The 60948-nt window shown below is 46.4% G+C and overlaps 3 protein-coding genes across 3 annotated transcripts in view; 2 read left to right on the top strand and 1 right to left on the bottom strand.

Moving 5' to 3' along the window:
• Positions 1–5271: 5271 nt before the first annotated feature.
• LOC104583202 (uncharacterized abhydrolase domain-containing protein DDB_G0269086-like) lies at positions 5272–7470 on the bottom strand. Its single transcript, XM_024458809.1, has 3 exons — positions 6753–7470; positions 6382–6614; positions 5272–6315 (listed from the first exon to the last, which is right to left on the bottom strand). The coding sequence occupies exons 1-3, from the start codon at positions 7468–7470 to the stop codon at positions 5272–5274; spliced, it is 1995 nt and encodes a 664-aa protein (XP_024314577.1).
• A 13857-nt stretch (positions 7471–21327) lies between these two features.
• LOC100822426 (E3 ubiquitin-protein ligase SINAT5) lies at positions 21328–26498 on the top strand. Its single transcript, XM_010233274.3, has 3 exons — positions 21328–21772; positions 25410–25796; positions 25920–26498. The coding sequence occupies exons 1-3, from the start codon at positions 21473–21475 to the stop codon at positions 26277–26279; spliced, it is 1047 nt and encodes a 348-aa protein (XP_010231576.1). The 5' UTR covers positions 21328–21472; the 3' UTR covers positions 26280–26498.
• Positions 26499–58511: 32013 nt separating this feature from the next.
• LOC100822112 (cyclin-A1-4-like) overlaps positions 58512–60948 on the top strand; it is a 4178-nt gene continuing 1741 nt past the window's right edge. The window contains exons 1-4 of the mRNA XM_003566356.4: positions 58512–58796; positions 59508–59895; positions 59990–60123; positions 60867–60948. The exon at positions 60867–60948 is cut by the window's right edge and continues 11 nt beyond it. Coding sequence (XP_003566404.1) covers positions 58641–58796; positions 59508–59895; positions 59990–60123; positions 60867–60948 — 760 coding nt within the window. The 5' untranslated portion in view covers positions 58512–58640. The remainder of the gene's footprint in view (positions 58797–59507; positions 59896–59989; positions 60124–60866) is intronic.

Below are 60948 nucleotides of genomic sequence, written 5' to 3'. Positions count from 1 at the left end.
GTTACTGCAAGATGCTGAAATTGAGAGCATGTCAAAGCACCAATATTCAAACAATCGTGTAAAGAACTACTTGGCAAATAATCAACACCAATATTGGAGCTCTTATCAAAATGATTAGGCATATGCAAAAATTTATTTTCTCTCAAGAAAAGAAAATTTTCACAAGTAATGCAAATTTCATCCACAAAAAAGTTATTGTTCACATCATGTTCTCCAATTAAATGAATAGCGTATCCATGAGCATTAGCAAAAGATTTTGAAATCGTTAATTCAGAAACTTTATCCATTGCATGTGACAAATACATAGGTGTATCAAGTTTAATATAACACAAAGAATTAATAGGTGGATCGTTATCAATCACTTCATGTCTAATCAACTCGACACAACCTAAATCAAATTTATCTATCTCACTTGTTTCTCCCAAAACATTAATTATTTTCTCACATGATTCGTTCTCATCAATATCAAAATTAATTTGTGCACTCAAATCATTGGAATAATTAATTTCAGCAGTAGGTGCACTTGAATCACCATGTACGACAATAATTTCACATGGTGCAGAAAATTCAACAGGTATCACATTTATTTCATCACATGCCCTTTTTAGTTCAGCAACACAATCCTCTGTTTCATTACCTTGTGGGATCGACTCATTTGTAGTAGACCCTCGCTATAATTTCCTCTCAACTTTACGAGCAAGATTAAGCAAACACAAAAGAGAGTCATATTTTCCATATTCAATCATGTAAGAAATATCAAAGCTAAGCCCGCAATACAACCTATCCATTTTTCTTTGTTCGGTTTCATCTAAACTAGATTGCAAGGTTATAATTTAGAACTCATTATAGTAATCATCAAAGTTTTATCATCTTGTGTCAAACGTCGTAATTTTGAACGCAAGTTAAAAGCATAACTAAAAGAGACATATTTTTCTCTCATGATTTTCTTCATATCAACCCAAGTGTGGGGAATTTTCTTTTCTCAAACTATCTCATTCCACCAAGAGAAAGCAGCAAAAGTAAATTTACTAATAGCAATTTGAACCTTGCGACTATCAAGTACATGGAAGCAAGTGAATTGTTCAGTTAAAGCTATCTCCCAATGTGTATACGTTTCAACATCATTTCCCCCCTCAAAGAAAGATTGTTTCGTACCGTTGCCGTGGCATTGTCAACAACAGACGTGGAGGATGGCCGTAGTGAAAAGCACTCATCGCGGTCACGGGATAGCATCGGTCTAGTTCCCATGCTTCGTGACGTCCTGTCATGGTTAGTAGAAAACAAAAAACAAATCACACGAATATGTTCCTATCAACTAATAGCATGTGGCTACAAGTTGCTCAACTCTCAAGCTAAAAATCAAGTTCTTAATGGTTCTTACCATGCAAAAAAGGAAGGTGATGGCCAGCGGCGTAACCAGGCCCTCCAAAGATTGAATGTATCGATACCTCGGTAACAAACCAACCTAGGTGTAGAATCTGTGGAGCTTGGAGGCTTTTGTGAGTAGCAAGGAATAGCAAATAATCAAATCAGCAATGCAAAATTGAAAATATGCTCAATAATGCTAGTCCTAGCTGCCGGAGTCGATAAGAACGAATTACAGAAATAATCTAAGCCTAGATACTGAAAAGGTAGGAATAGATAGATCAAAAGATGGCATAACAAGTAAATCTCTGGGATTTTTTTTCTTTTCTTTTTGTGGCCTTTTGTTTGGCTTCTTATTATTTTCTTCTTCTTTTTTCTTTATTTCAACCCCAGAAACTGATGCAAAAGAAGGACCGGAAAACTGTACGTCGGTCTATTGAAGAACAGCAAAGGCTGCAGTAAGGAAAATTCAGGAAAATATGGAAATATATGGGTTAGAAGCGTATCGACACAAACTTTCCAGCAAGGGCAAGATCACTCAAAACGGATGTCGGACGGTGGAGAAAACTGAAAAATACCGGGCTACAGCGACGCGGGAAAACGGATGCAGAAAGTTGGAAGCTCCAAAAGTCCACCTTAGAAGCCGAATTTGAGGGTCAAAGTGCAGGGCTAAGCCCTGGATAGTTCTTGACGCACCTCGTCGTGAGCTTTCCAAAAAGTCCAAGAACGTCCAAATCCAAGTTGGTATGCAAAAGATATGCCCGTTTTACTGAACACGGATCAAACACACTCGGAACTAAAATTCTCCTCGGGGAAGGATCCGAAATTTATTCTCTCTCTCTCTCTCTTTCCTTTTTTTTTCTTACTTTTTTTTTCTTTCTTTTTTTTCACAGCTTTCCTAACAACTTGATCTCTAAACAAAATTCGATCTCCTTACTTATTCTGAAACACTTTCCAAAAGCACTCTCTGAAAGATCGAGTATGTCACAGATGGGGGGGGGTGAATGTGACCAGTTTTAATTCTTTCTTCAAAATTAAGACTGAAGACTGAAGACAGTCACAGTACTTCAACAATAGAGATACACATCAATTTTGGAGTTGCAGTGAAAAAAAGAAAGATGAACAGATTTATGGCAGCAGCAATGAAGACAGAACACAATGAAACAGTTATACTTCACAAAGTAAAAGTTGAGGAACGAAATCACCAAGACTGAAGACACAGGGATTTGTTTCCGAAGTTCAGATTGTTGGCACAATCCTACGTCTCCATTGAGGCGGCTGAGTCACACAAGACTCATGGACACAGAAGTCCACCCAATCCTCCTGAGCTAAGACCGAAGTCTCGCCCAGTTACTCATGGTAGATCTTGAGGTGATCTCCGGACCTTCATAGACTGGTTGATGGAAAATCACAATCTTCGATTGTTCTTCAACACTGACTCCTAGCCGTCTAGGTGATGCCATTCACCAAGAGTAACAAGCTTCAAGTGCTCGGCTAGAGAGGGCATCCTATTCTTCACGCTTAGTTCAGCTCTAAGGTTTTATCAAGTGTTCTTCAAAACAACTCGGGATCACCACCGAATTCTTTCGGGGTGGGTCGTCTTATATAGCCTTGGCCACGGCTGATCTAGCCGTTGTGACCTGTTGGATAAAGTGAACTTTGAGCCTCCAGCTCACACTTTATCACTTCGTCTCACAACGGTTAGATTAGGTAGTCAAGCACGAAAGCGACAGATTTTCAAACACATTTGAACTCAGAGTGAAGACTTCACGCGGAAGTTTCTGTGAAGCCTGAAATGCTTCATTCTTCACTCCGACGAAAAACACATACAAAACATGGTTTTCGCCTAAGCTGAACATGAAGAATAAGGTTTCACCTAAACCAGCTCCACACTTCAAACCCCCCTTAATAGTACGGCGTTCCTATACTCAAGTGAAAGAAAAAGCTACGGAAAGATCTATGAAGAATGCTATGCTTCACGTTCTTCACCGTTTTTCACTGAGTTCTTCATACTTCACACTAGTACCTGTACTTCAATTTTTAGGGGTCATCGATGCTGGTTAAACCAACTCTTCTGAGGAACTAAAACCTGAAACACTCAGTGTAACTTATTAGTTCCTCAACCATGTTGTCATCATTCATCAAAACCCATACGGGGGCAAGGTTTCCCTTTCAATCTCCCCCTTTTTGGTGTTTGATGACAACACTGGTTAAAGCTTCAAAGATGGGAAAAATTAAGTGTGAAGGTTTTAGCTTCTAAGTTATATGAAGACTCCCCCTGAAGATATGCACTATTTAGATTGCGTTTGAATGCAAGTGCAAAGAGCTTTAGGGTTGTGAGGAAATCTTCATATTCTTCAGAAGCAAGGGTGTGCATCGTGTACAGGGTTAGAGCAGAAATAATAAGAATTCATACATGCTCATGAATTAAAGTAAACAGATGCAGCACCAACAAGTATTGAAGTAAATGTGCATGCATGAGGAATGAAGATGCATGAAGATTAAATTTATTACAGGCATTTCAGAATCCTCTTGCAAGAGGCAATTTTTAGTGTACTTCAACACAACCAAGAGTTTTAAACCACACAGAATAGAACTTAAAAGATTTTAGGACGACGAAGAATGATGAAGAACCAGACAAAAAGCAAAACTCCCCCTACATCAAAAGGCGAAATCTCCCCCTGACTCCTTCTCCCCCTTTGGCATCAAGACACCAAAAAGGTTGAAGACTACTGGCTTGGTGTAGCGTCGCTGTCTTCAGGCTTCGGAACGTCAGGGTAGTGCTTGGAGAGAAAGTCTTGAAGTAAGCCACTGGTCTTCTCTTCGCGTGACACCAGCTTCTTCAGGAGTACTTGCTGACTCTTCAACAGAGCGGCCTGCTTCTCAAGGAGATCCTGCTGATCTTCAATCTTGCGGGAGAGCTTCACAATAAGATTCTTCAGGGAACCATCCGTGCAGGAGCTGGTCTCATACTGAGAGTCAGATGGATAGCTGCGTATGCGACGGGATGGGCTGTGAAGACTCAGGACGATCAAAAACAGAGGTAAGAGGAAGCACAGACGGCTCTGGATCTTGAGGCTTCAACGAAAAGTACTTGTGCTGATGTTCCAACTCAAAGCGCTTCGCAGACAACTGCAGGATGATCTTCATAATGTGGGGTGCATAGGGCAGAGCACGCACACGGTCTGTTGAGGCATGGGTGATGGTCTGAAGAATATAGTCTCCAAAATCTTTCTTCTCACCCTTGAAGATGGCAAGCAGCAGATTGCGGTGAAGACCTGCTATCTCACTAGAACTGCCTTGCTTGGGAGAGAGAGTGAAACGGAGGATGTCATTGAGAATCTTCACTTCAGACTTCAACCCAGCCAGTCCTCCATAGGCGCCAGAAAATCTTTCTTCATAGAGAATGGCAATGTCTTCATCTGAGGCAGACTGTTCTTCATGGATCTTGGGTTGGCCATCGAACTCAGCGAGACCAAGGAAATCCTTCAAGTACCTGGAGGTGCAGCTGTGCCTGTCACCATCTGTCATCCAGTAGATGTTGTAGCCCTTTGAGTTGTCTTCAAATATGTAGACCTTTCTGCCGAAAGTAGCATAGAAATGAAGAATCAGCTCATAATTCCAATTCTGGCAGGTCTGAACAAACTTGAGCAGATGCATATTATTAAGAGCATTGGCAGCAGTCATGACTCCACTCTAACGATTGATGGCGAACCATTCATCATTGATGTACTTCATCTTGGCAAAGTGGGTCCGTGGCAGAAGAATCTGCGCATAGTAGTCCTGCTGCTCAAAAGACCAAAACCTCTAGTCTTCAGCTGATCTCTCCTCCTTCTACTTCAGCCCATTCTCTAGCCTCACGAGGCGAAGCTCAGCGTTCTTCAGGGCCTTGAAGTAAACCTTCTCTCAGTCAGAGGATATTGGCATCTTAGGCTTGGGAGACAACAGCTCGCGGTTGTCTTCAGACATAGTTTGAGATCTCACTAGCATCCGTGAGAGTCTTCTGTCTTCACGATCCTTAGCAAGTCTGGATCGTCTTTTCTTCGGCGCAGGCTTGAGCAAATCTTCTGGCAGACGATCAATCTCCATTAGATCATCAGAGGCTTGCGTGGGGTCTCTCTCTTCTTCCTTCTCTTCTTTCTCCTCATCACTTGAGGAATCTGGGTCGGACGGGGCAACAAACTTCTTCTTCTTAACAACTTTCTTCACACGAACTTCCGGCATAGGCACTGGGGCATCTGCATCAGTTTCTGCGTCGTTGGCATGCAAATCACGAGTGGGTTCAGCTTCGAAGTCACAGGTTCTTCCTTCTTCAGCAGAGGCATCCACTGATTCAGTGCGAGGCAACGAGCTGCTGGTGGGGGGTTCCTCAAGACGGATGATGTCTTTTTGGTTCTTCCCCAGCACCTCATCTCCTTCTTCCTGTTGAGCGGTGTGCTCAGACAGTACTGTGGGGGATGAAGCAGCTTGCTCCTGTTCCTCAGCAAGTGAAGTAAGCTTGACTGTTGATGTATCTGGCACAAGTGTGTCAATAGCTTTCTTCAGAGAAACTGCCGCAGATGATGAAGTGGAGGAACTTCTTTCGGCAGGAACTTTGATCTTCAGACCAAACTCCTTCGCAGTCTTCTTCACTTCAGCGATCTGAGACGCCTGACGAGTCATAGTGATCTTCTTTGATGGGACGGTCTGAGGTAAATCCTGACTTTCTTCAGAGTCAGAGGGGGCAGCTGTATCATGTCTGGCCTTGAGACCAACCTCACGACGGGTCTCACGAGCTGCATCCCTCATCTTCTCATATTCTGTCTTCTCCCGATCAACTTCTTCATTTCCGCCCTGTACTTCAGGCATTTTCTCGGTGGCTTTCTTCCTTGCTTCACTCTTAGCCTTATCAGCCTTCAGACTTTCGGCTGCTTGTTTCATCTGCTCAGCGAGCAGAGCTTTCTTCTTCTTCTTCTCAAGCTCAGCTTGAGTTTTCAACGCAAATTCCTTTTCTTTCTTCAGGGCGATGAGGTCAGCCCTTTTCTTCTCTTCGGCTTCCTTCTTAGCCTTCTTCTTCTGCAATTCAGCAACTTTCTTCTGCTTCAAGGCAGCTTCTGCCTTCTCCTTCTCAACACGTTCCTTCTCAGCATGGTCTTCTTCTTCTAACCGCCTGGCAACACGCAAACTGCGGTTCTGCTCCCATTCTTCAGCCCGAGTCTTGGCAACAATCAGGCCTTCGACATGGCTCGTGAGGGAATCTGGGAGCGTTCCTTCATTGAAAACAACAAGCAGAACTGGATCAATGTGAACAACTTGAGGAGGATATGGAATTTCTCCAGAGGCCATGGCTGCAGCAGCAGTAGCAGCAGCAGCAGCAGTAGCAGCAGCAGCATCCTTGGATGAGGAACCGAGTCCAACAACAGAGGCTTTCCTAGCTTTCTTCAGATCCTTCTTGAACTGTTTCTCTGCGTCTTCAGCGGCGTTCCTCTTCCCAGGCATTTTGGCCTTGCCCTTGGAGTCTTCACTGGGCTTGTTGCGAGGCGCAAGAGGAGGCAGTGAAGAACCTCTGATCCTGGATGCTCTGGCAGGACCGCACAGTTCAACGGCAGGTTCAGACAGGAATACATCGCTGTATTCAGTGTCTGAATCCTTCTTGGACTTGGGCTTCTTTGAGAGGTCAACATAGTTGATATCTCTGATGATCTGCAGAGCTCTTCTGTTGAATTCCTCACGGTGAGGTCCGCCTTCCTTGCGGGCAATTTTGAAGTTTCCCAGTTTGGGAGCCGGAAAATACAGGTTGGCACTCTCCGCTTCCTTCGTTCTTCTCCGAATCTCAGCGGCTAACACACGAGAGTGCTTGCGGATTATGTGCTGGAGACAGTGCTTTCTCTTCATTCTCGTCTCCTCTTCCACATCTTCTTCTAAAGAATAGAAGACAAGGATTTCTTCAGCAGTGGGAGCAGGCACATCCTTGAACTTCTTCACCTTCTCCTTCTTCTCTGCCTTGGGCTTAGACGCCACTTTCTTTCCACGACTGGGCAATACTTCACCAGGCCGTGGGGAGTTGATGGCATACTTCAGGCGTACACCAGGAGAGGGTGTCACTCTCAGGGGCAGCTGTATCATGTCTGGCCTTGAGACCGACCTCACGACGGGTCTCACGAGCTGCATCTCTCGTCTTCTCATATTCTGTCTTCTCCCGATCAACTTCTTCATTTCCGCCTTGTACTTCAGGCATTTTCTTGGCGGCTTTCTTTCTTACTTCACTCTTAGCCTTCTAATTTTTGTTTGGCTTTTTCTGGACGATAGGTAAAAACAGATCTAAACTAGGGATAAATTGGAAAAATCTCACCGAGCAACCTTAAGCTCTGATACCACGTGATTTGGGTCGGGGGTGGCCCGATCTTTCGATGAGATTGATAACTCTCGATTTGGGTAGGAGGTGACGTTGACGATCCAACTACGGCCTAGAAGGCAACGTCTTGGCAATCGATACACCAACTCTAGAGGGTTATTGATCACGCGAAGGCACGATCAACCTGACCACGAAGGTCTTTGTTCCTGCAAGCAATCGAAGAACAAACAAGAACAAGATAAATAGCGGATGCAATCTGAAATTGCAAATATACTATATCAAACCAATATCTCAACGAGACGATTAGTTGGAGTCTTGACGACGAAAAAACAGGTGGTCTAACCGACACACGCGATTACACGAAAGTAGCAAAGATGACTGAACTTTATCTAATCAAAAAACCCAAGTCTCCATAGGGGGGCTCATGGGGTATATAAAGGAGGAGGGAGAGAGATTTTCGTCCACCTTGAGTAAGGAGGCCGAAATCCAACTCTATCTCTAACTTTCCTAACAAACTACAACTCTTTAGGAAACAGAAAAACAAATCCGTCAGCTTGTTTTGTCCGCCACGGTCAACACCCATCGAATGTCCTTGTGGGCCGGATCCGTTGGAAAGGTCTTGTAATTACCTTTCCAAAAAGTACTTGTTTGCTTGATGTGGACTCCAGATGCGGCCTGGGTGATTAAAACAAATTCGGGTCTCCTGACAGCTCGGACCCGAATCGGATTCAACTTTAATTCGTTATATCTTTCTCTAGCAAGGTCCGAATCATGTGCCGTTTGATTTGTTGGAAGGTAGACTTGATAGGCTTCACCTTGCGTCACCCGTTGCATGCTATCGCACCTCATCTTCACTTTGGACTTGTAGAGTTCAATAAGATGACTGCATAATAAGATCATACAAAATAGTAGCTCTGCCTCTTTGCAAGTAATATATTGAACAAATTTAATAATTGATTTCACCTGATTATAATTGTTATTGAATACTCCAACAATTAAGGTTCTAATGGTCGTATCCATGGTGGCCATGTCCATATCACTTCAGCTTGGACTTGGCCTTATGACAAGTAATACACCTTTTGACAAACCTGTCCACATCACGCCTCATCTTTGGCCAATAAAAATTCTCATTAAGCATAAGCAAAGTCTTTTCACGTCCAAAGTGACCCATCAAGCCGCCGACATGTGATTCCTGTAGCAATAACAAACGCACGAACGACTCGGGTACACAAAGTTTGTTAGCTCGAAACAAAAACCCATCATGTATGTGAAACTTATCCCATCCTTTCCCATCCTTACAAAGATTATAAGGTGCAGCAAAGTCACGATCAGAAGTATATAAATCACGTAAACTCTCTAATCCAGGAACTTAAACATCCAATTGATTCAAAAGCACAACTTTCCTAGAAAGAGCATCAGCAACCATGTTTTCTTTACCCTTTTTATGCTTAATATAAGGAAAAGATTCAATAAATTCCACCCACTTAGCATGTCATCGGTTCAACTTAGCCTGGCCTTTCAAGTACTTTAAAGCCTCATGATCAGAATGTATAATGAACTCTTTAGGCCATAAATAATGTTGCCAAACCTCAAGAACACAAACAAGAGCATATAGTTCTTTGTCATAAACAACATAGTTCAATTGTGCACCATTCAATTTCTCACTAAAATATGCAATCGGATGACCCTCTTGCATCAAAACACCACCAATACCTATTCCAATAGCATCACACTCAATCTCAAATTGTTTAGCGAAATTAGGTAAAACAAGCAAAGGTGCAACAGTTAAACGATTCTTTAATTCATCAAAATCATTATCATGGGCTGGTCCCCAAACAAAATCAACACCCTTTTTAGTTAGTTCGTTCAATGTGGCAGCAATGGTGCTGAAATCTTTCACAAAACGTTTATAAAAATCAGTAAGGACATGAAAACTTCTAACTTGACTAACATTGATAGGAGTAGGCCAATTTTTAATTGTTTCAATTTTAGATTCATCAACCTCAACCCCATGGGCAGAAATAACATAACCCAAGAAAATGATCCTATCTTTGCAAAATGTGCACTTTTCCATGTTACCAAATAATTTAGCATCATGCAATACTTGCAAGACTTGTCTAATATGATCAACATGTTCAGATTCGGTGCAGCTGTAAATAAGTATATCATCAAAATACACAACCACAAATTTGCCTATGAAATGCCTTAAAACATGATTCATTAAACGCATGAAAGTACTAGGTGCATTAGTTAACCCAAAAGGCATGACTAACCACTCATATAAACCGAATTTAGTTTTAAAGGTTGTTTTCCAATCATCCCCTTCTTTCATCCTAATTTGATGGTATCCACTACGCAAATCAATTTTAGAGAATATAGCAGCACCACTCAACTCGTCTAACATATCTTCTAAACGCGGAATAGGATGACGATATCAAATAGTGATGTTATTAATCGCTCTACAACCTACACACATGCGCCAAGTACCATCTTTCTTAGTCACTAAAATGACAGGAGCAGCACAAGGACTTAAGTTTACGCGAATATAACCTTTGTCGAGAAGCGCTTGTACTTGTTCTGAATTTCCTTCGTCTCGTCGGGGTTCGTATGGTATGGTGGACGATTGGGCAGCGACGCTCCTGGAATCAAGTCATTTTGATGCTCAATCCCTCTCAATGGTGGCAAACCAGCGGGGACCTCATCCGGAAACACATCGCTGAACTGCAAAACATGAGAAACACTAATAGGCAGCAGGGTTATCTCGTTAGTAGAAAGAAGGACACCTTTGCACATAAGCACAAAAGGCTCCAAAGTAGGATCCTCACTGAACTCTCTCAAATCTGATTTGGTGGCTAGCATTACTAAGGAATTCTCTCCCTCACCGTTCTGTTTACCACTCAAATTTGGCTTGTGGCACTCACTCACCGAAAGTGGAGTCGCTCGCCTATCTAATCTCTCACGCTCATTCTCACGATTTACTTCAACTTTCTGCCGTGATTCATTAACAATCTGTTGTGGTGTTATCGGACGCAATATCACCTGCTTGCCATGCCAATGTAGAGTATAAGTGTTAGCTCTCCCATTGTGACGAACATCTCTATCGGATTGCGGGCGTCCCAACAACAAATGACACACGGTCATTGGAACCACATCACACTCAACGGTGTCCTTATATGGTCCAATCTGAAACTCAACATGCACCATGCGGCTAATCTTCATCTCGCCGTGATCACTAAGCCACTGAATATAGTATGGATTGGGGTGCAGTAAATACTTCAACTTCAGTTTCGTGCAAAGCTCTTTACTAGCTACATTGTGACAACTTCCTCCATCGATGATCACCTTGCATGCCTTGTCGTGTCCCACAATGGCCTTGGTTTGAAACAAATTGCAACGCTGCTCCTCGGCCGAACTAGGTACCACACTCAAAACTTTCAGCGTACAAACTATGGTTGGAAGATGTGTAGCATCAGCATAAACATCAGCATGGGGATCCTCCTCATCTTCCTCAAAAACAGATTCGGGATCAACCTCATCACCGGACTCATATTCACCGGTTTCTTCATTCACAAGCATAATCCTCTTATTGGGGAAATCTCGCTGGATATGGCCTCGTCCGCCGCAGGTGTGGCAAATTATATCCCTGTTACGAGCGGTAGAATTAGAGGACCACGCAGAACTAGCAGCGGGCTGCACCGGCTTCTTGGCATTAGAAATAGCAGCCTCGGGCTTGGTATTGAAAGTGCCACGTGACCCGGATGCCGTACTAGGGGTAGACGCGCTGCTCGTTGTCCGTTGCGTAAAACGACCCTTGGCAGCGGTAGGCCTGGACAAAAAGATCGAAGTTCGATAATCTTATTGAACGCTCGCTAACTCGGTTCGTTAAGGGCTCGGTTCATTAACTAAAGAACCAAACAGGACTTCCTTTTCAGAACGTTAACCTTAACGATCTTAACGAGCAAGCTCGGCGAGCGCTCGTTAAGCTCGTTAGCAAACTCGTCTCGTACATCACTTGTGAAACTTATTTTGCTGTTGGAATTGTGTTGTTATTTCTCTTTTGTTGTGTTATTTCCAATCTTTATAGCGTTGTTTAACTTTTGATATGTTTTGTTTGGTGCCAAAATTTATCCCAAGCAAACAGGTAATGCCCAAAAATTTAGATCAACATACCATCTATTATCTTAACGAGTTTTTAACGAGCTTAACGAGTGCTCACGAGCTCTTAACGAATCGAGCCAAACAATGGTTTCAGATCGTTAACGATAATGATCTTAACGATCTGAGCTCTTAACGAACCGAGCTCTGAACGAGCCGAGCTTAACGAACTAAGCTTGCTCGTTAGCTAGCCCTAGGCAGCGGTAGTACGTGCAGCAAACTTCGCATCCTCCACCAACTGAGCTTCCGCTTCACGTGCTTGATGTAGCAACTCCGTGATATCATGGTATTGGTAATGCCGGACAATGCGCTTGACATTGAAGTTCAGACCAGAAAGGAAACACTGCATGGTTTGTTCGGCATCTTCACGCACGCAGACACGCTGCATAATAAGCTCCATCTCCTGATGATAGTCATCCACGGACTTGGTACCTTGCTTCAAATTCTGCAACTTATTATAAAGAGAACGGATGTAGTTGTGTGCAATAAAACGCTCACGCATCTCTCGCTTCATGGACAACCAAGTAACAATAGCAGGCAATCCTTCTTCTTCTCGTGTTTGCACAAGGTTCTCCCACCATAACAAAGCATAACCATCAAATTCAGAAGACGCCAACTTGATCTTTCTATCTTCGGTGTACTGATGCATACGCCATAATTTCTCAACCTTCATCTCCCAATTGAGATACTCTTCAACATCAGTGGAGCTGTCAAACTTTGGAATTGTAAACTTGGGCCTGCCCAAGCCATCATCATCACGATGGTGTGGCTGCCTGAAATCACCGTCAACATCACGATGAGCAAATCCACGACCATGCAGACCACCACAACGACCACCCATCCCGCGACCATTGGGATTGTCATGGTGCACTCGGCGATCACGATTGTCTTGCTGAAACCGTTCACGTCGACCGCCATCATCCTCACGATGTGCCTCCACACGACCATGGACACTCTCGGCATCACCTTGCAACCCTTCCAAAGTGGTTTGAATAGCACCAATGGACCGTTGTAGAGCGTCAACCGACTGCTGCAACGCAGTGATAGATTGATGCGTGTCATTCACGGTCTTCTCGGTATTGTCCACTTTCAGCTCCATGTTCTGCACTTGCTCTGCGAGGGGATCAATGTGGAGGCCGAGTTGACGCTGAAAGTGCATACGAAGCGCCTCATATTGATAGAACTGCACCGGGGCGGTAGGATCTTGCTTCTTCTCCACATCGTACTGATCAGCGTCTGTAGACATGGTAGACACAAAAATAGTAGCAACCAAGTGTATATATATAGGTGGAAACTCTCAACTCACTCAAAACTGAAAATAACAAGGTATCTTACCATTCCGAAGTGAATTGAAAAAGCTACTTACCGCTGCGGTGGCTGAAACGCATGTGTGTGTGATCAAGCGAATTTTATGGGTCAAGACTATCACACGACAACTAAGGTGTATAAGGTGGAGCTTGGTTGGGATACCTAACAACACCAAATTTACAAGGCCTAGTGCTATTCGTATGACTCGACTCACACGGGAAACACACACACGGGAGATAATTGTATGATTCTACAAATCTTCCGGCTGTTCACCCGTCGCCGCACGACGAACTTGCAACCCAACGGAAATTCGCAACACCACACACTTGCACAGTAGTCCGCCGACCACAAGCGGTTTCGCAATCTTCCAATTCCCAGCGGAACGACAGATTACGCTCGAAATTTCAGTGGATAACAAACACCCTATCGAAACAAATATGGTGTATAGGATTCCAGATGAATGCTTCTCGCAATCAACAAGAGACTCGAAAATAGCTAAAACGTGGTCTAACTCTAACCCTAGGCGTACCCCTTGTATATATAGGCGGGGGGCAGCCAAACACACAAACGAACTCAAACTCAAACTAGGTTCGACTCAAACTCATACAACCAATCCGAATAAGACTGGGCATAAACAAGGACTCGCAGGTCCGAGCGCCCCTTAGACGTGTGCTCGTCGTAGGCTGTCCTGGTGCGCCTCATACTCATACTCAACTTGTGGTGGGCAGATTATTCTTGTCGTTGGCTGCCCCTTGCACACAAGTTGCTCTTCTAGCATTTTGTATCCCCCATCTTCATTTGTGGTGCGCCTCCCTCCCTCTTCTCCCTCGCGCATATCTTGATGTTGGATAATAGCACATGATGATCCTCGCACGCGGCCTCCTCTCCTCCACGCTCCACGGTTGCCTCATCCTCAAACCTGATTCCACAAAGATACAAAGATTTAGACAGTATAAAATTCTCATCAATATAAACATTAGGTGCAGGTAGGAGTGAGTTCACCTGTTGTTCTAATAATTTGGCACGTGCTCGTGTAATTTGTCCAATGCGTAGATCATTGGATTTCTCTTGAACAACAAGATCATCATTAGGCAAAGATGACAAAGGACTAGGGATGCCCTCATCACCTTGGACTTGAACATGAGCTTCACTGTTACTTCCTTGACATCACATGACTACACCTGCAACCGTAGTCCTTTCTTTTTGATTAACAGTCAATGCTCCCACGAAAAATAAGTTCATCCACACTCCCGCCTTGTGTTCATAACTTCCCGGAGTATCCGTTCAACGCCATCACACACCGATCATAAAGTCAACATATTCGACAACACCGATGTATCGTCACCCTGGTTCCCTCTTCCTTGATCTATGTGAAAATTGAACAACTCACATGTTAGCTGCCACATATAAGAGTTACCTGAACTCATCATCCTCGCTATTGTTGACTGCCCGCATGAAACTTGAAGGAATTTCGCCGTCGCCCTTGGGTCATCTTGAGCCAAATTCACAGTTGTCTCATCCTTTTCGGATAGTCTTCTACATGTCCCACGCCTATAGCACTCCGCCTCCTTCTGCATCCCCATCGCCTGCACTTTGCCATGTGCATCGAACATCACAGAATATACGACCATGTGCTCTCTAAGCCTTTGACAATCCAGACTTTCCAAAAAACACTTTCTCAGATTCCCCATGGCCGACTCTTGTCCATCACTTCAGACCTTCCTGATAGACCCAATCACCAACTTAAACCTGGTACTCGCCAACACTACTTTAGCACCCCTGCACACATGTTAAACCACTGTCTGACCGCATATGCTCTAGTCTGTTGCTGTGTCCTGTGCTTATCGCACACCTTGCCGCTATCACCGCGTCGAGCATCCGCAATCTTGGCCAAAATCTAGTAGTAGCATACCCACACCATCTCAGGCCCCACTGCGCCACGTGTTGCCACGCCACAGAATTCGGACACCATCCGCCCTCACGCTCCTACGTCGTTGTCGGCGATCTTCACCGTCTTTTGTTCTGACCGACATCCCCGTCGATCCATCAGACTATTGTCTGACCCCAGCCGAACTTGTCCGACTGCAACTATGCTCCACCTTGCGTCATGCCATCCCAACACCAAGTGTATTGCTCGACGCCTTGTAGATACACGATCCTCACGACATGCTCCAGGCTACTCCTAGCCTTATACGCGCACCGTCTCGCGTCTCCTGAAGCCACGCTGCACGCACCCAACGTCCTGTCAAAGCTCCCGACAAACCAACACTACTATGCTCTTCAGAGAAACTCCTGAGATCTTTTCACTTCCTTATGCAATCATCCTTTTTTCCTCCTCGCAGAACTTCCGCACTTGGAAAAATATGATATGCAACAGATAAACTTGACCTCTGTCTCTAGCCTGCAGCTAGCCTTTCGTGGTTTGTAACCTGCCTTGGCCGACGTTTTATCGTGTCATGGATTAGCTCTCTTAGTCCCTGTTCTTCTCATGGTGTCAGACCCGGCCTCGGCTTCTGCCCACGCTGCGACGCACACGGTCCGTCGGCCTCCCGGCACCTGCTCCTGACCCCGTTGCTATCAATCCTGGAATCAGACGCCCCGCACCTGGCCTCCCTTGTCCTTTGACTTTTTCCTTTGAACCCGACCAGAACAGCATCACGTGAAGGCCTAACATACATGCAAGTTTTCTTCTGTTTCTTCCCTCCTTGAATTCCAATCCGATTTGTACTCTCACAGCATGTCTTTTTCCTTTTCTTCTTGGAATCCGAGCCCAACTAGTCTTGCATGCAAATCCTTCCTTTACTTTGTGCCCACGCCGATGACTTTCCTTCCGTCGATTCAAAGGAAACCTGCGAACAAAAAATCAGTGTGTGCCGCTGCCTTTACACGTATGCAGTAGAACTCTTACTCAGATTTTCAATCCATCTTCCGTAGCCTCGTCCGACGAAACTCTGGTGTCTGTCACCTGCTGCACGAGCACGCAGCTGCCCGCACTTTGTAGCAGTCGCACCCTTGTGCAAATTATATGCACAAATCCGTGTTGCACCCTGGCCACCTACATCGTCGACACAACTCGTTCACCATGCCACAATGTTGCGCTGTGCCACACCCGATCCATCTCTATACCGCGATGCATCCCGCCCCGATCTGTCCGGTCACCCCTGCGTCTGGTCGCCGGTCTAATCGCGAGCCAAAGCCGTCGTCCGATCCGCGACGTCTTCCCAACCACTGTGGCGGCCCGATCACGACGCCTGGTCGATCCTTGCCAACTGCAGCCCATCGAACGGTTCAGGCGACCTACCTGAAGTGTCTAACTCCACCGATCAGAATTCCGATCGCCGCCATGCTCCACCTTGCACTGCATTGGACGTTCCGCGGCGCCCGTCGAGCATGATCCTCTCATCTCCCACAAGATCTTCCGCATCCCCTCCACCTCGCTCTGATACCACTTGTTACGAAATCCGACGGATGCACGATCAAGGATGACACCGAGGCACGATATTTGTTAATGAGGTTCGGCTGAAGCATACATCCCGGGGCATGACTACGGACGCTCCTCCCCCCATAATACCGCAACACCGTCCACCCTGGGCGCCGGCACAAGCAAGCATATTGCTATTATGTTGTCATATTCTCATTGGGCTACCCCGTGGTATCTTTATATATTAGCCCCGGTTACATGTGTTCGACTCCAACACCTAACCCTCCGCTAATTCCAAGTCCAACTGTAACCCTACTCGTACACATATTCGACACATATCTCAACAAGTTTCTATCACAATGTGCATCATTTCCCATAGTTTGGCAGCTTCGAGTGCATTGATGCATGCAATTGCTTCAGCTTGCAACGAATCCATAACATGTTCCATTCTTCCAGCTCCAGATCCCATTGTATCACCTAGATGATAACAATAAGGCCCCAACCGCCCGTTTTGGTTGCAGCATCAAAACTGCCATCTATGTTGACATTGGGCGTGCTCTCATCTGGTGGTGTCCAAACAATTTTCTAGGAGTTAGCATGCTTCTCTGTTCTTAGAAAAAACAGCTCAAACTCAGAAGCCAAGCGGCGAATCCGAAAACACACATCATCAAGATTAAAAGAGCCATCATTAGCATTGATCTTGTTTCGTGTACTGCACCAATTCCATAGCAAAGAAAAGCACCTCAGCTTTTCCTTAATCGGCAGAGAGAAAATGTGCTCTAGAATCTCTTTAGGACCATTACACCGGCATAGAACAACTCTTACTGATTCCAGTTCCATTTGGCACCAAACAGCATATACGAACTTGCATCGGATAAACAGGTGGCCCCCATCTTCGTCCAGCCTTTGGCACACAGGACAACACGGATCACGGTCACACGTCGTTCATGCTTTCTCGGTACAAGTTGCAAGCCTTTTTAAGAAAAACTACCCTGCGGCCGCACTCCATTCAAAATGCATACCAGCTAAGTGCCCGTGCGCTGGAATGGAGACACAAATATTCCAATGATCACGCCAGTGTCAAAGCATGTTCATTGAGCCACTGTTTTGTTTTTCAAAACATAGTTGACAGACCATTTTATTTTGCTGCTAATAGCAAAGTGTCTGTACATAGGTACGGAACAACTAATTGATGACATGGCAATTGGTGCTACATTGTAAAAAAATGCCAATACATTTCTCATATATCTCTTTTAGTTATATTTGTAATACACTAGTACATTGCGTCGGCCTTTTAAACATATGCACGCAAAAGTTCACGTTTATGCAAAACATAACAATATAATTGGACATTCGATCAAAATGAACGAAATAATGGGTGTTAATCAAAGTGTCATTTACTTCCTAAATGTACAGTCAAGCATGACATGCGTGTTGTCTGCACAAGGTGTTTTATTTCCCACATGTGTGTTGTCTACACAGCGGTGTTTTATTTCTCACTTGTATTTAACCAAAGATTCTTACGGACCTAGTACTGTAACTGATGAACAAAGCACAAAACACAATTGAAATAAACCATATGCACTCTAGCCCAAAACAAATACTTTGCTCGTACATTGTACTTACATATTGATGTCAAAATCATTGTTATTAATTGTGAGTAGTAATTAATGTATCAACCTGAAATCTAAATCAGTGCCATAAAAATTCATCTTCATCAATTATGCACATGTGTGACCATAGGAATACTGCCAACAAAATATCATCAAAGGTACCAGGTTTCATATGTTCAACTCCTTGCCAATTAGGGAGCTGATTGTTTTTTTCTTGGGTTGCGGATGATTGGAAGGGATGAGGAGAGGAGGTATTGGGCGCCCATTGCGGGGTCGCACAACTTCGCCAGCGGCATCTTCGCGGCGAGGCTGCCGGAGCTCGCGCAGGCCACCGGCGTCAATGACATCCTCCTCTTCCACTTCGTGCTCAGCCAGGCGAAAGATCCCTCGCCGAATGCCACCCCTAGCCCCAAGCCCAACGTGTGTGCCTCTTCATCTCCTCCTCCGCCTCTGGCGGCGTCCCACGTTCCCCCGCCTTCTACGCCGATGTGCGGGGGCTCTCCTCACTGCCGCTCCCCCTTGCACCGTGAACAACAGCGCTCGAGGCAGATGCTGGCAGCCGCGGCCACGGACATGGCACCCAGTCCACGGCGCCTGTTGGCCGTGGTTGGCGTCAGAAGAAGATCACAGAGCAAGCGGTGGCACAGTGCACGAGGAACCGCACGACGGTGGATAACGCCGGTCAGCCTTGGACCTCTCTGCGCACGCCGGCACGTTTCGAGAGCGGTCACCGCAGGGAGGTGTGGCGCGGGCAGTTGAGTCGGCGGCGGCGGCCCGGGAGGGCAACGCTGTGGGAATAGGAGAAGGAAGGTTCGATGGAGTGTGAGGTGACACGAAAAATTAGGAAAGGCACGGAAATTGATGCATGACACACGACGACCAAGGAAACCTTCCTGTTTTTTATTATTAGGGATAGATTTCTTGTGTATATATGCAATGTGGTCATTTCAAATGACATTGTAGTACAACGCACGGAGGAAGTTGACATAGGGCACATGACGGCATAACTGATCACCTCTATATCATTTGGGTGGTCGAGCTCCTTCCAAACAACAACCTCCGTCTTAAATAATGCGCGGCGAGAAACAATTTCAGATTCTCCAAAATCCATGAGTTTAAATACATGCACCATAAGATGGGGAGGAGGGGGAGAACACGAGGGGCAGTGGCGGTGGCGGCGGCAAGATGCGGAGGAAGGGGAGTGGAGGCCGCGAGGGGCGGCCATAGTTGCCAAGTTTCCGGGTCGAATGGGTCGAGGGACAGGAACGACGAACAAGAATCGTGGTTGGCCAAAATGATGGATTGATCAGGGTATACATCCCTTTAGAGCGGGGACGCGAACCATAAAATTTGGGGACGATGATTCGGGAACGATTAGGAAATAACCATCGATTGCTAGTTGCCTCAGATTGCAAGATTAGAAAACATGTTTTAGTTAATGGTTGCCTAATTAAATTGATTGATTTTAGCTGCGATTGGAAATCATGCCGTGATTGAGTAGTTGCCTAATTAACAGGCTTTGTTGTTGGAGGTACAATTTGGAAACATGCCTTGATTCCTAGGTCGTTAGGAGTCGCGTCCCGGCCGTCGAACCGTATGTCCCGGCCGTCGACCTCGATCCTCGATTCAGATCGAAGTTTGGACGCCCTATCATTCCGCGTTCCCGGCTTCTATGGGGTGGCGGCGGCTCGTTGAGAGGAGGGGTTTGGATCAGGTCTGAGAAAGATTTTTTTTTCTACAGAGGCGGGAAAGAGAGGCGCAGACGTGGTGGCATCGATCGTAATTTGGTTGAGTTTGACGTATAGACGACGGAAGCAACTACAAATTAAAGAATAGTATAGATATAGATAAACGTAGGTGTAAATTCGTACACTACAAGTTGCATGTTGTCTCTAGAAGGTTTGCTCACAGCCAATTTTGCGGCAATGTTGATTGTAACAGCCTAACTTTTGGAGTTTTGAAAAACTTTTTCTTAAAATCAACTAACTTTTCTTTTTGTTGAATTGTAGAAGCTTAATTAGAATTTATTTATGATATTTTCTCTTAAATTGAATTAACACAAGAAGGGATCTCCAACTGTGAGTGGTGTCATTTTGCAACATTTGGCTGGAAAATGCGCTTCACCTGTTAACCCGTTGGTCGATTGTCCGTTTGCCGATATCTGGGTCAGATTGGCTCCTAGGCACAAAATGGCATGTTCAATCTGGCCCAAGCCATTGCCGTATCACGTCATCAATCATCGATTTTGCAATTAACCGTCACAACTATTCACTGGCATGTTATCACGTGAGTTGAAAGTTGACTTGTAACTGGTAACTCAATACTCGGCGCCACACTGTTTTTTTTACCAGAGGGAATAAGTTTTTATGAATTTTTAGTATCATATGAATTCTTTAGATTTTACGTTTACAGTTCGTTTCGGCCGCAAATTTCTGAGAGTGAAATGCACCCGCAACTTTTGCAAAAGTGTCAAGTTAGTTTAAAAGTTTGAAAATGCACGTTTGAGCCCTAAATGTTTGTTAAGTGGTTCATCGTAGGTCCTAATTTTGTTTGGGCGACTTTGACCGGCCGACGTGACAGTTTGACCAATGCCACGTCGCCTGAGCCCACATATCAGATAACGCTTGGAATATGAAACTTGCAAAAAGAACCCCGATTCTCGGTTCATCACACCTGAGCTCCCTCAATCTCTTTTCCAAGGGTTAAAACATGTGGGTCCAGGAGACGTGGCATTCGTCAAACAGCCACGTCGGCCGGTCCGAAAGACAATTAGGGTCTACAGTGAACCCTTTAACAAACATTTAGGACTCAAACGTGTATTTTCATACTTTACGGACTAACTTGACACCTTTGCGAAACTGAATATCTCGGGTTACAATCACGCGTCGCTTGTTTTGTCTGGATCGGCCTGAGATCTCGGGTTACGATCACGCGTTACTTCTTTGAATCTTACATTTCAAATGAAGAGTTTAAAATAAGAAAACATTGAATTTTGCGAAATTTGTTTTGTCTGGAACGGGCCTGACGCCCGCACAAGACGGCGCCGTCGTTGTCTGTGCGTTGTTTCGGACGCAAAAGCGAACGCCGTGAGACAGCCCGTTGGCCACCGCGTCGTCGCCCCGTCGTCCCCGTCCCCAACCCCAACCAGACCACGATTACCCATTCGCACCGAACCCACCGCGGCCAGGCGCTCCCCTCCCCCACCCCAATCCCCAAATCCCCAGCCCTACCGAGCTCGGGTCGCACGGCGGGGCGCGCAACGCCGGGGAGGCCACCATGGACATAGACAGCGTGGAGTGCCTCTCCCTCCCGGACGCCTCCATGGACGTGGACGACGTCGACAGGCACCACAACCATCACCATCACCACGGCATCCCGCTCCACGCCGTGCATCTGGCCGCTAGCGGCGGCGCCGGGGGCCGCGCGTTCCCTAAGGTTAATGCTGGGGGCGGGGCCGGCGGCGCGGGAGGAGCCGGCGTTATAGTGGGCGCCGCCGGTGGGCCACCGGCGACCAGCGTTCACGAACTGCTCGAGTGCCCCGTCTGCACCAACTCCATGTTTCCGCCCATCCACCAGGTGGGTGCCCTTCCTCGCTCCGGCTCTTGATTCCTGGGTGGTTTCTGCGCGCGTCTGGATTTGGGATGGGTATGCGTGCGGGTTTCGGTGTGGAATTGGATCCGGTGGGTGTAGATTTGGTTGGGGATTTCGGTGGGACTCCTATGTTACTCCGTACCTTTGTGGGGTCGAATTAGATTGACGTATTCTGAGTGGGTTCGTGTGGTTGCAATTGGGAATTTTGTTCCCCATAGGATTAGGTGATCGTAAGTTGTTGTTTTTTGTTGGTAATAGGTTAAAATGGTTGCATTTGGATTCGTGGAGTGTAATTTGTTCTGTAAATTAGTGCTTTTGATTGATATTCTGTATCGATTTGCTCCTTTTTATGTAAGACTACGAATTGAAATATCGTCCATGTTGGATCTGAATTAGGGTGTATTAGGGTTTGGAGTCTTTCCCAGTCTAAATAATTGTACTGGGATAGTTTGTTCCTTCCGCAAGTTCCAAGTGCTTTGGAATAGTCGAAAGAAATTTTCGATTGTTTTACTGGCTAGCTTTGTGCCTGTCCTTTGGATTGTTTATGTGATTCTGAGAGAAACTGGTGACCAGTCTAGCATGGAAATGTAATATTGCGCCATTCGTTCTATTTTACGGCTTAGGCAGTGACCAGCATACTTGTGTAGTTTTAGCCGCAACAGAGGAAATATTCATCCTTGTAGTATTATAATAAACTCGTTTATGCTGGCCAGCTATTATAGTAACCTTTCACCCCACTCACTTACTCATTACTGTTGGTTTTATATCCATTGGAGTATACTTGATAGGTTGGTTGCTCTGCTGCTGGCTTTGGATGAACTTGCCTTATATCACAATCCGTAAAAAAGAAATACCTGATGGCTTGATCCGTCATCTTCGTTGGAATTCTGGTTAGGGAAACAGGGCAAGCAAATAGGAAGCATGGAGTAATTCAGATGCTGCACTTGACTGATGTTATAATTCTTTTCCTTCCATTTTGGTTTACCAATGTGGATTTAGTACGGGTGGAAGTAGTGTAAATTAAGAGAACATCATAGTTGAGGAGAGAAATCTAACTGAAGTAACACTGCATGTAAATGCTCTGACCCATTTATTTCCAGTATCGATTAATCTGGATTTGGGCCACTGGATTCATATCTTCGATGAGACAGCTTACCAAACAGAACGGTTGCTCAATATAATGTGTATGCTTTTTAATGCACTCAATTTTTCATTCTCAATCTGACATGAATGAAGCATGTGAAGAGCTGCAGTTTCCACATGCTGAATTTTCTTTTCTAAGGACCACGATTTAAGAATAATAAAAAAGGGAAACTTGAGAAGCAGTTTCCACATGCACTTGAGACATTCTCTTTGGCATTTTTATTGGATGCTATGGAAAGAGGCAGGTGTTGCAGAATTAAGTATACCAGCACCACCTACATTCAAACAGATCATATTTTTTATTTCTTGGAAAAAGTTGTAAGTAGCAGTTGGTAAGTAGGGTGAAATAGTTTTATAGTTTTTACTTTCTATGCTAGGGTCAAACAAAGTTTTTTTTATTCTTGCGTTGACGAGACAAGGAAACAGAAGTAGAGAAATATGTGAGCAAGGATAATAGTATAGCCAACTGCTGGCTATAACTTGTTGCCATGTCATCTACAGTTGGCCCAATAGCCAGTATGTATAGTACTACCTCCGTTCCATAATTCTTGTCTCAAATTTGCCCAAAAATGGATGTATCTATTCCTAGAAAGTGTCTAGATACATGTAATATTTCGACAAGAATTATGGAACGGAGGGAGTAGTTAGCTACAAGGATATACTACTTAATTAATACCTGGGCCACATCCCACTCTCACAGGGAGCCTAGGAGCCCATCATACAGCTGGCTGTTAATTAACAGCCTGCTTCTCTCCTCTCTCATCTTCTCTTCCAACTCAGCAAAAATGTAGTAATATTTAAAGTCTTACAGCCTGTCTGCAGCACCCTATTGTACTTGTTCTAAACATCATGATAATTATCCTAATCTCAGTTTTTCAGATTATATCAATAAACGGTTGGACTTGTCCGTTCCTGTGGAAAATAAAATCTTAACCAATGTAATGGGGTTGAATGCATATGTCTGCCTTCAGTTCCTTCTTGTCTTGACTGGAAGTTCTGAGTAATCCTTATGGCCTGTTTGGAATATAAGAAATACATACGAAACAGTATATGCCCCTCTCCCACCTGGTAGTTAGCTGCTGTTTCTAAACATGGGTACAAAAATGGTTTAATAGAATATTTACGTATCAATTTCTTGTAATCCACTGGATTCAAGAGATGCGAGAAGAGGACTAAAAACAGTGAGGAATTTGTGTGCTACTAAATGGAGCCACACCTGCAAATTAGCAACATTTGTCTTAGTTTGCAGCAGGAATGCAGGATGAGAATAAAGGCAGTCATGCTTCTAACCGGTAGTCAATGTAGGCCTGTCACCTTAATTGACCCCCAATCGACGAGAGCAAGGTGGAGCTGGGCGATGTGATGGAGAGCTTGGTGCCGGCTGGAGGGGTGCCCTCTCCTGCCGGATCGAGGAGCCACTAGAGAGGATGTCAGTGTGGAGTGATGCTGCGGTAGGTTGAAGTGCTACTTGACTCGCCGTGGAGCCACTGAAGGAGCACCTCCAGCTCACAGCCACTCCCTTCATGTTTCATTTCTTGGCCAGAGTAGTGGTGAATGGTGGCTACTAGGGTTGGAGAGGTTGGGGACTTGGTTGTTTTGGGACTTGGCTAGCATAACGGGCCAGATAAGGTAGTCATTTTATTTCCCCGGCCATCTGTTCTTCCTCGTATCTGGAGTTTCCTCTGTTCCTTCATCTGTATATCTATTCTTCTCCGTAGCTAGGGTTGCACCAGCTTAGTACCTACTGCGTAGCACCTTCTTGAACACTGACTGACAGTATTATACCTCTTCCATCTGTGCTGACTAAAATAGCTGCTTGTGTAGAAAAAGCATTGTCCTTATGATTGATTTTGTTTACATGAATTAGCATAGGGGTCCTGTTTTTATACCATTGAAAATTTACCAGACCCATAATCTAAAACTTTGGTCACTATCTTCTGTTTTCTTACTGTAACAAGTCCATCATCTTGCATCTGAATATTGTTAGAATTTAGAACTGCTTGGAATATTATCACACATGGGCCTAGCTGTATACGAGCTGGATATTTGCAATTTTATGTATCAGGAATTTTTTGGTAAAAAGTGAATCTTTTCCTGTAGATACATGTAACCTTTGATGTGGCAAGTGAGGATCTTAATATCTTCTTTAACAAGTAATGTAATATGGTATGGCTCTGAATAAAGTGATGGTACAAAGGAAGCACTCTGTTCAATTTTCATGCTGTCTTGTATGACCTTTAGTGGAAACCATACACAGTCCCTAGTTAAATCAGAAATCTAGCTATGCTGGTTTTGCTTTGAAGTTTGAATTGCTGAAAGATCACATTTCAGAGGAAGCATACAAGTTATTCTGTTCTGCTGGAAGCATAACTAATGAAACCCAATCTTTGCGGTGCTAAAAATATTGCTCATCATTTAAGGCCTACTACAATTATAATTTCGAAATTTGGTTGTTCAAATTATTTTGATGTTTTTACAGTGCCAGAATGGACATACATTATGTTCAACATGCAAGGCTAGGGTGCACAATCGTTGCCCTACATGCAGACAAGAGCTTGGTGATATCAGGTGCTTGGCGTTGGAGAAAGTAGCAGAATCACTCGAGCTTCCTTGTAAGTACTGCTCTTTAGGTTGTCCAGAGATCTTCCCATACTACAGCAAGATAAAGCATGAAGCACAGTGCAGCTTCAGGCCATATAACTGCCCCTATGCTGGTTCTGAATGTGCTGTGGCTGGTGATATACCTTTCCTTGTTGCACATTTGAGGGATGATCACAAAGTTGATATGCACAGCGGTTGCACATTCAACCATAGATATGTCAAGTCTAATCCGAGAGAGGTTGAAAATGCCACCTGGATGCTAACAGTAAGTGTCACAATAGCTCGTGGTATTCATTTTCAGATATCTGTATGCAACAACTCTTATGATCTGAGGCTTGAGATGCTTTTAACAACCTTAAGTTACTGACTCAATGTTCATCTGAATCAGGTGTTCCATTGTTTCGGACAGTACTTCTGTCTGCACTTTGAGGCCTTCCAGCTTGGCATGGCACCTGTATACATGGCTTTCCTCCGTTTCATGGGGGACGAGAATGAAGCAAGGAACTACACCTACAGCCTCGAGGTTGGTGGTAATGGTAGGAAGATGGTATGGGAGGGCACCCCTAGAAGCATTCGTGACAGCCACCGGAAGGTCCGGGACAGCCATGATGGCCTCATCATCCAGAGGAACATGGCATTGTTCTTCTCCGGCGGTGACAGGAAGGAGCTGAAGCTGAGGGTTACCGGGCGGATATGGAAAGAGCAGCCCAACCCAGATGGAACCTGCATACCGAACCTCTGTAGCTGAGAAAAGCAAGGTTCAGCACTTAAAATGATTGTGCTATTTGGCTGGTTTGTTATTTATCCATTGGCACGTCGTCCTTGTTTTCGGTAGTCCATTGACAGTTCCAGTGATGTACCTTCAAGCAAAGTAGAGGTGTAAAATGTAAAGTAATTCTGTATAAGCATAACGAATACATGAAAGGTTACAAGGTTGCCAATAAATGTCTGCCTTCAGTTCTCCTCTTGTTTACGATCTGTTTCATTTTTCCTGAAAGTCTAATGCGATGTGACTTTGGATCGCCTCCAAGAGCTGCCTGGCGGCTAGGGTTTTGGAAAAACTGTATCCTCCTTGAGTGTTGTTTGGCCATAACCTTGCCGGTTTCTCTGCATAGGAAGATTGACTGAGAGCATACCGTGACGTAATGCACCGTATGGAATATGGTAGCACTGATTTTTTTCTCGCGAAATTAACCCTTTCTTTAAATGCAGTAGCACAGTATCTGTGCATCGTTGCAATAGCACAGTATCTATGGCGCAAGACGATAGATGATGGCACAAGACGATACATGATGCCTTCCTGTTCTCCGTTTCAGCTTTTCGTTTCCGTGTGCTGCTGCTAGGGTCACTTTTCAATGGCTCCCAGCCAACCATACCAGGTTCAGACTACCCTTTTGCAGTGGTTGATAGCTTGCTCGTGAGCTTGTCCGTCGCTTTAATCGACAAAGTAAGCACACTACGCGTCACATAGTTCTTTGGTGAAGTCTCGGCTGTCAGTCGCTTTAATCGACAAAGTAAGCACACTACGCGTCACATAGTTCTCGGGTTTATATGATGGCTCTTGAGCTCGCAGTCCAGGTTCGTATTTGTGTTCTAAACTCGATGTCGCGGTGCCTGCTTTTGTCCACCAACTCACAATGATGGCATACTCTCTACGCTCAACGAGGTGGATGTCTACATCGTCGTCTCAGATTTACTGGATAACACTCGTTGGGCCTGTTTTTTTCGGCTTCGGCTTCTACAGAAACACCTTCTCTGCCTACAGAAACCGTAGTAGAGATAAGCTCGTTAGAAACTTCAGTCCAGTTCTTTTCGGCTTTTGTGGTAGGGGAGTTTTCAGATATAAAGACCGTAATACCCTGACCCAAACTGGCTCATAATTCATATCAAGAACTGTATATCTTAACTAGCTCATAATAATTCATATCAAGAACTGTAACATACATCAAAGACACAGGGGAACACATCCACAAAGATCAAAAATTTCTACTCGTATCAAAACCATTCATTGGTACTACTCCAAATACAACACAAAATCAGAATCAGGATCAACATATGAAAATATCTTCAGGTTTCTTGTTGGAACGAAGGACAGAGCTCGCCGGGCAACAGCATGTGCGGCGGAGGAGTTCAGGTGCCGGCGACGGAGTAGATCCGGTCAAGACAGAGGAGATCAGGTCATCAGGGCGAGGAGGATGGAGAAGAGACGGCCGGCGAGTAGAGGCGGCCGGCGGCGGAGCGAGCGGCCGGCGGAGTAGAGGCGGCCGGCAGCGACCACGAACCAGAAGGGCGGCGGCCCTCGCATCTCCGACGAACCAGAAGGGCGCCGGCCCTCGCAATGCCGACGAATCAGAAGGGCGGCGGCCTCGCATCTCCGACGAACTAGAAGGGCGGCGGCGGCTCCAAGCAGCTTGGATGGCGGCGGCTCGAACCCTAGTCTCAACTGGAGAAGATGAGGAAAGGAGGCATGAGATGGTTCGCAATGGGGATGGCACGGGAGAAAGAAACGAATCCGTACGCGGTGGCATTTGCCATGTAATCAGAGCGTCTTTTGGGACAAAGAAAGGTGGAATTTTTTAGAAGCACAGGAAACTATCTAGATCAGTTTTTTCTGGTACGAAAGATTTTGGGGATTGAGCTGCTCTTAAAAACTGGTTGGAATCGAGTTTTTTTTGGCTTCAGCTCTTGTGGACCTAGATGCCGGTTTAGAAGCCGAAAAGAACCGGCCCGTTTACTTGTTGGTGTTCTGATTCGCTCGGCCGCCGACCATGCGGGTGAAGTTTGTGCAACTGGTGTTGACTCAAACATTGGTTTTGTCCAAAAATAATGTCGGAGGCACTTCTCTCGTGGATAGTTTTGTCGCACCAGCCATGTCTATTGCTGTTTTAAACGACTCATTTCTATTAGGCATTACAATTTTTTTATTCGGAAAAGGCAATCAATTAGCTAGGAAAATAACAAGTTACAAGGGTTTAACATATTCACCTGAACAGGGATTGGCAGTGCCCCAGCTAACACACCTGAGGCATTAGACTCCCTAGCAAACTTTGCCAAACTGTGCGCTAAACCATTTCTAGCTCCGCTAGTCCAGCCGCTGTTAGACTCCGCAAAGAGAGAGACATCGCCTGTTTCAACTCTCGATAGTGGAAGCATAGGTTGGAGCGGTCAGAAGCAGCCCTCTCCAGACCCGAGACAATCGCCTGGCAATCAACTTCCAGATGGAACTTTGTGTCAGGGTCCAAAGCGAGAGCATGGAGACTCTCCAGGCAGGCGATGACCTCCGCTTCCTCCGCCGTAGCACAAGCCGAGCTAGGTCCCACAGCAGTAGAATTGTAGAAACAATCCGGCCATCATCCGATCGCCGGGCAGCTCCCCACCACGCCTCTCCTGACGTTTCAAGGAAGCTCGCATCCGTGTTCAGCTTGAGCCATCCATGGGCCGGGGGTTTCCAAATCTGATCAGCGGCATCGACGTGTATGGAAGCTCCAGGATCATTCACTGGTGCGCTGTCCCCGGCTAGTATGTGAGTAGTATCAACATTCGTCTCCAGCATTTCCCAAAAGCAGTTCATTCTCCATAGCCAAAGAGTAGTTCCTGATGAAGACTGCGGAGGCTCAGTTGAGAATACAGAGTCATTTATAAGGTGCCAAGTGTTAACAGTATATGGGCGTCGGCCCATTTAACTAATTGGAAAAATCAAAGGGGTGGCAGTGGTGTGTGTTGGACTTTAGTCCCACCTCGTCGATGGACAAAAATTCAGACCAATATGTAAGAGTTTGTCCCATGAAAACCTTACTGGGATGATAAAAAAAGAGAATCTGCTATCTCTGCACCACGTATTAGCGTTTCCATACGCGGACTTTGGACCTTTGGAGCGTGGTTGGAAAATAGCAGATTTTATTTTGTCCCGCGCTTCTAACTTTATTTTGGAAAATAAAGTTGATCCCCACTATCTTTATTAAATGTTTGCAAGCTTGACATGTAAAGTATCCATCTCATCATGAGCATACAAATTTTTCACATCACCATCCGCATCATGTGTTGTAGGCCATTAGAAATTTATTTGGGTGGTCCTTTCAAGTTTGATATTTTGATACCTAAGATTTTCATCTTCAAGTTGTATATAAATATTTTACCAAATACACATATTTTAATGATATGTACGTCGATCTTTTTAAGATATGCAAATACACATATTTTGATGTTCATGTACATCAAAATTACTCCTATAGGTGTCATGAACGATAAATCGTTTTGTCCAACAATATTCATATTTTTTTGCACTGAACTGTATTATTATCATTTGTTCCTAACATCATATCCAGATGTGCATATAGAACTTTCCGCAGCAAAGCGCGGGGAATCACCTAGTTTTATCCACACCCACGACTACCTAACATACCGATATCCGGATAGACTTCACGTTCGCGTGTGGTTAAGATATCGGGGCGTGGTGGAGATATGCCAGGGGGCGGTTCCTGTATATAGGCATGTCGTGCTACAGGAGGTTTGGGCAATCGAAGCTACAAAAGGGAGACATCCCTATCGATAGAATTAGCCCCGAACAAACCCCATCTTCTCCTCTGCGCTCGCCATCCGCGAGACTCGCCGATCCTCTCCCTGCCGTGCAGCAGGGCGAGGAAAGCAGTAGTCTCCAGACTGTCCCCGGCGATCGAGGACCTGCACGGGTAGCCAGGCGATCAAGTTTCTGGGAAGTGCTCCGCATGGCTGCTCACGTTCTTCATCAACCCCTCCTCGTCTACAATCGTTGTCATCTACATCAGTTCGCTGCCCCAACTGTCCTTCCGTTTCTCAGTAAGGAAGATCAATTCCTATACCTTCATATTTCTTGTGAGATCGAATATATGCTGTGCAATATGTTGCTTCGAATCTGGTCAATTTCGTTGTTGTTATTTTGTGATCTGTTTTTTTTTTGGCAAAATATTTTGTGATCTGTTAGCTTGCTGTTGTAGGACTGCTAGCAGTAATTTCGAGGTTATAATTCTGTCATCATTTTTATTGCAATTAGTCGGAATTAAATTAATGCTAGATCTTGCATTATTTCCAACACCAAGCTCTCCACCAAAGGAACAGCAGCCGCTGCCGAGTAAGCTTATCATTAGGCTTCCAGGTTATCGAGATCGGATTAATTGATACCCATCCCTTTCTTGCACTTGTAAACTCTCACTTGGGTTAATATATTCAGACTGGGAGACTTTCCCCCGGTGATTACTCATAAATAAATAAAAACAAAAGAAAGACGAAAAAAAGGCAATCACTCGTTCGGTCAGATCAGGCGGAAAAAACAATGTTCAGAATACCAAGGTCTTTCCAAAAACATTTACCAAAATCACGTTCAAATTTGTTTTGATTAGAAATGAAACTGTGTGTTTATTATTACCAGAGGGCATGAATATATACTCTGCGAGGGGATGCCAAGGCATCGTTACGATTTGTGGAGACACCTTTACGAACAGTTGTGTCCCAAAGTTTTGTACAATCCTAACCGCTAACACTTGATTAATTAATCACTGATACAAAATGCTAATCCTAACTGCCAATGGCTACTCGGATGGATGCAGCGGTTCACAACACTCCCCCTTGTACAAACGTCAATTCTTGAGTTAGACATTGTCTTGATAATTCGTCGTATAGTTTGGGTAATAATAATCTTGGAAAAACTCCTTTGAAAAATCCTATGGGAAAAATAAGGAGAAACATAGAAAATAATGATATACAATTGAAAACTCCTTTAAAACCCTATGGGAAAAATATAAGGAGAAAACGATATGGTATATTGATATTGCCTCATTAAAAACCTATATGAGAAATTGATTTTGAAAAAAACTCATAAAGGAAAAGATTACAATATTAATCATCTGATGGTAATTAATGGGTTATTAGTTCAGAAGATTTTCTCCCCCTGAACTTTGCAAATTTCTAAGTCGTCTCATACCAATTCCATGAATACATTTTTCGAATGTAGATGTTGGTAAAGACTTAAGTGAACAAATCTGCTAGATTGTCACATGATTTGGTTTGCAAAATATTAATTTCTTCACTTTTCTGTAATTCATGAGGGAAGAACAATTTAGGAGCAATATGTTTTGTCATGTTACTTTTTATATAACCCATATGCATTTGAGCAATGCATGCAGCATTATCTTCATAGATAATGTTTGGTGATTCTAATGAACCAATATCACATGATGTCTGAATATGATTTATCATTCTGCGAAACCATACACATTCTCGTGAAGCTTCGTATAAAGCGATTATTTCAGAATGATTAGTGGAAGTTGCTACCAAAGTCTGTTTTGTTGACTTCCATGAGAACGCAGTTCCACCATATAAAAATACAAAGCCTGTTTGTGATCTGGCATTGTGGGGATCAGATAGATAGCCAGCATCCGTATAACCAACCATAGTAATGTCTTGATTTTTCTGATAGAACAAACCAAGATCTTTTGTGCCATGTAAATATCTAAAGACATTCTTTATTCCCGCCCAATGGCGTTTAGTTGGAGCTGCACTATGTCTAGCAAGTAAATTTACCACAAATGCGATGTCAGGTCTAGTACAATTTGCGAGATACATTAATGCACCAACAGCACTAAGATATGGGAACTCGTGTCCTAATATCTCTTCATTTTCATCCCTAGGTCTAAAAGGATCTTTATTCATATCGAGAGATCTAACGACCATGGGTGTTTTGGATGGATATGATTTATCCATGTTGAATTTTTCCAAAACTTTCTGGATATAGGCAGGTTGATAAACAAGAATTCCTGAGAGAATGTGCTCAAGTTGTAAACCTAAGCAAAATTTGGTTCTACCCAAATCTTTCATCTCAAATTCCGTCATTAAATGATTACGTGCTTCATTTATATCTAATGTACTTCCAATGATGTTGAGGTCATCAACGTACACCGAGATGATACAAAAACCTTTTGAAGATTTCTTTATAAATACGCACGGACAATCGTCATTATTTGAGTAACCTTTCTGAATAAGGAACTCACTTAGTCGGTTATACCACATTTTCCTCGACTGTTTTAAGCCATACAGTGACTTTTGTAATTTCACACAATACATGTTGCGATCTATTTTTGGATTCGGAATTTTAAGTCCATCAGGAACTTTCATATAAATATCCGCATCAAGTGACCCATATAAGTATGCGGTCACTACATCCATTAACTACATTGATAAATTCATTTGTACTGCCAATGATATTAAATATCGAAACACTTATTCCACTCATAACAGGAGAGTATGTATCATCGTAATCGATGCCAGGTCTCTGCGTAAACCCTTGTGCTACAAGCCTTGCTTTATATCTCACCACCTCATTGTTTTCGTTTCTTTTTCGAACAAAAACCCATTTTGCTCTCACAGGGAAAACCTTTTGAGGAGTACGCATTACTGATGAAAATACCTTTCTTTTGTTAAGCGAGTGTAATTCTACCTCAATAGCTTCCTTCCATTTAGGCCAATCTGAGCGCTTGAGGCACTCTTTCATAGATTTAGGCTTTGGATCCAGTTGAAGGGTTTTAGCTATTTTTGAGGAGAAATATATGTCGACAAGCGTAGTCTTTCTATTGTATGATTCTCCTAAATCAATATAATTTGTGGATATTTCTTTAATGGCCTCAGGTTCCATGTGATTTCCCTCAACAATCAAATTTGGGTGTTTCGATGTCCCAACATTTAGATTTGTGCACACATTTATGTTGGGGTTTTGATGTTGAACATCTGGTTGGTGTCTATCAACTTCAGGTTGATTTGCATTTACTATTGATTTTCTTTGTTTCCGCGGAGGCTTCTGAGAAGTCTTATCCTTTGTTTCCAGATTTCTCCCCCTTTTATTTGCATTTGGGAGATGAGTGGTTTTAATTGGTACCTCCACTCGTTCTGGTGCATTGACTGCAGGAATATGTGATTTAGTGACACCTTTATGGTCAGTAAATGCGTCTGGCAGGTTGTTTGCAATGTGTTGCAAATTTATGATTCTCTGAGCCTCAAATCCAAGGCGGTGGCAAGGGACTCCATGCGAGGTGGAGAACGACGTCACGAGCTGCAGATCTAAGGCGGCGGCCGTAGCCCGCGGACCATGCGAGATGGAGGACGGTGGCTGTAGTTCAGCGGACTCCATGTGAGATGGAGGATGACGACATGGGTTGCGTGCCGTTGGCGGTGTGATGCCGCTAGCGGATAGTTGTGGTGTGATGCCGCAGGGAGGAGAAGGCGGAGTGATGCTGCCTCGAGGAGATGAAGGCGCGATGCCGTCACGAGTTGACGACTATGAGCCATCACTCCTGTGAGAGGGGTCGTGGAAGTGCACGACCAGAGGTGTGATGCTTTTGGTGACCGTGCACAGGTGTCGGTGTGAGGCCGACCACTATGGTGTGATGCCAGTGTGAGTAGAAGATTGGTGTGAAGCCATCTTGTATGGAGTCAGTGTGAGGCTGTCACAAGATGAAGCACATGGTAGGTCATCTGGATTAGCGGATCTAGCTGATATGACAAGATTAGGGGGGAGAATGTTAGTACTAATCTTGCCATAAATTAAGTAGTGGTATCTAGAAGAATCTAGTTGGCTGTTTGTAGATGGATCTAGGTTAGTCTAGAAGTATCCAGGGTATGTAGGAGTCTTACTAGAAGTAAGAATAGTACTGTTCAAGTCAGTTTTAGAACAGGGCAAGGAGCAGGTTGTAGTAGTTTCTAGAAGTTACTGTTCTGTGAACATAGTAACCGACCTAGATAGCCTATGTAAGGATGTATCCCCCTGTAAGGAAACAAGAAGCTTGTGCTGCATTTAGAAGAATATATGTAGCTTCATATCTTGTTTGTGTGTGAGACACTAACATACCAAAGAGAATGAGAGGAAGGTGAGTGTGAAGCTCATCTTTTAGAAGCTGAGACCTCCTAGTGGCTACAATGTCGACGGCTACTGTGCTGCCCTGTTGCCATCGGGGGGTTGGTTCTCCATGCGCCTGAGCCCGCTTCGTGACGACGTGGTCTCTTCTAAGCCACTTGCTTCGGGTTGGTCTCGGTTCCTCCACGTCAACCCCCGCGGGAGCCCTACGCTTATCTCTCCTGCTCCCCAAAAACCCTAGCCCAAAAAACCCTAGCCAGTGCTGCATTGGGGGTGATGAATCTATGTGAAGCGCTCCTGTCGTTACCTCTTGCATCCTCCAGATTTCTGATTTTGATTCGTAGTAGTATGTGGTTTCTCTAAACACGCTGTGTGCAGATCTGAGAAAGAAGACTAGAGGAAGGATCTAGGGGAACAAGACTAGAGGAAGGATCTAGGGGAACTGATAAGGATCAACGTGATCCAAAAGGGTTTTAGGCCCAATCTTTCAGATCAGCAACCGAGCGAAATCAATCTGAAGTAATCCAGATCAAATCCCTCCAATTCCTCACGTTGAAACTGATTAGAATCAACTCCACCACAGGGCATAACATCAGATCTTCAAGATCAGCAAGCAAACACGACGATATGCGCCCCCAAACATTGAGACTTTTCTGGTCTATTCTTAATTTTGAAAATTCAACTCCCCTTACAACGACGGCCGCCAAGAACCCTTTATAGGGCGACTAACACAACTTGGGTGGGACAGGCCCCCACGCCACACAACTAAGGCCCACGGACTGAACTAAAAGTGGTTTTGGACAGGCCCAAGACCATCAAACAAAAATAAAGAAAAACTGCAAATTTACATAAATCTCAAACTTTAAAACAAAGTAAAATTCAAAACCGTTGGTGTTCTGAAATTGGGCTTCACCTCATCGTTCGGAAGAACTTGAACGCAAAAAGATCCAAACCTCTGAATATATGGAGGTGGTGAAATAGCAGGAGTAATAGATGTCCTCCCTCATCATCCCGCCCAACTTGAGAGGAAACCGTCCTCGGTTTCAACTTGGCTTGTTGGACCTTCTTCTTCACAGCAAGTTGAAGTCTCCTTTCCTCGCTATAATGATAGGAAGCAAAAATCTGATCCATACGGATCTCCCACTCCAAATAATCTTCCGGTCCACGATCACCCGAAAATGGAGGTATGGACAATTTGATACGCCCAAAACCACCATCATCATGTGGAACGCGAACAGCATGACCAACTTGATCACGAACAAGTGGTTGTCCATGAAGAACGCCTGCAGGACCAGCAACAAATGGGCGATGTTCTGGTACATCATCAAGTTCGCCATCAGCTGCGTATCCCACGTGTGGACGATGCTGTTGTTCAGCAGGGCGGCGATGAACCACGTCGTGAGGATGTGCATGGCAGGAGCATCGCCTAATGCATCTATCCGGGTAGCTAACTGCCCAATCTGTTCCGACAACGCAGCATGACTCCGACGAATATAATCGCAAGTGTTGTCAAAACCAGCCCGGACATTGGGAGCCAAATCTGCAGCAAAAACAGGCGGCTCGAGGTTCTTCGGCTCATCGGCAGCAGGGGCTACTGAATTTTCCTCGGTCTTGGAAGTCACCATCGCGTGCAAATGATGGAAAACTAGAACAGCCGCAAAAACCAATCTGGCGAGAGGGTCGCGGCAGCAATCGGCAACCACAGTATGGAGCAGCGCCACAGACGTATGCGGCAAGCCGACACAGAAACCTTACGCGCACGAAGCAGGAACACGCGGCAGGGTAGGCGTGCTCTTGCCGGGTGAAAGAAGTCACGGCAAGATAAATTTGACGAAGATGAATTGGATGAGGACTCCTAGGCAGAATCGGCCGAGGACTCCCTGGCGGACACGAACAGGGGGAAAATAGGATCGATCCGGATGGAATTCGTCCAGAACAAAAATCTCCAGGAGAGAAGTCTCAGTAGGAAATCGCCGTGAGAAACCCGACGAGTCTGATACCAATATGATAAGGATCAACGTGATCCAAAAGGGTTTTAGGCCCAATCTTTCACGGCGATCGACGAACAAGCAAATCAGCAACCGAGCGACATCAATCTGAAGTAATCCAGATCAAATCCCTCCAATTCCTCACGTTGGAACTGATTAGAATCAACTACCGCAGGGCATAACATCAGATCTTCAAGATCAGCAAGCAAACACGACGATATGCGCCCCAAACATTGGGACATTTTCTGGTCTATTCTTAATTTCGAAAATTCAACTCCCCTTACAACGACGGCCGCCAAGAACCCTTTATAGGGCGACTAACACAACTTGGGTGGGACAGGCCCCCACGCCACACAACTAAGGCCCACGGACTGAACTAAAAGTGGTTTTGGACAGGCCCAAAACCATCAAATGAAAATAAAGAAAACACTGCAAACTTACATAAATCTCAAACTCTAAAACAAAGTAAACTTCAAAACCGGTGGTGTTCTGAAATTGGGCTTCACCTCATCTTGAACGCAAAAAGATCCAAACCTCAGAATATATGGAGGTGGTGAAATCGCAGGAGTAATAGATGTCCTCCCCTCACCAGGAACACTTTGGTGTATAAGGAGAACAAGGTGCTACTTTCTCTCTTATTAATACAGTCAAGTTTGTTTCTGAATCCTTCTTCTCCTGATGCAACAATCTCTATGATACTCATCAAATTAATCAAATCTATTTCATGTCTTCTATTAATTAGTTGTTGCTCAGATTCCATTCATGAATACACGCAGCTGATCCCGGGAAAACCAGTCAACCATTGATGTACCTGAACAAATTGACAGAGGGCTCCTGGCTGAGTAAACCACTGATGTACCTGAACAATCTCTGCTAACCTCCCCTCGATCATATAATTCGTACACGTTCTTTTTTATTTGTAGATATTGTTGGACCAAAATTATCTCTCCTCTCTGGACAGGAATATCTGCAGAGAAGTATGACATCATCATCTTCATAATCTGAAGGTATTTTATCTACTTGCAGTCTCCAATTCATTTTCTTACGAACGACTTGTACTTGGCTATCTAGGTTCCTGAAGTGACACATAGATAGGACATATAATTTAAAATATGGTGTCTGTTATCTCTGCTCCTCAAATTGCTGATGTTCTTTGCAAAATATTGTACCTGACCATCAAGCTACTACGTAGCTTGTGCCACTCCTTGAAATGGTGCAGTCAAGAAAATGTGGTATCATATCTAGATGTATTTTGGATGCAGGTGAGCAACATTTCTCTTCAATATGAACATACTTATTAGATAGTCTACTAGGTGGCAATCGCGAGTGGCAAGCTATGACAGAAAAAAAATTTGGTTGTCCATACTGATTTCGAATGTTTATATTGCTTGGCTAGCTTAGGCCATTTTAGAAATTCCTTGATTTCTGGAATTGATGACATAGCATCTTTTAACCATGTCTTCCTGAAGAGTTTGAGATACTTGTCTTGGTATGGCCATAGGATATATATGTGAAATGCAGGTGGTAATGAGTTCAAATCCTTTCTCATTTCCTTTCTATGAAAAGAAAATAATCCTTACCAAGATACGCAAATCACTATGTTTATTATGGTTGTTTTTCTAGATTTTTTTAATACATCTGCAAGCTAATATCAATATCTGATTTTGATAGTGGAGTGTGCAAGAAGGCATTGATGAACTAATATTTTTTTCCGTGTAATGGAACATTTATGGCAAAGCTCTGATTTTTTTATATCAGCTTCTTCTGTTAGTAACTTAGTATACTTGGATGTTAAGAATATATAAATACGCTGATGTTGTATTTATGTGATAGAACAACAATTGTTCAGATATGCTTATCGATAGTGGTCCATTTTGCAGCATTGATTCGAAAAGACGCACATGTTCTTGACTTCTCTATCGACCTCAGCTGCATGTTATGAATGGACTACAAAAGGTTGTCTCAAGTGTGCAAATTGCTGGATTATAATAATTTTTGGTAGCCTAGCCGAAACATACAAGTAGGCCGACTGAACCGGGTATGCTCCATTTCTCACACGTTATTTCCGTTTTGTTTCGGCACTTCTAATTCAATTTACATTTTATTTGCATTAGCTTCCTTCAAACAATGACTAGATTGGTGATTGGTGTTCTTGCTTTGTTTCTTGCATTTATCCTTATGATTTTAAAGCTTCCATGATACAATGAGTTCCAGTTCACATGTTTGCATTTTCTTTTGACGTATTTCTAATTTGGTTGATGTGATGGCATAATGCTACAAAGTCATTCCGATCTGTTTTATTGTTCTATGTGTTGCTACCTTTTACATGTAACTGGTTCAGCTTAAAATCAGTACAGAAGGCAGTAAACTTTTGTGTTATCTTTTAGTTCTCAGCAAGTTTTCGTTGTGGTATGCCATTTTTCTCTTCTGTATATATTGCTAAACTTTCTTTTACTTATTTAATCACATTAAAAATCTTTGCCTATTAGAGAATTGCAATTCAATAATTTAATGATTGGTATCTCCATTTGGTACTGTGAAGATGCAGTTGCCTCTAATTGGTGTTATGTATCAGTTGATGGCTTAAAACACTACCTTCGTTTACATGACAGTTCATTGATATTCCTTACCCATTACTGGTATAGACTTCTATTTTACATTTCAGTCTCTCTATACTTCACATTTGACATTTATCCCAGTTCCATGTTGTTCTTTCATCCTGAATTCCTGATTGTGTTCTTGTGTCATTATGTACATGTCATTGTATCGTGTTAGCTGATGACTTTTTCCTCTTTCTTGGCTAAATACTTCTCACCTTTTGCATCTTCTAACCTTACCATCCATCTACTTGATTTTGATCTTTTAGGTAGATCAGCAAGTGGAGCTCTCATGCAGCGATTACATCTAGAAAATTTGAGTATTTTTGGGTGCAGCCAAAATGTTGGACGTAAGTGAACTTAATTCTTGGCTGCAGTCCTTGTTTGTTTGTTCTTGTGCTTGGGAGGCTGCTGTGTTAATCTTCCTGGAGTTCTCTGTCTTATCTTCACATTGAATGTCCTCTCTTACGTTTTTCAACATCTATGTGTTTCATGAAAAAGACATTACTTTGCTATCCTTGATTTGAGAATTTCTTTCAGTTATGAGTCGTAGCAAGGTGATGTTGTACTCACTTTAATAGCCTGAATTTGTTGCCTTTTCCCTTGAAGATTTCTGATGGAGCTGCAGAAGATGTCCGCTCATGAGTTAAAGGTATATTCTATATTGGAGCATGTTGCAAGTCTGTTTCACTGATTATGGGCAGGGTTGCTAATCTATCTTGTTTTACATTCAGTTTTTCCAGTTATTGTAGTGCCCAGTAATCTAGATTAGTGCACGGATGATCAGTTTCACAAGTGGAAGAGTTTGCAGTTTGCATAGCTTCTCGTTGTTCAGTTTTGTCAGTTATTAATTGTAGTGCCCAGATATTTAGAACTCTTCAATAGCTTCTTCCTGGTATCATTTTCTATGCGAAATAGAGCTCTCTTCAAGGTCCAACTTTTATCTTTTCAATATTAAATAAAATGTATTCTTCATCAGGATTGCCTCCATGCAGACATACGGTAACTCACCCTCTGAGTTCAACACCGATCTGAGCCGGTTTGGAGGTCGATCAGCCTGCCACACGTGGACACGAAGCAAAGCGGACAGCAGCGCGGTCGTCGGTGTCAGCAGCGAGCCGGAGAAACAGCTGTGGCGTGGCTCGGCGGCGCTTTGCGGGGGTGGAGCAGCGCGCGAGGGCAAGCAGCAAGCGGCGGAGCTGCTGGTGGCGCACGGCAAAGAGCAGGTCGGCAGGGTGGTCGGGTGCACGCGGCCGGCGGTTGATGTTGGCGCGCTGCTGCTGGGTCACGGTGGTCATTGGTGGTGAGTGAATCGGGTGACCTTCCCATTAGATCTTCCTCCCTCTTTCCCTACTCGATGGATCTACTGCGACGACTCCATTTCTATGTGTTCTGGAAATCATATTTTGCGTACAGAACAATTTGTTTGTCACTGTATATATCATATTTCAACTCATTTTACTGATATAACTATCCATTGTACTTGCCAGAAGTACCTATTTTGACCAATTCAGGTTCCTATTTTTGATATTGTCATCTTAAACAACATTAGGACACAAGGTTTTCATCAATTTTACTGATTTTGTTCCCACTGAATTTGTTTCAGGAGACTCCAGATGGCAGCTGGTATTGCTCTAGCTGCCTTTGTGATGTTTGTGGGGAAGTGGTCAGTTCAGAGGTGCATAGAACTCCCTTGCACACTTTTGAATGCTCAAGTGTGAACGTCAATGTAATACCTCACTTTGCATCTTGAGCCTTCAGTGCTGTCGTACCATATTTCTTGTTATTTGTCACTTTTGTGGATTTGATAAGAAAAATATTAATTTTATCACTCATTAATTTTTGTGAAAGTCTATTCTTCATGCATTGTTGATTCAGTACTGATCGAACACTGACATAGCTTATGATTATCTGTTTACGTAATGTTCATTTCATAGCAATAGTTAACCTGCATGTGTTTTCGCCCATTTTGGGGTAGTACAATTTACCCCTTATAACTACTAAGGGTCGTTGTATTTGAAGTCAACTGCAATTTGTACCTCGATTGCACGTAATTTCTTATCATAGTTATGGATTCATGTAGTCAGGCCAAAAGAGATTTAACACTGCTTAAACATTTTTTTTCTAAATGCTCATTCGTGCAGTTGCTTATTCCTTTTTATGGGTATGTGTTGCTTATTCAATTTATTTCCTCCAGATCATGTAAAATGCATATCTGGTAAAGCTTTATGCAATGAGGAAGGTGGGCTTGGTACCTGGTTTTGTGGAAGAAGATGCCAGCAGGTATACTCAAAGATTGTACTTGTTCTATTACTAATCTAGTTGTATGGTGAAAGGTGGCCGGAAGCTTACTTGAGACTGATACTTTCAGATATATACGAGCCTGCGTCCACGTTTTGGAATACCTGACCACTGCGATGATGGCTTTTCTTGCAATACCGGTGATCAAAAGGTCCACGCAGCTGCAGATATTACTCTTCTGGATGAGTGCTATATGAAGTTAATTATTGTCTCGAGTATTTTTGGAGAATGCTTCTTGCCTATTTTCGATCCGAGTCAGTTAAATCTTACTTAAGTCAGAGGTACATTTTCAAACTCAAAAGACATGCAACTTTTACTTGAGAGAAAGAAGATACGTGACTTTGAGTAAACTGATACATTACACTTTTATTCGCAAAATAGTTACATTGGACTTTAGAACGGCGTCTTTCTTTCCTTCTTTGGGAGGTTATGGTTGTTGTCACTTTGGTGGTTGTAATTTTCCCATTATGAACCGCGGGATCAAGATTCAAGGGCTTAGGTGGATTTCAAAACCTTTGTAGACTAAGCACTGGACGGAAATTTCGGCAATAACCAATTAAGAATAAGCTCTCTGTTCTTCATAATACAAGGAGTTCCCTATGGTTACAACGACCCCAACAATACCGAAAGGCTATGTCCATCGTGTCTGTGTTGCTGTGATGGAGATTTCGCATGGGCTATTACCAGATTCTGGCGACGACAACTGGACAAAGACACCACGGTAGGCGGCCATCTTGTCCCGACAACAGCAGCTTGCGGCGAAGACAAGTATAGGCAGCCACCACCATCCCGTGATAGCAGCTGTCAGCCTTTAACCGAGATCTATGTAGGCGGCTACCACATCCCGGCGACGACGGCGACCTCACTCTGCTGTTAGGGCGCCAACCATTGTTATTTGACATAGCTAGTCCTTGTTCTTCCTGTCGTGGATTGTTTCATATGCGAGTCATTTTATTTTTTTTGAAGAAACTGAATGTCAATTTGTGTTCTGAGGTGTTATTCTTGGTTCATACTGAAATTTCAGATGCACAAGCAGTTACATGATTTAAAAAATTAGATCGCAAGCACACATGTATCACGTATGCTAACACTGAATTCATTTTTTTGTTGTGTTATCTGAAACTACATGCATGTATCCAAGTGAACTCACGATCTGCAGGTGGACAGTTTTGGGGAAACAAAGAACGGCAAAGGCGATGATTCTCTGAATGGTAAGTTGGGAGAAAACACTCCACGTTGCATCCTGAGCTTGGGAGGAGGGAGAGCAAGCAGGTTCTCCCAGTCTCCGTCCAAGCAGATTCGCCATCCCTGGCCATAGTGGTCGCCGTGAGGAGAACATCCCTGGCTGCAGTGGTCGCTGTGGTAAACTGGGAGTTGGGAGAGGTCTGGGGGGTTTCTGGAAAAAAATGCACGCAAGTTGGGCTAGATGGGGGGCGTGTTTTCGTAAATTTGACACGAAACGTTTCAGTCACACGATTTTGATCGAAAGTCTATCGAGGAATGGATGCACGGATGCAGGAGGACGTATGATTCACAGGATACGACACCTTATTCGTTTCTAATGGTATATTTCTATAACATATTCATTTTGTTGTTCTGTTCTGTGAAGCATGCCACACGATGTAGTACTGTAATCTCTATCTTGTCTCATACGATTGCAGGACAAGCATAAGTTACCTAATCTTGGCTGGAGCCGGGATATGCCACGCTCTTTTTATGACGGAAAAACAGTCGTTGCTTACGTCTAGGCCAGGACAAAAAGATCGAAGTTCGACAATCTTATTGCACGCTCGCTAACTCGGTTCGTTAAGGGCTCGGCTCGTTAACTAAAGAACCAAACAGAACTTTATGTTTAGATCGTTAATATTAACGATCTTAAAGAGCGAGCTCGGCGAGCGCTCGTTAAGCCCGTTAGTGAGCTCGTCTCGTACATCACTTGTGAGTGACTACCGGAACTTATTTTGATGTCGGAATTGTGTTATTGTTTCTCTTTTGCTGTGTTATTCCAATCTTTATAGTGTTGTCCAGCTTTTGATATATTTTGTTTGCTGCTAAAATTTATTCCAACCAAATAGGTAATGCCAAAAAAATTAGATCAACATGCCATCTATTTTTCTTAACGAGTTTTTAACGAGCTTAACGAGCATTCGCGAGCTCTTATCAACCGAGCCGAACAATGGTCTCAGATCGTTAACGATAACGATCTGAACTCTTAACGAACCGAGCGTGCTCGTTAGCCAACCCTACTCATGTCGCTGTGCCGGACGACTGGACAGTGACGCGCCGTAGAAGGACGATGACGAGGGCCGGGGCATGGCTACAGTGCGCGCCGTCGCACAGTACGAAAAGCACAAACCTGCGTTGTCCCCTCCCGGACAATCCGGAGGAGACCATGGGCGTACCCGACTTGCCCGAGAGTAGCTAGGGTTTCCTTTGCCCCACTTGTCAGTGTAACATCTTTAGCCTATAAATAGAGGTTCCACCCCTCCTGTGAGAGGGGTTCCTCCCTTAGACAATAGAAGCTCTCCTTCTTCTTCTTTCTCTGAATACAGGTCAAGGAGCAACATTGTAACCCTCTAGTATCTCGGCTAACAAGAACAAAGTAGGAGTAGGAGCTTTACCTCTGCAAGAGGGCCCCGAACCTGGGTAAACAACGTGTCACCGTGAGTTGTGCGTGATTACCTCGCACCATCCGTCCTCCGGATCCACCATCATCCATCGGCCCCAACTCAAGCCATCCTATGGCATCTGCCGTGATACCACCACGACAGTTGGCGCCCACCGTGGGGCCAGCAACGCGCTGGCTGGAGTTTTCATCCGGACGGGAAGCATTCTCGTCTCTTGAGAGCACGTCGTATCATCACGGACAATGGAACAGACTTTGTAGAGGGAGCCTTTGCACGGTTCTGCGCGGAGAAAAAAATCCGGCTTGATGTCGCCTCAGTAGCACATCCTCAGTCCAATGGGCAAGTTGAGAGAGCAAACAGCATGGTTTTACCTGGCATAAAGCCTCGCCTAATTGAGCCACTGGAACGCACTCCAGGATGTTGGCTAGTTGAGCTCCCGGTTGTGCTGTGGAGTCTCAGGACAACCCCGAATCGTTTCACAGGCTATACGCCATTCTTCCTTGCCTACGGGGCGGAAGCTATCTTACCAGCCGATATCCAGCATGACTCTCCGCGAGTAACCATGTATACAGAAGCCGAGGCAAAGGAAGCCCGAGAAAATGATGTCAACCTGCTCGAAGAAGCACGAGAATTGGCTTTATCCTGATCAGCCATTTATAAACAGCACCTTAGGCGTTATCACAGCCGGAAGGTAAATCCGCGGGTGTTCCGGGAAGGAGATCTCGTGCTCCGGCTTGTGCAGCGCACGGCCGGCATGCATAAGTTGTCACCTTCATGGGAATGACCTTTCATTGTGAGCAAAGCGCTGCACAATGATTCATACTATCTTGTAGATGCACAGGACCCCAATGCAAACAGGATGGACAGATCCGGCGAGGAAACCAAGAGGCCATGGAATGTAGCTTTGCTTCGGGCCCCGTCGGAGCACGGGTCTCCACCTTTTGGTTCAGTGGAGGGCGTGGCGATTGCTCCGGCGATCGCCGGCGTGACGAAAGACACGAAGTGTCGACGCATGAGTTTACCCAGGTTCGGGCCACCCGAAAGTGTAACACCCTATGTTCTGCTTGGAGTTGTATTCACGAATATGTTTGTGTTTTACAGAGTGCCCCGGGGTGTTCCCGAGGAGCTACTTGCTCTCCTTAGAGAGTTTGCTGCCTACAGGAGTGATACTCCTTGCTACCATTGACTATGACTCCAACTGGGACTAGAATAGAACCCTTTGACCAGTGGAATTGGTCCTCCTTTTATAGACAAGAGGATACCACAGGTGCCGATGCATGCAGCGCGACACGTTTCCTACACGCGTGTCATCGCCACAGGAATTACACTACTGTGGATCCATGCTGGGCGCCATGCAGCGCCCAGGCCACTGTACACGGTAGAAAAAAATGTATTATAGTGTAGACGCTCTAACCTTGCCGATGTGACTCCTATCGGTGCATTAAATACACTGCGTCCGCTGTCTCGTCCTGTCTTCACTATTCTGCGGGCCCCGCCTGCATGCCCGAGTGCGGGTTGTTGGGGATCCCCTTCCCGGCTAGCGCACCCGGGCAGTTGCCGGGGCAGCGTTCCTTCCACTTCCCGGGACCAGAGTTCCCGGGTACCCATAGAAGCGGGCGCTTCTCCTGTCCCGGCCCTTGGCTTTGTCTTCACCAACGACCGTCTCCTTGGGGCAGGCTTCCCGGGCCTATCGTTCCCGGGAGGCCAACCTGGCGGGGCTCTGTCACTAGCGACCCACGCGTCCCGTATCAGTGGGACCCCGTGGGCCCCTGGTACGACAGTCGCCACCGGGCGTGGGCCGGTAGGCCTCGGTGAATGCTATTCTTGGTCGGTTGCCGGGCTACGCCCTATCCGACGTGTGGGTCCCAAGGGGAGTACCCCCGCACCCGGCCTTGTGGGCCGCATTTACAGTTCCACTCTTCCGAGCGAAACGGTCGGGCGCACGATTTCGTCAGAGAGTTAAGGCCACGTCGCGCACCCCCATCTTAATTCCCGATTCTTCAGGGCACTTTATTGCCGATCGTGGGGGTGTCCGTTGCAGCCCGCCAGCCCCGATAAATACCCGAGGCTGGCGGCGGGCACTCCCCATTGCTGCCTACTTCCGCTATTGCCCCCCAAGCTCTCCATGCCCAACTCCAGCCAAATCACTCCCCCACTCCCGCCGATGTCTTCCAAGAGCCAGAACCGACCCAAGGGGAGCACCAGCAAAGGAGAGAAGCGCGAGAAGGTCAGCAAGAAGGAGTTGTCGGACCGAGCTCAGAAGGATGAAGAGATGTGGGCCAAGTTCGCCTTCTCCCCCCCCCCCCCCCCCGGGTACAATGGCGAGGGGGTGGAGAAGCTAGTCCTGGCACTCGCCACCAAGCATAACGAGTACGGGCCGACGCGGGTTCTCCCTGTCGGCGCAGAGCGCGACCTGCAGTACTTCCGGATCTTCGGGAGGTTCATTCTAGCCGGGTTCATGCCACCGCATTCTTTTTTCCTCTCTGCCATCATGGAGACCTATGGGCTCATCATGGCTCAAATTCACCCCACGTCGTTCGCATTGGCTGTCTTCCAACACCTTTGTGAAGCATTCGTGAGGGTGATGCCATCGGTGGCTCTGTTTCAACACTACTACTACCCGAGGACGGAGGCGAAGGCTCCCCTGTCCTCGGGTGTGGTGTTCCGGTTCCGTGACAGGCTCCAGTCGGAGTTCATCCAGCTGGGGAAGAAGAAGATCAAGCACGACTGGCGCTGCAACTGGTGTTGGGTGCGCACCGACGAGCTCTAGGAATTCCACGAGGAGCCCCTTGGACCCACAAAGGGCTCTGACGACTGGACACTCCACGACCAGAAGGACGAGGAGCCAGCCCCGATCCACACCAAGATCAGGGCGCTCCGTGAGGCTGGGCTCACGGACATGGACGTGGCGCGCTACTTCATCGGGAGGAGCGTGGCCCCCCTACAACGGCGCTCACATCCGGCATGGATGTACACCGGGCCGGGCGACCGAACCCGGCTGTAGCGCATTGAGCTCTTGCCGGAAGATGTGCAGTTCTGGGTGAAGGGCATCACCGGCGAGGACGAAGCCTTCCGGTTGCCGCCGCTCGGAGCACACCCGCTCCATGCCGGGATCCCGTACCAGGGAGCCCGGGATCTCCCACTCCCCTCGGCGCAGGCCCTCCCCCCCCCCTTCCCCCCCGCTCCGCGCAGGCCCCGCAAGGGCAAGGAGCCACCCGCCAATTTGGGGAAGGGGGGCCAGGACCAGGGCCCCACCAGGCCGGAGGACTCGGACTCCGACGACTCCTTGCTGGGCGTCGGAGGAGACTCCGACGACAACGACGACGGCGGCGGCGCTCCCTCGGAAGCCAGCGGAGTCGCGCCGGAGGAGGACGATGAAGACGACGTCCCCCTGGTGAGGCGGTCTGCGGCAGAGCGGCCGAGCAGAAAGGAGGCCAGCCCGCAGCCTCAGTAGCCTCACATCGATGCGGGGACGGGGGCTTCTAACGGCAGCGCTGTGGCTGTAGCAGCCGCCCCGGCTACCCTGGCGGCTCCGCCAGTTCCCCCCGTACGAAGCGCCTCCCCGGCGAGGAGCATCCTGGCGGACAGGGTGCTCAAGCTCAACCCGCCGGGGTGAGTTTGATGTTCCTCTAAAAAATTTTGTTTTCACGAATTTTTACATATCTTGTTAGCTTACTTTTACATTTCCCAGGTCTTCGAGGAAGAGGGGGCAGGCCAGCACTTCACCGGCGGCCCCGGCCAAGAAGGGGCTTGGCGTCGGGTGGCAGTGACCAAGACGTCACTAATGCGACTGTCACTGTAGCGGCAGCTGCCGCTGGTACGTGCAAGCTCAAATATTTCTTTCACTTACCTGCGCCATCTCCTAGACTGATGCAGGTGCTCTTCGTGCAGTTGCCGGGGATGCTCCAGCTGCGCCCGTGCCCACCGAGGGGCGGGTAGTCAACCTCACCGGCGAGGTCGACGAGGATGGTCCGGAGAAGGTTGCCTTCGCCGGAGCCCTCCAACAGCCTGCCTCGGTGCCTGCCGAGGACGCGACTGCTGCCGCAGGCGACACCACACAGACAGCGCCGCCTGCGTCAAGTGACATGGGGCAGCCTCTGTCAGTCGAAGCAAGCAGCGGCGCCCTGGAGAAGCCCCCGAGCCCCCAGCCTGCCCCTTTGGATGGCAAGGAGCGACCGGGCTCGGCCAAGCCGAAGGCGCGTCATCGAACCCTGACACAGCCTCGGGGTTGCAGACGGTTGCAGCGGGGTCCTCCTCCTCCGCCGGAGCCGCCTTCAGCCTGGGAGCAGGGGAGCTCACCGGGCGGTCATGGGGCCGGATCACTTTCGACCCCAGCGTGTTCCAACAGGGGCACTAGGTGATCAACAACATCCACAGCAACAACGGATGTTCGTCAATTTCTTCGACGACACGCAGCAGCACCATGCTCGCGTGGTGGTGGAACTGGGCATCGTGCGACGGGAGGCGGAGGAGCAGCGCACCGAGCTGCAACGACTCCGGGGGGAGCTCCAATAGGCGCAGCAAGCTAGGGCGGCGCCTGCCGTGCAAGGGGTGCCGGAGGACTTCTCCGGCAACTGTGGAACCTCCAGTAGGAGCACCAGCGGGAGCTCAAGCTGGTGAAGGCCACGCATGCCAGGAGCGAGGAGGAGTTCCAGGCGGCCTTGGACTCATTCCCGGGGCGTCTCCGAGAGAACACGGACTTCCCGTCCAACTACTTCCTGGAGATCCCGCGCCTCCGCCGCGAGGTCGGAGAGCTGGAGACGGCGGCTGCGACAGCAGCCAAAGCCTCGGCGCGCCGGGAGAAGGAGCTGCAAGACCAGGCTCGCTTCCGAGAGCGCGAACTTGCGGGGCAGCTCAAGGCCGCCCAAGATGCCAGCTCGTCCCTTCAGGGCGAGCTTGACATGGCACGGCAGGAACTCCGGCTCGTCGACGAGGACAACACCAAGAAGGTGTCTGAGATCAGCAGGCTGAAGTCCGAGTGCCGCGAGCACAAGTGGCAGGCCCAGGAGGCTCGCGGCACGTGCATCGAGCTTCGGGCCCGCAGGACGGGGGAGGTAGCCAGGCTGAAGAAGCTGGCGGACTTGGCAGTGGAGGCGCTGCAAGGGTTCGACATCCCGCTGACCTCCTTTGACGGGGCGAACATGGGCAGCTTCACCTCCTTCTTCGCAGATTTCGTTGGCCGGCTGAACGGCCTGCAAAACTGCGTCACGGCTTTTGGGAACCGGCAGGTCGGCCTCGCAGCCGAGCAGGTCGCCGGGCAGATCCTTACCCGGGTCCACTCCGCCCATCCTGACTTCCCGTTCAAGTCGGTCTTCGACGCCTGGTCAGACGAGGAAGAGGCCAAGACCCACCGGGAAGCGGTGCAGGGCGTGGTGGACGAGATGGTGGCGCGGATGCAGGGCAAGGTCGATGAAGCCAGAGAAGCCCCTGGCGTCGAGGAGGCACCTGACGCCGACGCAGCTGCCTCGGGAGCACCTACTGTGTAGTTATTTGCTCGTTCTTTGTTTTTACTTTCCTGCAACTGGCGCAAGGCGCCTTAGAACTTCTTTGTGTTAGCCTTTTTTCGTCAATCTGAATGCTATTTGTGAACTCGTTTGTTCAAGCTTTATTATATCCAATGCCATTTTATTCGCTTTTCCGCCTAAGACTACCTTGCCGGCGAGAGGCTCTGTCCTTCCCGTGTTTTAACCTTGCGTATCCGGGGACTTGCCAACTACGTGCTCGGCCAGACTAGGGACCCAGGACGGACCCGCGATGCCGACCTGAAACCAAACAGCAGCGGCCAGTTATTCCGTCTGCGGGTTAACTACCCCAGCACGCACGCCTCCGGGACGGACTCGCGAGCCACGTGTGGGGGGCGTCCTCCCCACGGAAGCGTCCTTCCTACGCTCCGGCTACACGGGGGTTGAGCTTACATTGGCAAACCAGTGTTACTAAAGGAAGAACCAAGGACTCAAAACAAAGTACTCAGCTTTCCGTTCTCTTTGTTCTTGGGGCAACTTGTTGAGAGCCGTGGCACGGACGCGGTGGCAGTGCACCCTCCAGCGGCACACGCGGAGGCATGCACCCCTAGCGCGTCTTCACAACGCCTCTCGGTTCTTGCATCGTCATTTCTGGTGTCCTTCCATAAGAGATGTGGCAGGGCCGCGATGGTGGGAACATCCTCAGCGACAAGCGCAGAGGGGTGCACCACCATCGCCTCTCTGCGACATCTCTTACTTTCTTGCCCGTTGTTGGTGTTGCACTTGCTCTGGTCTTTAAATAGCCGAAGCGCTGCCCTTGCCTCCACACGTGCGGGACCACCGGTTGACGCGTGGAGGCACTGGCCCTGTCTCAGTTTCCTGCATCAAGCCTCGAAGTAATTGGCATATATGTACAACTTACTCGCAAAACGACGACACCCGTGACCGCCACACGAGCATCACAGTGTGCCTTCGTCCCCATCTTTACCCTGCATGTCAGATTCTTGCAGTGCCCAGGGTGTACAGCAAAACATTTCGAAATGCACGAAAAACAGCACAAACTAGATAACCTCCTGCCTCCCAAGCCCCGGGCACAGAAGAGTCGACCTCAGACTTGGGTGTGAGCATTCTCATACTTGCCGGCACGTAGCACGTTGCGGACGGGTCCGGCAACTGCTAGCCCTCGTTCCGGGGCGTCCCGGCAACGAGCTTGTTTTTCGAGGTTCCGGCAGCCCCCTGCTCATAGCCAAGGATGAGGAGGCAACCCTGTGCACCTAGAGCAGCAGACAGAAGCACACATTAATAGTAAAGCACAGTATTCATTGAAACAACAATTATCATTGTTCAACTTTGTGCTAATGGATTACAATCAGGCCTTGCCCGGCTACACTATCTTAAAGAAGCACACTGCCGCAGCATCACCCGTGGGTAAGGCACCATCGTTTCACGGGTAGAACATGCGCAGGTGCTCAATGTTCCAACTATTGGGCACCGGCAAGCCTTCTTCGGTTTCCAGCCGGACAGCCCCCGGTCTGGTCACCTGCACTACCCAGAAAGGGCCTTCCCAGACTGGAGTCAACTTGTTCCCAGCCTTCGTTCCTTGTATCCGGCGCAGGACAAGGTCTCCAACCTCGAGCCCCCAGGGACGGACCCTCCTGTCGTGATAACGACGGAGTACCTGCTGGTAGCCTGCAGCTCGCACAGCAGCCTGGCATCGAATCTCCTCGATGAAGGAAAGGTCATCAATCCTCTGCGTGTGTTGGCTCTTGTCGCCGTACGCGCGTACCTGAGGTGACCCATGCTTGAGCTCGAGGGGCAGCACAGCTTCTGCCCCGTAGACGAGGGAAAACGGAGTTTGACCCGTCGCCCGACTTGGTGTGGTCCGTAGCGACCACAGCACGGGCTGGAGTTCTTCAACCCAGTGTTTCCCGTGGCCCTTGAGCTTGTCAAAGGTTCTCGTCTTGAGCCCCCGCAGCACTTCCGCGTTGGCTCGCTCCACTTGCCCGTTGCTCCTCGGATGAGCGACGGAGGCGAAGTGAATCTTAGTGCCCAAGTCCTCGTAGTAAGCTTGGAACACCGCACTAGTGAACCGTGTGCCATTATCGGTGATGATGCCGTTAGGCACACCAAACCGGCACACAATGCCCTTGAAAAACTTGATGGCCGCCTGCGCCGTGACGGCTCGGACAGGCTCCACCTTGACCCACTTCGAGAACTTGTCGATGGCCACGAGCAAGTACTCATAGCCGCCAACTGCTCTCAGCAATTTCCCGACGATGTCCAGCCCCCAGACCGCAAACGGCCACGAGGACGGGATGACTTGCAGGGCTTGCGCTAGCTGGTTGCTCTTCTTGGCGTGAAACTGGCACGCTTCACAGGTCTTGACTAGTTGTTCGGCGTCGGCTAATGCTGTTGGCCAGTAGAAGCCGTGCCGCAATGCTTTCCCAGCTAGCGCCCTGGAGGCCACATGGTGCGAGCTCGATGTATATCCTCCAGCAACGTGCGCCCTTCTTCCTTGGGCACGCAGAGGAGCATAACTCCATTAGGACGCCTCCGGTAGAGTTCCCCGTCCACCAGAGCGTATATTTTGGCTTGCCGGGCTACTCGCTCCGTGGCAACGTCTTTCTCCGGGAGGGTCCCGTCCCTGAGGTACCGAATAATATCCGTCCCCCATGGTGGCGGTTCCGGCTCGTGCATGCCACAAGCTTGGTGGCACGGTGCCCCGCAGCTGCGGGGTCTCCTTGAGTTGTCAGAGGGGCTTCCCCGGCAACCATCTTGGGATCGACAGAGGGCTTTGACTGCTTCTGTACGAATACCCCAGGAGGCACCTTGCTGTGTTCCGCTGCCCACTTGGACAGTTCATCCGCAACAAAGTTGTCCTTGCGCTTCACGTGCTCAAACCGAAGTCCCTTGAACTTGGACTCCCGTTTTCGCACTTCCTCCACGTAGTTCTTGTTTACCTGATTGATCACGAGTTGGGAGTCCCCGCGAACAACCAGGCGCTTGATGTCAAGGGCGATCGCCGCGCGTAGCCCGACCAGCAACCCCTCGTACTCTGCTGTGTTGCTAGTGGAGTTGGCGAAGTCGAGCTGTATCACGAACTTGAGCTGATCTCCAGTGGGTGACTCGATCACCACTCTGGCACTGGCGCCCTGCAGGCAGAAGGCGCTGTCGAAATACATGACCCAGTACCCTTCGTCCAATCTGCCGGGAAGGCTTGCTTCTGGCTCTTCTTCCTCTATGCCTACATTCCAAGGGATCATTGCCAAGTTGGGGGCCATTCCAAGTACATACTCTGCTGTTCATGTTCCTAGCTTTCTGCTTCAGAATGCTGACCGGTACCGGTATCTTCTCCCGGGGAATTGCAGGAGAGAAAGTGGCTAGGCTTTGTGGTTTATTTTGCAAGCTGCTGTGCATGGTTGCCACCACCAAGCTGCTAGAGGACTGGCTGTGGTAGGTGCATCTAATATGATCGGCTAATCATAGTTGGATGGCTGCTTAAGAAAAGTGGGGATGGGTGTGTTCATGATTATGTAACATGTAATGGAACATTTGTGGACCTGACAGCATGTGACATGCTTGATCTCGGCCCTGTTGCCTTCGCAGAAGAGCCCAAGGGTTTATTGTTACCAGAAGTCATTGCCATTCATATTCCCTCCCTGAATGGTGATATATACAAGCTCAAAGCTGCTGTAGATTGCACATTAAGTGAACTTACAGATCTGTATGTACCAGTGGCTTTACCGTGCTGATAATTTACATATGCGCATTTGTCTATATTTTCCACCTTGGTGTTCTGTTTCTTGTGTCGATGAACACCTTTGAATTTTCTATTTCATCGATAAACGGAACTCTGGCTTACAATACAGTTTTAAAACTGAGATGGCCATTGTTTTCGTTGTTGTTGAACTCGAGTTGGCCACTGAAACATATTTTGCATTGTTGAAAAGGATATATTTGCCTTGACATTCTGGACCTGTTACCCACTACCAAATTTAAGATGTTGGTAGATTTTTCTAACTTGGTCAAAGTTTAATTTTTTTTGACTTAGAACAAAGTTAAGACTTCGTAAATTTACCCATGCAACAATGCTTTTCCTCCTTTCTAATGTTACTTCAAATGTATTTTGCGATCAAACTTTTGAAATACTAGCTAAGTGGCCCGTGCGATGCTATCGAAAAAATATACAGATGAAAGTAAGTTATGTTTATACAAAAAATCAAGTTGTCAAAATCGTGTACCGACAAGATCATGTACTCTTTCCTCGGGCATTGGTTATGCTACTAACTTGTTGGACACAATTGGCAAATTTGAGAAACCTTCATCAATCATGTTATCTTTCCTGGGGCCTCACCTATGCTACTCCGTACTAATTTGTTACAGTCGTTGACACAATTGACAAAGGTTCCAAAGACATTGCTATCGCAAGTTGTCAGATGATGTAGGTCAAGGTTGTGCAGCCGTGTGGTGTCGTGTGAGGTGTCTGTGTGCGCGCGCGCGTTGTTGTGTGAGTTCAGATACTACAACTGTACTGTAACGAGTAAGTCCTTAAAGAAAAACACTTACCTTGGGCATAGCATTGTGCATCTACTTTTTATTTTTATTTTAGCATGCTCTCTTATGATATCTTCAGTATTGGGTTGATTCACCAGGCTGACAACATATTAGTGTGCACTCAGCAATATAATGTTTGTTTTATGAAACTTATGTAACATGAGTTTTGGATGTAAGAATAGATGTAAGAATTACATGCCTGATTTAATAGTCCAAGACTCATCACTTTAACCCCCCTTACAATAAAACAAACTTGCCCATAACACTTCTATTCCAATAAATGTAAGGCTTTTTGTTTACATTGTTTTGCCACTTTGGGCAATGACATGATCAAATGAAAATGCAGCCTCCTCGGTTCCTTCTATCGTGCCTGAAAAGAAAAATGACTCAAAGCCCCTTCAGGTTACGATCATGCCAAATGTAGGGATGACGGTTTTGTCAGAAGGTACCTATTATTCCCTACGCTTTCAGTGACAACGAGCTTTCCGTATGTTATCTCCTGACAACTTCGGCATGGCAGAAATGGAGTACATCAGTTATATCAAATCCAAGTCCTCAGAAGAAGAAGAACCGATACAGATCCATGATTTGTCTTTGAATTACAAAATTTTGAATACAGACGACCGAGCATGGATAGAAGATAGTGGGAGTGAGTGAGTGGAAGGGAGAGAGTGGCTGGGGCGTAGTGAGACCGCCGTGTCCGTTCTTATGCTAGGAAGAGAGAGAATAGCCCCATTTTTTTTACTTTTTATTTGCATTTAAGAGAGAGAATAGCCCATGATGCTGTATTACACTGGAAGAAAATGAGAGGAGTTACAGGACCAGGTGAGTGATTTGCATTTTCAATTCAGGTGTGTATTACCATACGTCCGTGGAAATTATGATATTTTCAATTCAGATGTGTATTGCCATACGTTTGTGGAAATTATGTTTCCACCCTCGTTGCCTACTTTTGGGACAAGATCTTTATGCGGGTGTTTATATCAGCCTCAAATAGGTGATACTATACAATTCTAAGAAGATGGTGCATGTTCACGTTTTTTCTTTCAAATTGTTCAATGTCGATTGTATTATTTGTTGTCTGCACGTACTGTCACAAAATGATATGTAGCACTGGCATGTTTTTTACATATACACAAGAGTAATGCATCATATATGATAAATAGTAATTACACATGTCATTCTTATTAATCAATAAATTGTTTGGATCTCTGTTGCAATGCAGGACACTACACCGGCATATTTTAACTTTCAAGAAAATGTTGTACTGTAACATCATCTATCCTCTTATACTATCATATAGCACATACATTTTTTGATGTGCTAAATTAACAGTTGGCGCATAGAAATTATACAGTTCATGACTGATGATCCCCACCAAATTGAATCTTTTATAGAAGTAAAATAATATCAGAAATAACATCTGAGGAAAAGTCTACCACATGTTAGGACAACAGGTTTGATCCGTCTTAGTAAGTACAATAAGGTGATTCAAGTTGGTTATAAAAATTAAACATTCTATTCTTGATTATAGGTGGCCAACGGACCGGGCTTGTCTGCGAAAGCCGGAAGCCCGGCGGGTTTGGCCCGGTTATGCCCGGCCCGAAGCCCCGCTGGGGCCGCGTAGTCCCTCGTCTAATTTTTGTGTAAACTTTGTCCTTCAATTAACAATACCGGGCTAATCTAATACTCGGGCTGGTTTAAACCGGGTTTGACCTGACGTGACAGATTAGAGACTGTTTTACTTGCCACGCAGGCACGTATGTGGCAAATTATGGTGGGCCCCACCAACCAAACTCACTCCCTCTGTCTCTTTCTCTCTCTCCCTGTCTCTCGATACCCAACTGGTCCTCTGGCTCCTCTCGCTCGAGGAAAGAAAATTCCCCGCCCGAATGGGCCGAATCTAATGAACCCTAATGGCGGCGGCCAGTGCTAGGCCTATGCCGCGGCAGCGGCGGCAGCTGGTGCTAGGCGATTCAGGCGGCTGCAAGTACCCGGCGACCGTTGCTACCCGATGGCTGTGGCCGTTGCTGACCGCGACGAGGGCGACGGCAGCCGGTACCAGTGAGATGGCATCGTCCTCAACCTCGACCCCTGTGTGCTTCTCTGCTTCTTCCTATGCTGATCGAGGCTCATGGCTAGGAACTCCCTGACTGATTCCATACCGCGAGCACAAACTCGTGTACGAGCCGGCGGCTTTGTGTTGGTATCTCAAGAGCGACAGTGTGCACGGCAACCCATCCCCATTGGTTTTGATTTGAGTTCTGCACAACACTATGGCCACACTGGGCATAACTAACAACAAGGTGTTGAAGGCAAACCCAGTCCTCGAAATGGGGATGGCACAAAAGAGTATTCATGAGAGCCGTCGCCCGTCGCTGCACTTGCCTTGCACCAGCCGTCGCCAGACTCGCCTGATGGCAGAGGAGTTTCGAGAGAGAGGAGAGAGAAAGAGATAGATTGGTGGGCCACCATAATTTGTGACATAACATGCCCACGTGGCAATTAAAACTGCCTCGTATGAGAGAGAGAGGAGAGAGAAAGAGATAGATTGGTGGGCCACCATAATTTGTCACATAACATGCCTACATGGCAATTAAAACTGTCTCTAATCTGCCACACCAGGTCAAACCGGTTTTGACCGATCTAAACCAGCCAGAGGACGATACTAACCCGTACGCCTGGACGAAAAGATCTAAATTCGACAATCTTATTAAACGCTCGCTAACTCGGTTCGTTAACTAAGAACCAAACAGGACTTCTTTTTCAGATCGTTAAGCTTAACGATCTTAAAGAGCGAGCTCGCTAGCGCTCGTTAAGTTCGTTAGCGAGCTCGTCTCGTACATCATTTTGTGAGTGGTTACCGGAACTTATTTTGATGTCGGTATTGTGTTGTTATTTATCTTTTGTTGTGTTATTTCCAATCTTTATAGCGTTGTACAACTTTTGATATATTTTGTTTGCTGCCAAAAATTATCCCAAGCAAATAGGTAATGCCAAAAGAATTAGATCAACATGCCATCTATTTTTCTTAACGAGTTTTTAACGAGCTTAACGAGCGCTCTAAACCGAACAATGGTCTCAGATCGTTAACGATAACGATCCGAGCATCCTCGTTAGCCAGCCCTAGTAACCCGGTATTGTTAGTTGACGGAGAGTTTGCACCGAAAATTAGTTGAGGGACCAAGTCGGCACGATCGACACCTCATCTCCACACATGCTGACCACCAGACCACGTTAACTCTTGTGCTAAATTACACAGCAGTAGACTTTTGACCACGACCGCGCTGCTGGGAACAAAAAATAGGCCCGAGTAGGTTGCTTGGCCTTGTGTGCCTTCGGGCCTTTTTAAAGCACGTCGGGCTTACTGGACCGAGCCAAGCCTGGAGCTGCGCCTGGGCCTAGGGATTTAACGGCCGGCTTGGCCCGGCCCCTTTATAGTCGGGCTAGGGAGGCCCGTGCTCGGGCTAGGACCGTTTAGTTGGGGCCGGCCCGATAACCAGGTATATTCTTGATTAGTTGGATTGAAGAGAAGATGAGGGTGAAAAAGTAGCATGGAAATCGCTCTTTCTGTCAGATCAGACGGAAAAAACAACATTCAAAATAGCAACTTTAGTAAGGTCTTTTCCAATAAAATTTACCGAAACCAAAACCAAAACCAAAACCAGACTCCTCGGCTCCTCGTCTAAGAGCATCTCCAACATCATACCCATATTTTGCTAGTATACCCAAAAACTGCCAATATGAGTATTTTGTCCCAAAAACTAGCTCCAGCAGCATACCCATAAAATTTGGATACCCCTAACTTGGAGGGTACCAACTAACCTGAAATCTCAAGTTTCCATCCCCATGGCCCCTCCGCTCCCGCCGCCGACCTCCCCGCCGCCCCTGACCCCTCCACCGCCTCTCTGGCTGCCACCGCCGCCGTTCCCCTTGCCCTGTCGCACGCACGTTGGCCACCGCTTCCAAGCCGAAGGCACAACGGCGGCTAGGGCTCACGCCGCCGCCGACCGGCGTCCCGCGCCCGCCCTGCTCGATTCCCCACCAAACCCAAGGGCTTCGCCGCCTCCCTGTTGCCCCCACCGACGCTCTCCAGTGCTTCCCCCGCAACCGAGCCCGACCGCCGCCCTCACGCGCCGCGCCGCACGCCGGCCGCCGCCCTCCCGCGCGGCCCCGAGCCGGCCCGCCGCCGCCCTCGCTTGCCGTCAATCCCGCCCGATGTCGCCCTCCCGCGCACGCCCTTGCTCGCCGCCACTCCTCCTCTTCCCCTCCCCGTCATGTGCTGCTTCGTGAGCTCGATGGGACCGCCGTCGCCCTGCCGCCGAGCGCCGCCGCACGCGAGTGTCGTCGCCCTCCCGTGCGCCGTCTCCTGTGCTGCTGCCGATGGGGATCGAGGAGGGTCACCGGCGATGGGGATTGGGGATGCCACAGGGAGAGAGGAGAGGACGAGAAAAAAGATAATGAAAATGAAGAAAGCATCAAATGAAAATATTCTCTTTTGGATATCTAGTTAATGGTTTTGGGTATCCAAAAAATACGGATACGGTGTTGGAAATTCTCAGGGAACAAAAACTTGTGTTCCCCTCTCGTCGTCCCCTTCTAATTTGAACTGCGCAGCCGCCAGAGCCCCCGTTCCCGTACTCCATTCGCCGCCGCCACCAAACCCTGGCCCTGTCGCCTCGTCGCGCCTCCTTCTGCCGCAATGTCGACCTTGGTCGCCGGGCGCCGCTCGTCGGTGTCGTCCAAGGCAGAGAATATCGGCGCTAGGGCTGCCAAGCTGACGGCGCAGGATAAGAAACGCGTCGCCCTTGGGAACCTCACCAACATCGTCGGCGGGAGGGCTTCCGCGGCCGATGTGGTATGTTCGTTGCGAGATCGGGGTGTTACTTGAGCAATATGTTCCGATGTTCGCGGGGTCGATTGACTGGGTTCTCGTTAGAACTTAAAAGGGCACGAAAAGTAGAAACATCTCCTCGATATGATAGATACCACATTTGTTGAGCAATTTTGTTCTATAATCTGCGGTGGCATGGGGGGGGGGGGGGGGTTACTATCTTCTAGCCCCCTTCTTGATCTATTTTTTTAGGGTACCTTCTTGATCTATTTGATGCAGCTTTCGTTCGATTTCTCAGTATTGACTACATCATGTGCAATTCCCCATTATCTCCGTCAATTCACGACACTGGCCAAATTATTTTCGTAGGTTTAATATTTTTCACGAAATTTCTTTTTCCGAACAGTTTCTTTTGCTTGTTCCACCTGTCCTGATGCAACATTTCATTGGATCTTTGGTTTCATCTTCTTCACAGATGTTGTAAGGTTAGGGGTTCGAATATTTTGGCGGGCCAAGTTTATTGAACTCTGTCTATCAGGCTATGTTCCTTCTTTTCCAAGATATTTTCAGTATCTTTTTTATCAGTTCCTAATCTTTCATTGGTGATTGGTTACGTGTTTCTTGTCTCATGATCTTGTTGTTGTTTCATGAATCTTTTATTGTGAATGCCTGAACGGGTCGTGCTGTTTAATCTAAGGAATTTTAATAACAAAATCTTGTCTGTTCATATTGCAGAAATTGAGTTCATCCAACTCAGTAGCTTCTGTGAAGAAGGGGAGTTTTGCAAGCTTTCCCAATGTGAACAGCAAATGGGGTTCGCTCACAAAAACAACTTCCAACCAGTTTGATCAAGCCATCTCACACCATGGCAATGCCCTTCAGAAGGAGAATCTTAGCTGCCTTCCTTTGCCTGACATTATGCGTACATTGGCGCCACATCGCAGCTTGTCTGGTCTGTCTGATGATTCTGTTTCTATGGAGGATGATATGCTAACATGCAATTCAGTGCAAAGCCCTGATCTTGAATACCTCGACAATGAGGGCTCTTCAGTGGCAAGGGCAACTCCCTTGCACTGTTGTGCGAATGATAAACTTCACATATCTGACAGTCGGGATGTTACAGGTTTGTTTGCTTGCCAAAATGGGTAATCCTAGTTAGGATTTCTATCCATTGTACTATATAGTTGTTGATTTTTGTTCTTTGTTTACTGTTACAGTAACCAACTTGAGAAAGCAAGGTTCAACTCCAATGGAAATCGACAGTATCTTTGACATTGACATAAACTGTGAGGATCCACAACTGTGTGCAACTCTTGCTTGTGACATTTACAAGAACTTGCGTGAAGCTGAGGTGATCGATTCTTGTTCATGTGAAAGTTTTATATATCTGCATACTCTGTGCAACAAGTAATATCTGCAGTCTATATGCACCTGCAAACTAAATGCCTATTGTTGTGTACCACAAGATATTACTTCTTATGGTTAGAATGCATGCATCACCTGGAAGTTAGCATACACCTCTTTTCAGTTTTGTTGTCATTCAACAAGCATTGCGGTATCTCATAGATTTGTCATGTCTGATTCACTCACATCTCTATGGAACAATTTACTGCCTCGTCATCCATGTTTTCCATATGTTTTCTTCTTCTTTAAGCAATTCTTTTCTCGACCAAAAACAGCAGGGAATTTCCTATCGGAACTTTTATATAAACATAGGGATTAAACTGTACATCAAAGAAGGGAAGAAAAAACAAAAATTACTAGCCTAACTAAAAGTTCATGTGTGTCACATAGCCAATCACCAAATGCAGTTGCACTTTTTTTCCTAGCTCGATGACCAGCCATGGCTAGCTGCCTAGTTCATTTAATTTTGCTTCCATCTTTCAAACTCTGTTTCATTGTCAAGCACCTAATTTTGAACAAGGTGCGAGATGCTGGTATTTTTCCATGAAGAAAGACATCCTTAATTTATCTTCAAGGTCTTGAAAAGCTTCCTAAAGCAGTTGCTGAGAGACACATAGTTTTTCCTAAAGCAGTTGCTGACATCCTTGCGATATCTATTGCTACTGTAATATTATGTTTGTCTTTTAGCAGACCAAGAAAAGGCCTTCACCAGATTATGTGAAAGCCACTCAGAATGATATTGACACAAGCATGAGGGCAGTACTAATAGACT

Source organism: Brachypodium distachyon, chromosome 2 (assembly GCF_000005505.3).
Source record: "Brachypodium distachyon strain Bd21 chromosome 2, Brachypodium_distachyon_v3.0, whole genome shotgun sequence".
In the NCBI taxonomy this organism is placed as follows: Eukaryota; Viridiplantae; Streptophyta; class Magnoliopsida; order Poales; family Poaceae; genus Brachypodium; species Brachypodium distachyon.
This window is presented reverse-complemented; position numbering and strand designations above follow the sequence as displayed.

Coding starts and splice junctions, on each gene's coding strand:
- LOC104583202 (XM_024458809.1), bottom strand. CDS start 7,470: ATGATACAGCTGCCCCTGAGAGTGACACCCTCTCCTGGTGTACGCCTG. Junction 6,615..6,752: donor AGCCTCTGTTGTTGGACTCG/GTTCCTCATCCA, acceptor TTTTCAATGAAG/GAACGCTCCCAGATTCCCTC. Junction 6,316..6,381: donor AAGCCGAAGAGAAGAAAAGG/GCTGACCTCATC, acceptor GAGCTTGAGAAG/AAGAAGAAGAAAGCTCTGCT.
- LOC100822426 (XM_010233274.3), top strand. CDS start 21,473: ATGGACATAGACAGCGTGGAGTGCCTCTCCCTCCCGGACGCCTCCATG. Junction 21,773..25,409: donor TGTTTCCGCCCATCCACCAG/GTGGGTGCCCTT, acceptor ATGTTTTTACAG/TGCCAGAATGGACATACATT. Junction 25,797..25,919: donor ATGCCACCTGGATGCTAACA/GTAAGTGTCACA, acceptor CATCTGAATCAG/GTGTTCCATTGTTTCGGACA.